A 72,089-nucleotide genomic window follows, 5' to 3' on the forward strand; every position below is an offset into this window, starting at 1 on the left:
CCTAAATAATATTTAACCAAGTATCTGGGCACTCCATAGGATAGTCAAGTTGACATAAAATTAACCATTACACCCATTTTTTCACCACTGAAAATTACAATGAATATCTTAATACAGGAATATTTGTTCTTAGTCTTATTACTTCTTAGGATCAATTCCAGAAGATAAACTGTTCTATATTAGGATCTAAAAACCTAATTTTTTTCTACACATTGTCATTTTGTCTCTAGCAATGGGAGTGCCAGTTCCATCACATAATATTTTCCTTTTACTTTTTAATTTTCATTCCCCTTGTCCAATGATTTACAGGTATTAAAACTTGGGATGAATAGCTTGAGTTATTTAAGGGAAAAATATGATTTCTGGAAAAAGCATAAGCCAGTATTTTACAAGTGAGAAGTATAAACCTCCGTTTTTTGTTATAACAAGAAACATAAACACTACCAATTTCTAGAAGCTCAGTTATCATCCTTGTGGTCTGTTCCTCTTTACTGCCCTAGTTTTGCAGTTGCTCTGACAAAGTTCCTTGCTCCACAGTTTTTACCAGTGTTAGTGGCTATTTTGTATCAGTGGTGCTACTAATACATCTGTAATGGATTTAAAAGTTAAGTTTAAGTGAAACTTTTAACATCTTAATTTAATAAAGCTCCTCTCCTGTCATGAATGCTTTGTGAAGACCTTTCTGTCTTATTTTGTTTTTGTTTTGTTTTTACAAATAGCATCTCTTCTCTAATGGAGGGCTTTTCGGAGAATCTTTGCCCTGAATTGGAATCGATGTTATCTCATATGTGTCAGTGACAGTCATGGGTGCATTGTCTGCTCCCTCTTTTGGGGAAAGTAATGTCTCATCTCATTTCCAAGAAAGTTGGCCCTCTATTGGGAAGTGTCTTGGCACTTCCGGTATCACATCATTAAACATCTTCCTGGCAGCCAAAGTTTAGGGATAATTACATCTATAGTTCAAACTAAATTTTATCCAGACGTCACATATCCTAAATGGCATGATTAAACTTGATATATACAAATCAACAAATATAATAGCCAAATTCATGTAAGTACTTCAGGTTTTATCTCAATTTTCAAATGCTAATATCTAACTTCATTCTCTTTGACTTCAAATTTGCTCTATGGTCTGTGATTTTTAAAAAGCAGTTTAGCTGAATTAACACTGACCATGAAACAATGATTTTGGTCTTTTGTTTCACTAAGGTATTATTTAATCATAGCTACATCTTGCATAGTACAAAAAAAGGCAATTAAATACTCTCTTTGCAAATTCAAATGCCAAAAGATTAAATCATAAAACAGGAAGGAAGATATGACTTACTGTTCTCAACTCCACCCACAAGTTGAGCTTGTTTTAATGATTGCCTAACATAATTGCCACCAGGTTCTTTTTTTTTTTTTTTTTTTTTTGCCCTTCTAAAGTTTAATGAGGCTACTACTATAATTGAGTTCTGCATAACTGCATGTGAAAGATTCTTGTTCCCAAGATATCGCTTTTTTCCCCTATTTTTAGTCAGCAGTTTTTCTACCCAAAATCCTTTAAATTCTGTCAATCTAAAATCAGCAATAAACAAACAGACTTACTAAATTATATACATACCAAAGAGGATGGAGACCTAAAAGAGGTATTTTCACGTACGTATTCCAAAGTCTTATCAGCAAAGTCTCCACTTATTCCCAGATTCAATTAATGAAAGGCATACAAGCAAAATTTAAATTTAAATTCCAGGTTCCATAAACAGAACCTCTCTAGTTCTCTGGCTCCTTCTAAAATCAGTACATTGTATGAAAGCAGTTACCTCTTATTGTATTTTTATTTATGTGAAAAATTAAACTCCTGACACAAATAAAAAGGAACATATAATATGACATGTATTTTAAATGAATTTGACTAATTTTCATATGTAAGTAAGTAATTTCAATTCTAGGAATTAACAAATATTACTCCTAAAAATGCCTGTTTGTATTTCACTAAGAAATAGATCTTTACACTCAATTTGTCCTCTTTGATTTATTAACCATATCAAGTTAACGCTAATTGCTTTTTCTGAAAAGTAACTTTGTAATCAAATATCTTATCCATCCACCACCAAAGCAACATGAATCTGTCTGTCCCAGGAAATGTGACTTTGTTCCAGTTGTTTTTCTGGAATTAAAATATGCTGTATTGAAAAACTTACTTTAAGAAAAACAAAAAAATTGCCTAGAGAAAAATTAATTAGTGGCTTAGCTGTGAAAAGAAAAACATTAATACACAAGTAATTAGTATGATTATTTAAAACTAATAAAGTGGTATTTCTGTCTTTCTGTTGCTGAAAATAAGTAGCAAATAAATAAATGAAATAAATAAAAATTAAAATACTATTAAAATGACTTAAAACAATACTAATTTTTAAATTTGTCAACAAAATGTAGGAATTTTATTACTCTTTTGTACTATGGACTTAAATCTATTTATTTGCTTATTATGCATGCTGATATCTATAAATAAGAGTACAAGGTGATTTGTCAAAAATCATAAGTTCTAAAAAGACAGTATAGCACCCATATACTAGGACATATGCATTAAAGTGATTAAAAGAGAGTTAGCATTACAGAATGAAAATTACAAAAGCTTTATAGAGAAGAGACTGATTTCAAACCCCTAAACAGCTCTATGATTATTATCATTCATGTAATCTTGCTGAAAGTCAGTTTTTTAATTAGTAAAATGTGTATAAGATTTGTAGTCTTGAATGGTTGATAGAAGGATAAAAATACAGAATGCATACAAAGTGATTAGCACCATGTTTGGTTCATGTTTGGGAATCAACTAAGGATAATAATATTTATTATTATCATTAATAGTAATGATGAAAAATAATACATGTAATATAGGTTGAGATAGTTAACAGAGCCTGGGGTCTGCTCCTATTCAAACAGATATAAAGGCATACAAAAAGAAAAAGAGTATAAAAAAAAAAAGAAAAGAAATAAAGGATAAGGGATAATTATACTACCAGAATCAATGAGGAACTTTATGCAATAAGTAAAATGAACAATGTGATCAAAAAAATGAATCTGGAAAATCAAGATCAGTCTTACTTCTGTTTTCAAAGCCTGGACTAGGCTGTATAAGATACATCAACTGATGTGGACAGGTACCCTTTCACGATAGACAACATGTTTTTCAAAGTAACCAGAGTTGTATTCCTCTTCACTCTTCTATTCCCATGACGATCTTGCTATATCTATATAAAGAATAAATAGATTGGATATTTAATTCCATCTATGAAAGAGGAGTAAAACTGTTCAACAGCCAAGTTCAGGGGCAAAAGCTCTTAATATGCTTAATATTGTTGCTCTTATAATTCTTTTAAGGAGAGAGGTAGGAAATAATCTCACAGATGGACTGGGCAGTGATAGTTTCTGTGAATAACTTTGAATCATGTGGTTTATCGTTGCCTATTAAGTAACATGGAGGAAGTATTCTAATTTGGTATAGGCCTCCTGATAGGATTTTGTGGATAATATTAACTCCTACTAAACCTCTTAGCAAAAATTCTTTATAGTGAATGTGTTCTTTTGCAAGAAGTAACTGAAAGTACTGAGCAGATGAAAATAAGATTTCAGTACAAGGATTAAATAATGTCAATAGTATTGATGACCTTAGGGTTATTAGATGTGAAGAAATGAAGACACAATGGGCTGTATAGAAATAGACTCAAGTTGACTAAGAGGTAAAGAGACCAGTTAGCAGCTAGGAGAAAAGGGGGATGAGAGATTTTTCTAATGAAAAAAGGCTCAAGCTAGTTTAAAAGTTAAAGGGAAGGATCTATTTGAGAGTAAGTGGTGAAAGGGTAAGACCCAAAGGAGGTCCTCAGTGAGGAAAGAGAGAGTTCCTCTATTTTAGCAGGAAGGAAGAGCAGGATGGGTGCCGACGTGGGTAAGTTTGCGTGTTGGTAGATCTGATGGCTACTGTTGTTATTGAGAAGTATGAGGCAAGATGAAAGGAAGTGTGGGGTAGGGGTGTTCAGATGTTTGAGAGAATTAGAGATGGTTGAAATGGTTATGATTGATAGTAAATACATGAACTCTCCAGAGAATCATAGTACGATTGCGAGAGGTGAGCTGATGCTGATCACTGAAACTTTATAGGCTTACAGTGTATGCTTTATTTGGTGTGACTTTACTCAGTAGAGTTTGACTTCCCTTAATACAAGCAAAAATAAATATTGAAGCAAAAAGAATTGGATTCATCCAGGGTTAGACTTGTTGAGGCAACAAAAGGAGAGGGTCAATGAGGTCTGTGTGTTGTAACAATGTTGCAGTAATAAAGGTACGATATCAGGATGCAGAAGAAAGGAAGTAAGAAAAAAAGCTAATTAATTGAGAGTATTTATAAAAAAGCAGTGTACTGGAGATCCTAATATAGTATGATGAAAATTGTATTTGGAATATCTGAAAAGCCAATTGGAAGGAGATGATCAGTATCAAAAAATGCATTGGAAAATTTAGAGTAGGAATTCCATGTTATGACATCTCTAAGCAGAAAGGAAACATGCAAAATAAAAGTGTGCTCTAATCCTCATTTTATATTACCATAATCTATAGATTCTCTTTCTTTCATGAAGTCAAAAATTAAAGGGAAAGGAAGAATCTGTGATTGTAGAGAGCATAAAGATTGTCAGCAGCTAGGGGTGCAGGGGGAATTTGCATAACTTTTTTATCAATGGTAGAATAAAGGGTGGAGAGATTCTAGTCCAATTTGGCATAAGACCAGAGATGAAATAATCAAATAAGTAAGCATAAAATCAAATTGAAAATAAAGTGTGAGGCACTGATTATTTCAATAAAGACTATTTTAGTTATGATAATAAAGAGACAAATTGGATAAAATAGACTAGAAGAAATTGTAAAAGGAAAAATTGAAGTGCTTACAAAGCATGTTCAAAAATAGTTTAATTTCTGTATGTACTCAGATTAAATCAATGAGATGCTATTTTATGACCCATAAATTGGTAGAAGAATGGAATATAATATCTAGCATTGGCAAATGAGGGTTTTAAATGAGTCATTTCATATATTTGAAGTGGGAATAAGTTGATACATTTCAAGAGAAAAATTTGCAATATGTGTAAGAACTTAGATATGATTAAACACTGACCAAAATACTGAATATCTAAAAATGTGTGGTAAAGGTATGTGCAAGACTCTATTAATAAGAATAGCAATCAAATTTTACTTATAATACCCAAATGTTGCCACATGTTGTAGAAGATTATTTTATTATTGATAATATATTGTCACCAATTGAATAGAAATAAATAGTTATTATCGCTGTCTTACAGAATTGTAAGTACTTCATTTTTTCTTCTGTATTTCAGTATTCTTTAATTTTTTATATTTTGATATAGTATTTTCATAAAGAGAAAGAATTGAAAGTGTCCTAGAATCATAAGAGAGGGTAGTTAATATTTAATTTTAATATATAGAGTAAAAGGACATTTGTTATAACATGTAGATTAAGATATGGGGGAAAAGCATGTTTAAAATGCCACAGAGCAAAAGAACCTGCAATATGCTGTGTAAAAGATACACACTCACACAACAGCAGAAGAATACACATTTATCACAAGTCCAGACAGATCATAATCCAGTATAAATCACATTTTAGGGCACAAAAACAAGTCTCAATATATTTAAGATCAAAATCATACTAAGGATCTTTTCTGACCACAATGGACTGAAACTAGAAATCAATAGTAGCGAAGAAGAATGGGGAGGAGAAGGAGAAGGAGAACAAGAAAATTTACAAATATTTGGAAACTAGTTAACACATTCTTGAGCTACCACTGGATAAAAGGGAAATCAAAAGAACCTTTTAAAAATATCTCAAGAAATGCAAATGAAAGAACAACTTACTAAACTTATGGAATGAAGTAACAACAGCACCAAGAGAAAAGTTTATGGCAATAAATGCTTACATTAAAAACGAAGAGAGATCTCTAATAAACAATCTAACTTTACCCCTCAAGGAAGTAGAGAAAGAAGAAAAAACTAAAACCAAAGTCAACAAAGGGAAGGAAATAATAAAGACTACAGCAGAAATAAATGCAGAATAGAAAAACAATAGAAAAAAAATAACTCAGCTAAGTTAGTATTTTGAAGAAATAAACAAAATTAGAAAACCCATAACTAGACTAAGAAAAAAAAAAAGAGGAAACTCAAATAAAATAAAAAATGGAAAAGGAGATATTACAACACATGTCTCAGAAATGAAAAGGATCATAAGTAGCAGTTATAAACAATAATATACAAACAAATTGGCTAATCTAGAAAAATGGGTAAATTCCTAGAAATATACAACCTACCAAGACTGAATCAAGAAGAAAATCTGATTGACTAAATCTGATTGACTAAATCAATAGAGATTCTGAATTGACAAATCATAAATAAGGTGATTAAAGTAGTAATTAAAACCTTTCAAGGAAGAAAAGCCAAGGGCCAGATGGGTGTGTGAAAAGCCAACTTCACACTTGTAAGTCTTCACTCAGATAGAAGATTCTCAGATGCTTACCTTGACCATTAGACTTAAATTGCAATTCATCTTCCAGTCTCTATACTACCAATTCTCATTACTAATTTGTTTTTCCCCCACGTAACATTTATTATCTCTAGTCTGTCTTAGCTAAAATGTAAACTCTCAAAAGATTGAGATCTGTTTTTACATTGTTCATCAGTATATCTCAAGAGCTTACAAAAGTACTTGACATAAAACAGGTACCTAATATTTAAGTTTTAAAATAATAAATGAATTAAAGAGTTATTCATGTATCTAGGTTCTATCCTTTTACCTATTAAATGTGTTGTAAAAATTAATAAATGTGTTGTAAACTCTTGTATGCACTCCTTGGCAAGTTTTGTAACTTTGTTTATGGTACATTTTGTTGTATGGAAGTTTTTTTATTTCAATGGAGTTAAGCAAATCAAACTTATTTCTAATGGTTTGTATTTTTATATTCTGTTTCAGAAATCTGTCACTGCTTAATGTTTAAAATCTAATTTTTACATCTTCCTTTAATATTTTAGATTTTTCAACTTTTATTATTTTGTGCTTGTGTAATACATTTTAATGAATGGCAATGGATCTGTTTTCTAATATAATAGCCAAATTTTGCTTGGACAGTTGTTGAAGAATCTATCTTCTCTCCACCGAACTCTTTTCACCTCTCTTATATGAAGGTTTGTTTCTGAACTCTATTTTGTCCAATTTGTCTGTTTTTTCTATACTTTTATACTCATGCATTCTGCAAATATTGGCATATATATTTTTCTCTTCCAATATTTATGTACTGGCTTCTTTCAAATCTTTCATATTTTTGTATGTTATTTTGTAGAATATATGCATATACATGTATAATACTTAACTACTACTTGTAATACTAATATTATAGATTATCAACCTGATATTTTTAACAAGCAATTTACTTAATATCTAGATGTAATGCTTTAATAATTTGAGAGATCTTTAAAGATATTTTACATGTATTTGTTCTTTTAGATATAAAATAAGAGAAGATATAGCATGGCAAAATGAATGATAGTTTTGTTTACAGCACATAGCTAGTAGATATTCTTGCATTTTTCTGTTGGAAAATCTCCTTGAAAGATTTGAGCAATTTAAATTATACAATAATCAGAAGCATATTTATTCCTACTATCAAGGAATGCTAAAATGAAGGAATATGAAATCTCCTAGGAGAGGAGATACTGCATTTGTGACAGTAATTCTTCTGAAACCATTATTTAAGGAATGTTTTCATACCAGTTACTAAATGGATTATTTATTATAAGATGCCTTAAATGATTTTCAGAGTTGATCAATTGGTGATCCACATAATATTCAGACAAGGACCACTGTTTTCAGGTTGCTTTTCCAATTTAGAGAGGATTGGGATCAAAATTTCTGCTCAATATTTATTTTTAAACATAAAATATATCAACTTTCACCCTATTAATAGCATAGCCATTTATTAAACAAACTAAAGCACCTATTTGTTGCTGGAAGTGTGTTAGATCCTGGGTGCACAGTGGTAAACAAGAGAGCAAGTGCTCAGCCCTGACAGTTTAGAGAGAAATATAGAAAATGAAATATCAGTGAAATGGAGTGTAAGATCGTGAATAAGAACCAAACCTCTAATGCCAGACATCCTGTACTTTAATCCTGGCTCTACCACTAATGAGTTGCGTGACCTCAGGCAATTTATTAAACCTCTCTGTGTCTCTATTTTCAGTCAGTAATCAAGAGAATGTAATAGTACTAACCAATTGAGTTGTGAAGTACAAAGGACTTAACTCATGCAAATTATAGAATAGTATGTAGGGTAGAGTATGCAATATGAGATAACCTTTAATATTATTTTTCTCATCATTATTATTTTTTATTGCACATACACACACGTATGTTACACACACATAATATGTCATATAAATACATGAGATAAGGATAAATTCATGCAAGTGAAGATTAATGGGAAATGAAAGAGACCCACAGGCTGTGTTGATCCAGAAGAAAAGTTTATTCTTCTTCAAGCAAGTCTTATATGTCAAGGGAAGTGGCAACTCAACATATGTATGAATAATCTTCGTATAAAAATTTCTAGTTAGAGTTTGTATTTATATGCTATGCATATAAAATTTTACCCAGAATTATTACAAGAAAAAAGCCTGCTTCTTATACTTACTATGTTTTCAAAAACACCCAGTTCATAAATTTATTTTATAAACTTCTTAAAGGATTGAAGAAAAATTTAACATAGCTTTATAAAAGTCACTCTCTATGTATAGTGAGAATTATAAGGCTGAAGAAATGAATAACTTATTGCATCACCTCTTCCTTTTAACTATTCAATTCGTACTTCTTATCGCAATTCTCTTACTTAGAATTGGGTGGCCTAATAGCTTAATTACTGACATTGATTATATACTTTTTGCCTTCATGTTTAGTTAGTATCTTGATACTGGTAGCTATATCAGCTTCTTATAATAGGCCATATCCTTTAAATAATAATATGATATTTTTTATTCTTTGACATTTGATTTATCTTTCAAATGTTGAACCTGGATGTCTTTGTGTCACTTGTGGCAAAGTTCAGAAGTATGGTCTGTGATTATGAAGTATAGGAAAGCCAATGGGTTGGTGTAAGATTAGAATATATATCCTTGACATTATTTGACTACCACATAGACATGTTTCCAATTAATATCTACTGTACAGAAGTAGTAAGGAGTATTTCACAGGTTATGAATTGAGAACAGTTTTCTGTATTTTTATCAGTGACCTAGAAGAATAAATATGTGGATTGGCTAGCCCTTTAGAGGAGAAGATTATAATTCAAATTGACCTTGACAAGTTGGAAGAGTAGTCAGAAATAATGAAAATCCTTAGGTCAGGTATAAAGCAGGAACTATTGTAAGGAAAAACATGATACATACAAGACAGGGAATGACTAATTAGGTATGATTGTGGCAGAAAAGAACTTAGAGATCACAGGGGACATGAATTGAACATAATTCAGTAGCATTATTTTAGAGGTTTGAACACATAATACTAAAATGTACTATAAAAAGCAGTTATTCTGATGAAAAATTATAAGATAAAACTTCATCTACATTTCACATTGATTAGTTTAAATCTCAAGCAGTGTGTTAAATTTTGGACAACTGAAATCTGGAGAATTTGTAGATGGCCCAAAAGATAGAAGTGAGATTATGTGTTTAGAAAATTGGAATTTCAAAGAAGCAATAACATTATTTGAAATGTGTGATTATAAAGGAAGTGTGAGGAGTGATTTAATAACTGCCATGAAGTATATAAGTAGAGATTTTAAGAATTGTTGGCCAGCTGCTCTTGAGCTTCTTTGCAGTCAAAATTCTTATTAAAATTTCAGCAGGGATGATACAAATTGATGGGGGGAAAGGGGAATCACAGTCTAAAAGAGAGAATATAACCTGCCATGGACTAGAAAGACTTATTTTTTAATATTTAACTTTCTGAGACTCAAAGTATGGATTCGAGCCTATCGACAATCACGTCTGAATACAACTGCTCCAACTCCATTTCCTTCCTCACCTCAACCCTAGTAATACAGTTTAGATTGCATCTATAAAGGTACATTTTTTATCTGAGTTTTTACAGTAATAGTTGATATAAGCAAACAGCATATTAAGAATATTACTATTAATTTACAAAAAATAACTAGTTGCATGAAAAGGTGGTTGAAATTTATGTCCCAAATCCAATCTTTATTTTGATGTGTGAATTATCTAGTTAATACTTTCCATGTTCACTCTTCCACTAATCAATTTTGACCCCATGGGAAGGCCTAGTTTATGTGGAAACAGATAAATTATTTCACTGAAATTATTTAGGTGACACAAAAAAATGTGCCTGAAAAATATCTACTGTATAGCATTCTGCTAGTTTGCCCTAATGTTAAAATTCTTCATGATTAATATCACACCTTCAGGCATTTAATGAAAAGATTTTGTATTGTAAGTGGCCCCCAAAATTATACTACCCACAAGGTCTAATGTATTTAGCTAGCTTTGACTTTGACATACATTGTTCTCTTCCTGATTAAATATGTACTTTCCATTGTTCCCACCAGCCCCAGTAGTCACAGGGTTTGAAGAGAAGAGAAAACATCTGGTGGATAGGGGAGGAAAGAGTGAGGTCTATCATGATAATGTTGGATCCTGCCCATGTTAAGGGCGCAGAGCCCTGGAAGCACAGGCATATGGGCCACAGCAAGGCAGTAGGTGTGGGACTTCCCCAAGCAGAGCTATAAAGCATCTGAAAAGATGAATTGGAGGAATCTTAAGCTATCACCAGTTTTGCTAAGGGCCAGCCATGTCTATAGATGTGTAATAGACATGCCACGGGTTACCAGTGCAATATTTTGTTTTCCTTAAAAAATGCTGGCAGAACATTACTTTTGTCTAATATTAACATTTGGAATGTTTTGGAGAGCTTGTGTTTGTGATTCCTTTTATGAATTCTAAGGGAAGAAGTGAGTAGAAAGCAAGGTGGAAATATGTTCTTGAATATGCTACTTTGTACTAAAGCTATATTAGTAGAAGCATGTAAGTTATTGATACTTTCAAGATATAGTTATATCAGTCCTGAAAACTGAAAGCATCCTAATCTTCTATTTCATTCTAAAACAATTATATTCCCTTGCCTTAAAACTTTTTAAAGGTAATCAAATAAAAATTAAATTCAAGAAAAATTTGCCTGAAGTATAAAAAGCATATTATAATAATTTCAGGGTCTTTACATGATCCTCAGGCATATCAACTTCATGATAACTGAACAATTCAAAAACATCACATATTCAGTTTCTTCTCACAGATTATTAATCTTTCTAGCATTAGATTTATTGATAACCTATTTAGTCATTCTTCAGATATTTCATAAACCAAAAAACATGAGTGAGGAAGAAATTAAGTATTCAGACCAATGGAATTCTATGTTACATGTGAATATTCAGTTCTAATCTTTAGCCCATACTTTGCTGCCTTCAAGGAGCTTAATGTATATAGGGATAGCAGATCCATGAAGCAAAAATTATACTGGAAAATAGAAAACAATGTGTTTGTGGTATACAAAAGGAGTGGTATGAAATCCAGCCAAGTAATCATGGAAAATTTCACAGAGGAAATGCTTTGCACACCAGCAATAGATAAGGTATACACACAATGCCATTCATTCTGGTCATGACTTCCCTTCTACTGTCCTCTTTGCCTTTCCATTTTCACTCAAATAACTATTGTTTTTTTTTTTTTTTCATTAAAATTGAGTTCAGGTGGGATTATAAGACATTTAGGCTAATATACTTACAAGCAGTTGGATATGTGAGTCAGTACCTCAGTGGAGACAATTGTGCTAGATGTATGTGAGAGTCATTCATATCCTTATTACCCTCCTCCTCATAAGGAATTGTGAAGTGACATAATGTGTCCCCATACCTTACTACCTAAAGTCTCATTTCCCTGGGATTACTTCTGTAGGTTTCTATTTTTGTCTTCTGGTAGCTACCTCCATAATTCTAAATATTTTGGGATTTTTTTCTCTTTTCTTGATTCATCTACTCCAAATAGATTCTCTAATATGAAAGATGAAATTTTTGACTCAGACTAACCCCTGTGGTATAAGTCACCTGTTTATAAATTAAAAACAGTATCTAAAGTCATTGTATAGTATTTTTTAAAAGGAAACTCAAATTCAGAAACATTTACTTACTCCTCATTGCTTACTAACCTGTGTTGAGACACATGATTTTGAAATTCCAGGTCCTTTAATACCCAGGTCAATTTATTGAGCTAGAATTCACCACCACTGCACACTCAACATTTCTCCTGCCAGGGGTTGTTCTGTTGTTGAACAAGTGTTTCCACTGCTGTGTCTTTGCTCATGACATCCCCCTTCCATTGGCCTCTCCCTGTTGGGTTTTGACACATTCTTCTAAGTCTAGCTCTCATGTTGTTTCCTTTGGCAAACCTAATATCTCCCAACCAGAAGTTAACTCTCTTACATTTTAGTCCATAGGCTCTTTTTGAACCTTATTTATTTATATTACTTGCTTTAGTTACTAATTATTTTGGAATTTAATTTTTTTCTTAAGTAAGTTCTAAGCTTCTTGCAACCAGGAACCAGGTTGTCTATATAATTTTGTCACCCAGAGTGACTCGGTGCAATAAACCTCATATACTGGTTGATTAATGAATATTATTTTATTATTGAATGAATGCGTGTATGAATATTAAGGTCTTCTTGACATTAAAAGATGTTCTCAATTCTTATTTGACTACGTTATCTCATGATTAGGTTACCTTAAAAAAAGTATATTGTCACAAAATATATTAGTGGACAGAATACTGTTAGTATCTAGTAGACAACTACTAGTTCCTAATCACTTTATATTGATACAGTTTCAAAAAACCTGGGATATTTATTAAATTGTGAATGTTTGAGACTATGATCATCAAAACAAATGCACCTTCCTCAGTGCCTTAAGGAAAAAATAAAAATTTTCTGAACAGTTTCACTCATGTCTCACATGTTTAAACTTCAAGGAGAGGCAAATGTAGGTCATTATTGGTGGAAAGATAAAATCTCTTATTCATGTCAGGAACCAATTTTTTTTCACTGGAAAAAAATAAAATTGAATTTATACATATATGTTTGTTCTTTCTGATTAAAAAAATATAGAAAGACATCACACCTACTATCTCTTTCTCTTACTTTTAGCAAACTATTATATAATGAGCATGTTATGAAACACGAAATTTGGAAACTTTTGGAATTGGGTAGAAATTCAAAGGAAACAGAATAAACACAAGGAAAGAGATAAACATGAGAGAAAAACTGAAAGGGAGAAATAAAAGCAACAGGAAGGTCATGGATTGCTCTAGTCTATGTCCCAGGTCTGGTCTGGTGATTTCCTCCCTCAAGTGTTACAATATTTTCAGACCACCTGGATATTAAGCATCAGAAGATGCCTACCAGAGGCTTTCAAAGCCATAGAGAGTGCTGCAGGAAGGCAGGGAGGAGGATGGTAATATTTTGCAAAAAGTCATGATATTATACCTTTCATTTTTCATCTGGAAAATATTTCATCAAGCTTTATGGAGGGGAAAGTTACATGAAACAGCACTGTACAGATGTGCTTAAGCCTCAGAGAGGCCTCTATTCTTCTCATGAAACTCAGACTTGACAAACTCCTTCAACCCAGACAGGGAGTAGTCTATCACATTGTGCTTACTTATCACTAGGTCTCCCCTTTGAAAGGCAAAACATAGGGAAGTCTATTAGCTTAGGAAGCTGGGCAGTGAGGGCTCTGCCTACTCACCTCACCACACGTTGTTGTGCACTGAGTGAACTGGTCTCAATCTGATATCCCTCATCATCCTATATAGAAAACCAAAGAGATTGTAGTATTATGGGAGGTGATGCCGAAATTCCAAGTTAGCCTTTCTAAGTTAGAAACATATGTCAGTGCGACTAACAGCAGATTCAGATGATGAGGCTTTGAGGAAAAAACCACTGTGACATACTATTTTTAATTGGTATAAGTTAAAACATGATTTTTAAAATTTTACTCATAGGTTTTTATTTAAAAGCCAGCTAGATCCAGTTTCTAAATAATGTGTAATAGTATATTTTTATAAATTTTAAAGATTAACAAATTGCCATAAAATATGATTTTGGTACACATGATTTGTGCCAATCAGTAACCACTGGCCACAGGTTTGGCCAGAATATGTAAAGGGAAGGATAATATCACATCACAAACAAATGATAACTATTTGGCTCAATTTGATTGAGAAAATAAGTCAGTGAACACTCCTTGTTTGATGTAGCATTTTTCATCATTTCCTTCCAGAGGATATTCAATTACCCAACCCTGAAACATGGCAGTCTTTCTGGAGTCCTCCCTCTCCTTTGGCTTCCATACTGAACACTGAACAGGCCTTTCCAGTTCTATTTGTGTGTCCAAGTTAATATCTCTGGAATTTGTGTTTTTCCATTTCTCTTGCTAGTGCTCACTCCAATCTCTCATTTTTTTAAAACAAATTATTATAATAGTACATTTCCTGATCTTGCTATTTCTAATATTTCCCACCCATTCTGGGCCAGCAGTCAAATTATAGTGTCTGTACATGTGTGTATAGAAAAAAAGAAATAAAATTCTAAAAAGCACTGGAGTGATATACACGAAATGTTGTATTATTTTCTTTTTCTTTTTTTTATACATTGCAAGTTTTCAAAAATAATTACAAAATTCTTAACAGAGAAAAATATTATTACAAATGAATTATTTCCTTCATCCCTTAAATCTCATCAGACACACACTTGCTTGTGGTTATCCAGTGGCCCACAATTATTTACACATGCAGTAAAAATTTTCTAGTATGTAGTATAAAGTAATTTGAGATCTGATTCCAGCCTATATTTTGACTACTTTTTGAGTAGTTTAAACATATAATTTATTGTCCAAACCAAGACAGTTTTAATAGTGAAAATGAGTCCTGGCCAAATAGATAAAAGGTACTCCTAATTGTTTTTGGTTTTTTTCCTCCTCTTTTTTGTGTATGTAGAAGGGAAGGGATGGATTATTTTTGCTTTTAGATTTTCTTCATCATACTTCACCATGTATGCATCATTTGTAACCTGAGATAATCTTTTTCTTCTTCACTGGAATGACTTTCTTAAATGTTTTCTTCAAATTCTTAATGAGATACGATTCAGATATGACCTTATTTATAATTATAAGGTGTAATTCTAAACTATTTTGGTAGAATGTAAGCTCCATGAAGGCAGGGGTTTTTGCCTGTTTTCCTGTTTTATTAATGGTTTTATCTGTAGTGCTTTGAACATACCTGGCATATGGTAAGCACTCAATGAGTAGTTGTTGAATAAGATAATTTGATTAAAGTAAGTGGGTTGACAAAAAACTTCAGTGAGGTCATTTCCTTCTTCTTCTCCTCTTTCTTCCTCTTCCTCCTCTTCTTCTTTTTCTTCCTCTACCTCTTCCTCCTCCTCCTCCCCCTCCATCTCCCCTTCCTCCTCCTCCTCCTCCTCCTTCTTTTTTCCTTTCTTTAATTAAGGGCCTGTGGGGATGGAGGCCATTTCTAATACACCCATTTAAAAAAAAAAAAAAAAGCGAGTGAAGTTTTATCTATTGTGCTTGTCATGTAAGTAGTATATAATTAAATGCCTATTATGTAAACTTGCTGTAACTAATATAATCAGATAATTCAGAGTGAGGAAACAGATTGAAGTTTATAGTATTCAACATTACAGTTGTTCAGATGGTGAACTGGAGGCTAGAAAGTGAATAAGGACACAAAACTTAGTAACAGAATGCTAATCAAATCTCAAATCTGTAATACTAGTGCCTTATTCACTCTCCATAAGTCCTCTGATTTTTCTTCACTAAAACTAGCATTTGCTTCTGTATAATGTATGTATTTTACTTAATAATATTATACCAATATTGGTTAGTTAATTGTAATACATGTACCATACTAATGCAAGATGTAAAATATAGGAGAAAATGGGTATTCAGTGTGTAAGAACTCTCTTTATTATCTTTGCAAATTTTTTAAAAGTTAAAACTGTTTTAGAAAATAAAGATTTTTTAAAAATATAATTTATATTCAGTATAAAAATAGATGAAATTGATCACTAATATGGTCTACAAATACTGTTTTGTTAAAGAGATGAAACTGAAGATTAACAGATGTAATTCAAATATATTATTTCCAGTCAAGGAACTGAGATTCCTAAACAACTCTTGTGACTTCCACTTGTAACATATTTTACATGTCCTTGCATATTCATGTATTACAACTTTGGCATTGGCTTACCTTGTTCTAATTAATTAACTAATTGATATCTTCACTTACAGAAGAGACTGGTTTCAATATTATGAACCAAATAGCCACATAAAAAACACCAACTAATGACAGCTGCCTCTTCAACTCTCATTCACACAAAATTCTACTTACTTTAAGGGTACATTTTGAAAAGCAAGAGGAGTACTCTTGACCACATATTTAGTGACATAGTACTATTCTTGATAGTAAAGATCACCCAAAACAACAACAAAAAAGTAGCACTGTCTTTCCCCTGTTTTTATCTTCAGGCCACCAACATAGGCAAAGTAAATATTTTTAAATACATGTATTTTCATTTTAAGTTATTGACTAGATTTTCCAATGGTATTTGTGGAAACAACATCTTAAAAGTTATAATAAAGAAATAGAATAAAGGGAACTTCTCATTCAGGTAATTAGCTTTCCCCTTCTAACTATTTTCATAGGATTTTACTGGGTAAAGTTTTGGAAAGTGTCTCCATATTTTGTAGCCTGGCTCAACCAAATGTTTTTATAACTCCATGTACATGCCAAAGGTCCTCTGCGGGAATTCTGTGGGAAATATGCAGACTGACCTGCACATAAGGAACAAGGAAAACATCACAGCATGGGATGGTATGGAAGTTAAAATGAAATATTTGCAGCTCAGTGCATGGCTCTTTTAAAATCTTCCATAGGAGGTCTGCGTTGTGCTGACAGAGGAGTCACATTTTTATGGTTAGGATGCTATTTAGAATTAGACACTGTCTGAATATGATTCTCTGAACAGATTTAGAATATTAAATATTGCATGAAAAGAACAGTGATATTTGAGACTTTGTCACTTAAATCAATTTTCTTTTGCTGTAACACACCAAAATAGAAGTGAGAGGGGTAGACTATCCTTTCCCATCTTTGTTAGCTGATGTCTTCGTAATAAATGGAAGCTAAAACGTACTATCAGAGGTCGATGTCAAATCCTCACTGTTATGGGATTAGCTGCCAACATTATCACTGATTGTTGCCTCTAACAACAAAAAGAATGTTGATGTGAAGTTAGGGGAGTCCTATTTGCTTAAGTTCTCTGAGATCTATTAAGCGTTTCTAATCCTAAAAAAAAAAAAAAAAAAAAAAAAAAATCCCAGTACAGTTTTTGAAAATGTGTTTAATTTTTATTTAATTTATTTTTAATTGAAGTATAGGTGATTTACAGTGTTGTGATAGTTTCAGACCAACACTAGTACTTAAATTTTTTAATGATTTAAATTTTTTAATGATTATATGTTCTGATGATTAGTAAGAAAAAGTCATGATGTCAATGAGAGTATTTTTTCAAGTCTTCATGAGAGATCAGTACTGTGGTATGTTGTTTGTTGTTTGTCTCACATAATGACTTCTAATAATGTTGTTTCTGAGTTATCAACTTCACTACTGTCTTGCAAATGTATCTCAAAGGAGAACAGAAGACAAAAATGAAGCAGAATGATGGGGGTGGGGAGGAGCCCTCACTGCCATCTCAAGATTAAAGAGAAAAGTTAAAAACAAAAAACTACTTTAAAAGGAATAGAATTAATACGAATTGGGTTTTTTTTTTTCTGTTAGCAATACATGTGTAAGAATTTATTGTTAAAATTAGGCTGCAAACCAGATTCCAGATCACAATTTTAAAATGCGTGTTGGAGTTTCAATAATGATGTGCATTATGTATAAACATGGCTCATTTCTCCACACAATATAGAATCTTGCAAACCCATCTTTTAAGATTTATCACAGCCTACTAAATAGACACAGAGAAGTGATACTATCCATTTCTAGATTTTTCAATTTATTGAATGACTTAATATGTACATCCTTTAAGTTTTGAATTATTTTTCTCCAAAATAGTTAAGATTATTATTTCTCTCATTCCAACCACCTTAACAAAATGATTAATGTATGTAAAATCTGTTAATTAAAAGGTGCTTTTAAATTAGGTCAACTGTTGGGATTTGGTTAATTGGTTGATCGTTTAGTTTGATAAACAGTTCCTGGCTGTTAGGAATATATTTCCTCAAAGTATTTGACATAGGACAGTAAAGTTTACTCATAAATTGATAATTTCATTAATTTTCTGAATATGGATGAATTGTCAAAACCAGGAGAGGTGGATTGAAAAAGCAAAACAAAACAAAACAAAACAAAATCCTTCAATGACACTAAAGGGATCAAAAATTTTTAAAAACACCTCAACAAATATAGCTCTGTACCTACACAAAGCCTGCAAAGTTATAAAAGCCATAGTTCCTCCTGCAGTTCTCTTTTGCTTGGGGCAGAGGGTGAACAATTTCTTTCATTCTGCAGTATACTTTCATCTGTGATACTGAAAGTGGAAATGTAATTAAGGCTTTGATACACCCTTCTCCCATCCCCTTAAAATACAGATAGAAAATTCTGCAGAAATTTTCCAGTGACTCAGAAGCAACACAAAACCATTCTGAGAATTCCTTCAGATTTCATGATCCAGGAGCTAATAAGCCCAATTTTAAAAGATAGTCCATAAATTCATAAAGTTTATATCTTTCAGAGGAAGTGCCATTGCCATTTTGCCATCTATCTAGAAAAAGCTTAGCTCATCCCCCTGAACTAATGTAGCTTTTGTTTGCTTTTTTACTGGGTGCAGTGGTTTTTAAATTTTGTGAGCAGGGGTATTCTGTGCTTAAGTCAAATGTTAAATAGAAATCATATCCATAAAATATAAAATAGATATTTTTATTTTTACATATTTACTTTAAATTAAAATTTATGCCATTTATTTATTATTAGATTAATCCATGAGAATGTTTGAATGAGCTCAAAATTCTATAAAGTTTTTGGAGACTCAAAATATCAAATAGTAATATTCTATTTTTAATCACCTACTTGTAATCTAAAGATACGTTTTAATTCATCTTCTAGTTTTCTTTTTGTATGTCTTTTGATCAGTTTGTTTTTTGCGTAATACAAAGAAAATTTTCACTTACATAAATAATTATTGATAGTAACAGTTTCTATTTTTAAACAACCAACTGTATAATTTGAGGATACTATTTAGTTTCACTGATTCAGATTTTGAATAAACAATAATATGATTTTTAAAAACTGCATATTGAATGCTATATTAAAGTCACTGATTTTTTAGTATAAAAGACAAAGAAAGTATTCACAGCTTATAATAAGACCTACAATAATCAACAGTGAAATGTTTTCATGAGACATCATGATCCATATTCAATTATTATTGTTCAACTATTATTCACAAAACTTTTTACACCAGGCATGTAATTTAATTCTTCTGACTATGTATGTATTGCATACACACACCTTTAAATTTATTCAGATTCAATTTATATAACAAAATTTAAAGAGACTAATCATTATAAGAATACATACCTATAAAGTTAAGATTAAGAACTTCATATTCACTAAAAGCTATGTCTAAGAAAGTGAAAATACAAACCACATAGTGAGAGGAGATATTTGGCATATATATAAAACCGAAAAAAGGCTCACATCCAAAATATATAAATAACTTAACATTAAAAAGAGAGAAAGAATCCAATAGGGTATGGACAAAAAACTTGAACAAGCATTTCACTAACTAGGACGATTTTACATGGCCAATAAAAATATGAAAAGATGCTCAGTATTATTATCAGGGAAATGGCAATTAAAACTAAAACAAGATATCTTTATACCCACGAAAATGGCTAAAATAAAAAGGTCACTAAATTACAAGAATTGAAGATATAGCGTAATGGATAACCTCAGACATTGTTGTTTGAAATGTAAATTGCACTAATCTTTTGGAAATCTTTTTGGCATTGTCTGATAAAGCCAAACATACTTTTACCCTATGATCTAGCGAGTCCACACTTAAGAATATATCCAAAACAATTGTGTAACCACATGCACAAAAGTAATAAGAATGGAATGATTAGAGCGGTGATTTTAATATTAGTCAATACCAGCAAACAACTTACATGTGCAACAAACTTAGAATGAGCACTTAAAACATGAAATATCTGCACAAAGTGTGAGGAATCAACAAACTCCACACAAGAACAAGTGCCACACAAAATATTTAGTGAAATAGGCTCAATTTCTAAAAATTACATATTGTATATTTCCTTTAAAATGAAGTTTAAAAAACTGGGAAACAATTCTAATATTTAAGCATGAATAATTATATAACAATAACATAAAGAATATCATACAAGTGATTATTATGAAAGCCAAGATGTCGGTTATCTTTGGAAGAATGGATGAATAGGTTTGGGAGAGGACAGAAAGACAACTTTAAAAGTGCTGGTTGTGTTCTGTATCTTCATCTGAGTCAATAAATATGTTCATTTTATGACAATTTATAAGCTCACATTTTTGTTTTATTTTGCTATGTATGCATGTTATACTTCAACAATAAATTGGGTTTTAAAATACATCAGGATTTAGATCTCTCCTTGAGCGGGTCTACTCTATGTCCAATGGATCATTTACCAAGAGAGCAGTAGCCCAGAGGTCTGGCAGTGGTTGCCCAGAAGGTCAAACTTTTAATCATATTTTAGCTTATGTTTATTTATAAGACTAAATGAATAAATGAAAGTTATACCCTAGGGTGTGTATCAAAGATCAAAGCTAAGGAAGACAAACTCAGTCACTGAGACAAACACAACACTAGAGAAGCTGTTGATGGAAAGAAGCAGAAAGTGAGAGTAAATGCTAGGGGTAAATCTACGTGCATTTTTAATATTCACTGATCAACCACACCGTTTGAGAATTGGCCAGCCTAGCTTAGAGACATAGAGTAAAATATAACAAACAATAAACCAATGCTGTGGCATATGGACTTTATTAAATATTTGAACAGGGATTTTCGTAAGTTATGTAAAAACACAGTCTTAGGGATCTTCATTAGTCATGTAAAAAGATAGTCTTTTCCTATTACTGTCAAGCCCTTTTAAAGTTCCCCAAAGAAGTACATATGCAGAGCACAAGACCAAATCTACACATTTTTCTATCATACTTTGCCACCAAAGTCCAATGTGATCCCTTTTAAAGCTAGATTTATGAGGCACTCTTTTGTCTAGGTTAAAAGCAAACTTAAAGGCCCTATTTCCACTTCTTCCCAGACAACATAGATTCTAAAATTTAGGTGGTACGAGAAAGTCAATCCAAAGAAAAGTATATCCTCATGTGAAAGAATAGAAGGGCTTTCCCTAAAGATTAGTGAAATGTTGGTCTAATTATCTTCCAAGTGAGTCATTACCCAAGATTCACAAGTGGAAGAGATAAAAGCATTCCAAGAAATGGATCAGATATAAAGAACATACATCTAAGATTGTGGCCCTGGCTCTTGAATGATCTATATCAGCATTTCTCCTTGGGAACAAAGTAGAAGATGGGCAGAAAGGTCAAAATACAATATTGTAAACTCCTGGAATCAGACGGTTAGGCAGCTATGCTTTGTCCTTGGTTATGTCTAAAAATAATGGTTGTTGTTTATTGACTTTCTATGCAACATGCCAGACATTATTCTAAATGCTATTCATATGCTATCTCATTTATGTATCCCAGAAATCCAATGAAGTTTATTATGTTTTATAAGTAGCAAAAGTAAGGGTCCAAGAGGCAAAATGAATTACATGAGGTCATGCCTGGTAATGAGGGGAGTCAGGATTTTGATCAAGAACTTAAGGACTCCTGAACAAATATTTTTTTTCACTAACCCACACTGACTAAGGTTCTTCCCGTATTGCAACCTTCAAATAGGAACACTTGAATATAATTTTGGCTCACCATTTATTAAAGCACAAAACAAAATAAAAACAAAGCAAAGAAAGGAAAGGAATTTATAAGAACAAGAAAATTAATCAAGAGAATAGATTATAGTCCACTATTAGACAAGTTCATGAAAGATTTTTATTTTGGAAATATGAAGATAGAATGAAAGATGGGTTAAGATTATAGAATTAGAAAGAATATTGATTTACAGAGACATATATAAAAAGGCCCAGAATGCTCTAACAATTTTTTTTCTTATAAATCATCAAAGAGGCCATTTTAAAGTAAGTCAATGGAAAGATTCTTTACTAAGTAGGTAGGAAAGCTTATAGATTTCTACACCACCAAATATTACACAGAATAAAGGGTTAAGTTAAATTTCTAGTTGATAGACAAAAAAAATATCATTATGAATATATTTGTGGTGCCACCCTAACTTTGCTGTTATATAAAGTATTCTGGCCAAAATTACCAAAAAATAGAATCATGAAAGGGGTGGACCACTGGCCTGATTAGTATGGCAAGACTTCTACACTTAAGATATCTATTACTATGACTAGTTGTCAGTGTCTAATTTACTTGGATTTTCTCTTTTCAATCTTTTACCTCACTCATTATATGAAAAAATGTATAATTTCTACTACAGAGGTAGAGACTAACCATTTAAAGCTGCATTCCAAATTACTATGATGAATAAAGTGTTTAATAATTGTAATAACTTTGTAACCCCTTGACAATCTTACAGATAATTATTATTTTAGGCTATAAATACTACCTCCAAAAAGGCAAACTGTCATCTACTTTGAATCAAGTAATTGTCAGTCTTCTGTTCAAAATTCTAAACCATAGCAACAGAAATTTACTTACCATTTTAAGGAATGCAGGTAAGAAAGTAGGGAATAATTAGCAAAAAAAATCCAATAGACAGAAGTTTAGGAATGTTTAAACATTTAATATGAATTCATTATTTAGTTTGCTTGTGTTCATTCATATATATATATATATATCTCCATACATATACACTGTATTATGTATGTGTATGTATTTCATATATAAAATGTGTATTCCATATATACATAAACATGGGTGTTCCATATTTACATGCATTCCATATATATGTTTTGATTCTGTGCACACACACACATATGCATGTGTACATGCATATATATATATATATGAAGATGGAGTGGAAATTCATAGCCATTGCCTTTAAAATTGTTAGGGATAAAATGTGAAATGGTTCCTCTAAAAATCTCGTTATAGAGAGCCAAATCACATTATGTGAAAGACAAATCAATATGCCTGTTTCCAGGGGAAAAAAATGAAGATTTGATTTATTTTTGATCTATGTTCAGAAGTTCAGCAGTACCTCAGTATCACTTTGATCCATAAGACTTTTCACAGTAATCTTTATTCAGTGACAACAGCCCACAGAAACATCCTTTATGTGTTATTAGAATTTTTGTTATTATTTTTAAGGACTCTAAATACAAATCCAGGAGAAATATAAAAATTATTCTCAAAGAAAAATAATTTGAACTATTTTAAATTTGAACTTACTTTATGATATTGTGATATTTAGGATATCTATTTTCTCAAGGCATCTAGTAATTTTTTTTATCTCTTAGGAGCAGCATTTTTGTGAAAGTTGAAGTTCACCTGTTTGATCTAGACCTTGTCATAAATTAGCATGTGTACTTGGTAGTGTACTTCAGGGTCCAATTATGAAAATGTCAGGGGAAAAACATATTGGTTATTTAGATACTATATAGACACAGGCCCATTAATGTAATCTGCTATGTTAAAATAGAAACAATACAACTCATCAAATTAGTTATTACTTTGACATGCAGAAGACTGGTCATTTGATTGAATTTAAGGATTGTGATTTTGTTGACAAACATTCAGAATATGTAACTTTGTATTAAAAGGGAGGTTTTGCTGAGATCGTAAGGTGATAGATAAGAGCTGTGAGGAACGGTAAAGACTTACTACATTCCCAAAGTGAGTTCTGAGAACCACTTGTCTAATTCTTAAATCTCTCACCTGAATGCTAACAGCAAAATCTAAAATATGAGCAATTAATGGAGTGAATACTCTGATGATGACCCACAGGAGAAGTTGTTGCTGCTTTGCATTTGGCCAAGGCTCTAGAGTTTCTCAGAGCAAAGCACGTCTGTATGCTTCCCATTGGGATCTGTAGGAAAAAGAATTAGCACTTAGATTCTGTTCAAGAAAGTAGCTTGGTAGTGGTAAGAAGGATGGGAAGTAGACAGCTGGATTCCTAGGAATATATGGAAGGCATAAAGTCAGATGTGAGAAACTTAATCTAGTAAAAAATTTGAATCATCAAAAAAACACTAGCAATTATGAATACAGCTGAGTGGCTATCACTTGAATTTAGCACTTTGAAGTAAAAATGAATGTAAGGGAAAAAAATGGAAAGCACATTTTGTAAAAGCTTGGATCACAAGCTGCACTACTTTGAGACCCTCTCGTTAGGGGAAAAAAATTCTTCTTTTCCTTGTTACACCCACTTTGATATAGTTGTCATACTTTTTCCACACCATGAGTGCTTGGTGGCGGGGACAAGTAAGAGACAGAAGCAGGGGCATGGGACACAGATGAATGTACCAGAAAGAGTAGTGAAAGCACCCCTGCACCTGGTGAAGAAGTTACAGCTGTTTGATGAAGAAGTTGAACTTTTGGCAGCACATCAGAGATTTCCAAGTGAATGTGAACACCCTGGAGAGCAGAAAGTAGCAGCCTAAATCAAGGCAAATTTGAGGACCTATAAAAGAACAGTAGAAACTGCAACATCCAATGGAATAAGAGTGCTCTCAGGAGGGAAAAAACTGCTAAATCTAACACAATGGTAAAATCATGATGATCCCAAAAGAGATGGCTAGGGTTGGTGATCTATTGCAGTACACTATGAAACGACATACACAAATATCACCTCTTAGAAATAGAAAACGGCTCCAACAGAGAAGATGCCCCAGCAGAAGTAGGCTTAGTCATAAGCACATGTAGAAATCAGAAGACTCCTCAAAATTCTTGAAATCTTGGCAGGCCATAAATTATGTGCTGGGATGGGCAGAGGAAACTGAATTCCTGCATTTGCAGGTAGCAGCAAAATCTTAAGAGATTTTTAAGTATGTTAATGCAAATAATTTACATCCATAAATAAGCAGGAACTAGGGAGAATTAACATATCAGCATTTAAATAACTAAAAATATAATTTCTTAAAGTTCTCTATTAATTTCATTGAGTAAAAAGGGCAACTGTTCTTCCTAGGAACATTCTAAATTAAAGTGGACCATGCTTATTTTGCATTGAACTAGACTTCCTCAAATTATAAAGGGAAATTGCATGAAAATTTAGTTGATCTCATTAGTCTTCAAACATATCATTTTAAGAGCTGGATAGTATTGAATAAACATTACACAGTTTATACTCACTCCTAATTGTTGGATATTAAAGTCATTTCCAAATTTGAATACTGTGAATACTACCTCACTAAACATATATTTGCCTAATGCTTCCCACCCTTACATCCCTCATGCCACCCCCAGATAATTTCCTTATGCCGGAATAGAGGAGGTGGAATTGCTTATGTCACTTAACAAATACTGGAAAATTATTTTTTAAATTGGTTGTACAAATTCCACTTCCACCGGCTAAATTAGAAAATACACATTGGTCTCTTTTATTAGCATAGTGTTCTTTAATGTTCCCTAAATTGAAAGGGAAAATTCATGTTTCACTGATAACTAAATTGGCATTTCTTTACTTCCTAAGAATTATTATGATTTTTCAAATTACTTATTTGTTAATTATGATGACTTTATTGATACTTTTACCATTTACATTTTGAGATTATAGTATTGCTTATAAATTTGAATGATTTATTTTTTAATTATCCACTTTATATTTGTAGGAAATAATTTTCAAATAGATTAATTTTATTTCATATTAAATCTATGGATATTATCTATTACAATGTGCTTAAATTTATGTCTCTTCTTTGTGTTTTTCCCAATATATCTGAACTTTGCTTCCCACCAACTTCACCAAGATTAAAATTGTTTTTACTTTCTTCTGTTTTTAGAAATATGTAAATATTCAACATAATTGAAATTTGTTTTGATGTAAGTTGTGAAATAATGGGTGTATTGATTTTTTTTTTTACAATTTGCAATGCAGTCATTTGGATATTATTAAATAATATATTCCTTTTCCTCTGAATTGTTAATAGGTCTCTACACATTTATTTTTAACAGTTATTACCGATCACTCAGATAAGGTTATAGCCCAATATTTTTGTTGATTATCTACTAGATGTAGGATATTATGATAGGGAGGATATACATTACTAATTCAATTACTGAGCAGAAACATAGGCTTTATTTGTCCCATAGTTTTCTTTTATTTATCTCTTCATCTTTATCTGAAGCACATAAATGCAGAATAGGATGAGAGTTAATGTTTAATTCCATATTTTCTGAAATATCAATTGTTACATAATGTGTGATTTTCATAATCTTTTTAATCCTAACAAAGCTTGTTATAATATACAAAATAATGTGTTCTTGATTTACCTTATAGGGTAAAGAACGTCATTTATTATTTTGTGTCACAGTGTATGAATAGTGAGATGACTTGACATGATTAAGTAAAATTAAATTAGAATTTGGAACAGAGATTTAGATTCAAAATCTGGCCTCAGAATTTATTAGGCTTTAGGAAATGATTTAACCTCTCCAATTCTAAATTTTGTTTTTTACCTGTGAATAATGGTATTGCATTTTTAAATGAAAAATTACTGCTTAACACTGATCATGTCATATAGTCATCCCAGAGTTACATGTTTAAGTGTGGTGTGGACTTCATTTTTAATATCTTCATACAATACTTTAATCACCTAGCAGCTACCTGTAACAGAAAATTAAAGACTCAGACTAGCATTTTCTTCAGAGGAGAATTTAGATAACTTATCAACTATGCTACACTATTTTGATCCTGGCTAGGGCAAGCCAAGGAATAGAAATAATATTCTATCTTATAATAATAGCACAGAGAGGAGTGAGGAGAATACAATCTCACTGGAAATTAAGAATACATAGATTAGTCAAGAAAAGAATACTTTGTTTGAACACAAACTTTAAGGAAAGATTGGAGTAGAAAGTTCAGGTAAGTTTGAGGCAGCTTTCCATTTATTTAAAATAAACAATAAATCCTTAAATTCCCAAGTTCTAATGGAAGAATTCTGCAATTTCTACTAAATTCTCTAGTAAATCTTCATTAAGATAAGCATAGGGATGCACACCCATGCACGCAATACTGAAAAATCACAAAGTTATAGCAGAGTGGTGGGGGGAGCAATTGCCACTAAAATTGAAGATTTACCATTTGTGAAGAAAATTACAGTGTAACTGAAAAAAGGTCTAAGTAATAATTTTGTATAATTTGAAAACCCTTTAAATGTAGAACTTATCCTCTTGAAATGTGCCAGTGAGTCAGACTTTAGTATAAACAGGAAGACAATAACAGGTGGCATCACAGACCAGAGCAGAAATGGAAGCACATTATAATAAATGGTTTTAGGACAGTTGTTTACCCTGATAACAAATACCGAATAATTGAACATAGATTTATTAATTTTACATTAAATTTAAAACAAAAAAAGATGGAAATAAAAATAAATATCTACAAAATATCTGGATGAGTGAGGACATCCAAGCTTAAAACCTATGGAATATATCAAATTGAAAATGTTTTATAGATAGGACTATGTAGTAATAAGTTAAAAATAAAATGGGAGAGGCTTTCGTAACAATTATGTCCAGAAATATTACTAGAGTCAATGTCTTCTCTCATTTATTCAAACTTATAACAACCATTTAATAACGTGTCAGATGTTGGACTAATATGCTGTGTATATAGCATTGAAGAAAATGCACACTGCCCTGTACTGGTGGAGCTTAGAATGTTTCAGGGGCAAGGCCAATAACTATTACACAAAGAGTTAAGTTAAATATTGATAAGTGCTACTAAGCAGAAGTAGGAAATATTTTTAAAACATATAACAGGAAATATTTTAGTGAACAAGTGACATGTTTCAGGTGAGCCCTTGAGAATATTAACACAGGGAAAAGGGCAAAGGGAGACATTCCAGGCAGAAGGAGCAGACTCTAAGATGTCCCCAGAGTGAAAGGGAGTTTCAAATACTTTGTTTCCATCTGAAAGAAGACCAGAGTGGGAAACATGAGATTGAATAGATGTAAGGACCAGATCACAAGGGCCTATGTTAAGGAATTTATTAAGAGCAAGCTAAAATCATTGAAATGTTTTAAGCAGAGGAGTAGAAAGGTCATATTTGAATTTTGAAAACCTCATTTGGACTCTTGTGTGAAAATGGTATTGTCAGGGGCAAGAGTAGCTATGCCAAGGCAAGAGTACAGTAGATAAGTGGTGCTAAGGATGGTTCCCAAGCATCTGCCATAAGCAACAGAGTAAATATATACTGTCACTTACTTAGATGAGGACTATCAGGAGGGGACTAGGTTTAAAAGAAAGAAGATGCATACCGACAGAAAATGTCAAATTTCAGATACCTGAAAAATCATAAGTGCATGATAAGTGAAAAAATATAAATGATAATTACATACTATAATTGCAACTTAGTAGAAAAATGCACAGATAAAAAGTTACAAGAAACCATTGCAAAGTAGAAATATCATTAATTCTAATTACGAGATTTGGGATACTTGCTGTCATTAAAAACTTATTATTTTGAAACTTAAAACAGTTTTTACAGACAGTATGATTTATTTTTAAATCCTTTATATTTAAAGTTTTAATTTTTTTCATATATATCATGTATTTTATCAAATTTAAAGACATGTCAGAGCTTGCTTTCTGCATAGGTTCATAAGACAAATATGTAATGCTGATTCTGTTGTGTACATTAGGTAGGAGATCTTGGAAAACACTATGATGACCAAATTTTAGAAAGTTAGTTACCCCTTTATGAATCATTATTCAACATCTTTTTAGCCACTGCATTAATCATGTCAGAAGCAACTGAGCATGTATTTCAGGATATTTGAAATAATAAACTGCACTATGTTAAACAAATTTCTAGTCTATTTTAAGAGTGAAGCCTCATGAAATCAGTCACTGCCTTTCCCATTGGGCTTGGTAAAAATTTGTGAATGCTTTGTAACCAATTCTATTTGAACTTCTATTATACTTTCCTAACATGCCATTTTTATTTTAAAGCTAGGCTTTATGTTTTTTTTTCATTTTTAAAAAGAACAGTTCACCAACAAAAATCTCATTATAAACCAAGCTTTTTTTTCCCAAGAGAAATTCTTTAATAACTCAACTGGGTTGGCAGTTTTTGAGTTATGGGCCCTTCACACTGATGATAAAAACCATAACATTCAGACTTATCCGGTGAGGTATATTAATGGCATATTCAACTTGACATTATGACCGATATGGCCCTCAGGAGTTGGCCTATAAATGTCAGGAGCTGTCAAAGAGTTAAAGGCTTTGTTTCTTACAGGCTGTAGTAGCCACATCTTATTTTTTATCCTCTCACTGGTTGATATTTCAAATGTACTCCCTGAATACATGTTTATTGCATACATATAGTTTAAAGACAAAGTGCTGGATATTTTCCTAGTTCCTGCCTTCAGGGATCTTATATTTTAATTGTAAAACTAAGACATTCAGAAAAATGACTACAATATATGATCCTATGTGTTATACAAGCCAAAAAAGTTTGAGAAGGCGTCTGTTTCTAAATTAGCATATGACTTCATACAGTAAAATAAAGCACTAGTTTGTTACTATACTAAAATAAAAATTTTAAACATGAAACATGAGAATCTAAAATCTTGAAAGAATTAATCAGGGGATTGCCTGAACAAAATCCTTGAAGGAAGTTTCTATACTAGAATTAAGCTCAGAAGTCTATTTCTGCCCAGAGAGAGTGTTTTTAATGTCTTTGGTCCTTGTTTTCCCATAGTGGCTCCCCTGGGTGAATGCAAAGACAGTGAGAGATTCTCAGAACTAACTGCCACAATTCCTGTTCAAAAGTTCAAAAGTTAGCTCACACAAGTGACTGGAAGAAACATCAGCATTTATTCATTTTTGGTTCCCTGGTATTTTCTTCTTGACATTTCATTCTTGATATCTTGCTTGTCAAGAAGCAAAGCACATGAAACTACTTGAACATGTAATTGCATTAACTTGACCAGATTCAGTAGGACAAACTCAAGTTCTATATGTAATCCCCAAAAGCACTTTCAATTTGCAAACTAAATTCAACCCTCTTATGCACAAACTCAGATTCTCTGCTTTTTAACTTTATGCTTTCTCACTCCTTCCCTCAAGAGTAGAGCTAGCTGGACCAGCTATGACTTAGCATCTAGTATCTGGTTACTTTATTTGTATGTTATGTCTCTCATTATAAAGTGAGGATCACAATCTCAGAGGGTTTGCCATGTTATTAAGTTCTGCTTGGCTAAACTCCTATTGTGTTCTTGTCTTCTCTTAAGTTGTTTGGTAAATATTTAGAGTTTACTCCCTTACTACTGTTTTTATTTGATAAAAGTACATCTCTGTTTATCAGAATCACTAGTCCCAAATCTCATAAAGACCTAGCTACAATCTGACATCTCTGATAATTGCATTTGAAACTAGGTTGCATCTTGCCCAGATCCACTCTCAGCCTATGTGTCTAAATAACATGGAATTGTACCTTGCAACCTGATATGTGAGTCATGTTATTTCTGTTCTAGACAGGATTTCCCAAAATTAGTTACTTAGTTAACTGACAAGTAATTTGCAAAAGTAATTCACCATATGGAACTACCAGAAGCATGGTAGTGCAGTTACAGAAAACATGACAAAAGCCAAACACAGTACTTAACATCTTCACTTTGTACTCCTAACTTCAAAGCCACTAAGTGCTGAAAGCTTTATAAATTGAAGATGTGTTCTTTGTTTGCATTACCATTATAATAAAAAATTAGCATTATACATTTACCAAGTGCTCTCTAATAGGAAGAAAATGAGATTTCACTAAATCCACACTGTTGATACTGAGGGATCATAATTACCATGGGAGAAAGGACTGTTCGGTTTCTTAACTACTTGTAAGATAGCAAGACTGAATACAGAATTACAGTTCGTTCCACAGGTAGGCTTCCTACCAGCGAACGTCAGGTTTATCTAATAATCAATTGTATGATTAACAGTAAAACTGAAAAAGAAGTTGAGTACAGCTCAACCCTAATTATACAAAGTACCATCTACAGTTCTGCAAAATATAATCCTGGTGAGATGGTAAAAGAGCAAAAAAGATGACTTTTAAAACTTTTAACCAAAGAAATACTCACCAAGCGATGATATATAGTCTCAGCAGCAGACATTCCAAGCAGCTTCGGGAATGAGTTCCTCAGTCCTAGAAGGGGACCCTGTGCATCACCCACAGGAATACATTTGATTAACTGTATTACTTAAAAATATCATCAAAAACTTACACGAACTTTTCCTTATGGAAAACCAGTAATATCCTATCTTACAAGCAGCATTGTTATTTTCCTTAACTTTATCACTTTTGGAGACTGCTACTTATTTGTTTTTATGCATCATAATCTTTATGTATATTCAAGAAGGAATAAGGAAAACAAACTATTAGTAGTGCTCTTCAAACATATATCTCAGTTAACTGTCCTTTTTAAGAAGAGTCATATAATGAAGAGTATTAAATGTATAATATGTGTACCTTTCATCATTTAGATATGTGAAAGTAGGGTTAAGATAAAGAAGATAATGAATAAAAGTCTTGCTTTTTATATTCTAAGACTGCTGAGATTGAAATTCTTATGAAAATCTTGAGTTAGCAAGGTGATTTAATAATCATTGCTTTTGCATTTCTGGTCTATGTCCAATAATGAAAGCAACTTTAGTATGCCATGCATAGAACTTGATAGATTTCATGACATACAATCATAAAATTTATTCAGTTATAAATAAACAATTTATATATTGCTTTTATATATTATCTTGGGCTACCATAACAGAATACCATAGACTGGGGGTCTTAAGCAACAGCAGTCTGACAGGGGAGGTTGCAGCTTATGTTGTAGAGTGCACACTTAGCGTGCATGAGGTCCTGGGTTCAGTCCCCAGTACCTCCTCTAAAAATGAATAAATAAACCTAATTACCTCCCCACCCCAAAGAAATAAATTACCAAAAAAAATTTATGTTTTCAAAATTCTGGAGGCTGGAAGCCTGAGATTAGGGTTCCAGCAGGGTCAGGTTCTGGTAAGGACTCTTTTCCTGGCTTGCAGATGGCCATCTTCTTGCTGTGTGCTTTCATGGCCTTTCCTCAATGTCTGCACATGGAGAGAGAGAGAGAGAGAGCAAGCTCTCTTTATTTCTCTTCTTATATGGCCATCAACCCTATTGGATTAAGACTCATTTAACCTTAATTACCTTCATTAACTTCATTTAACCTTAATTTCCTCCTAAAAGCCCTCTCTGCAAAATACAGCCATATTGGGGGTTAGGCATTCAACATATGAATTTGGGGGGCACAGGATTCAGTCCCTGGAACTTCTTTTTGAGGTTACTTCTCCTCTTTCTTTGATATTTACTTTCAAGCATTTAATTACCTCCACTGCTCGAAACCTAGTACATTTACTATAGCCCTCCCCTTAAAAATCTGTAAGGTATAATTCTCAAGTAACAACAAACTATTAGAAAGAATGTAGGGATTTTAAGTGCTATATATGGTAAATTAAAATAGAGTTTACCTTACATCTTTAGCAAGTCATATGAAACTTTGGGCCAAAAGTTGAAAATAATGATATATTTATGGTTTATGATTTCTGACATAACATGTTGAGTATTTTTATTATTTTAGATACAGTTTTATAAGGTGTATTTTTTTATTTACTTTAGTTAAGTTTGTCTCTATCTGGTATTTGGTTTTGTTGCTATAATTATTTTCTTTTTAGCTATAATGATGTTTTATGATTTAACTACCTTGACCACTGTTTCCTGCTAACATTCCAAATAAACAATTTTGTACTTAAAAGCACATCAAGCATAGTTTGTCTCATGGCTACTTCATAATTCAGACATTAGAGATACTGAAATTGCCAACTAACTAAGCAAAAGTCATGACATGAATCACAGCATTAACTTTCTATCATTTAAGAATGTTAAATCTATCACTACTATTTCTAGTACTAACAAATATATTAGGTACATGCACTTGAAAAGTATAAAGATTAATAAAATTTCATCTTTTTATTCCAAGTATTCTAAAATTTGGTCATAAAGGTAGTTGTGAATTATGACTCTGAAATGGAAGAAATCACTGGAGTATGTTAAGGTAATTACCACCTGTAACTCAGAATAGTGTTTCCTGAATGCACTGTGCATGTCTTTTACTGCTCCTGCAGATAACTAAGTCATTTTTAACTTAAAATTTAATAAATCACATCATTGAGAATATACTAAAACTCTGTAACATGGAAACAATTACACATGATTAATGGGTGAAGTAAATCTTCCAAGTAGAAAGAAGGTTGTATTTCTTGAAAAGGCATCTGGGTAAGAGGGAAAGTCTAAAGGTTGTGGGAGGGTTCTGGAAATGGTATATAGCTCCTCTGATAAGATTTGTAAGAGAGCTGTGGAGTTTCCAGGTCATTCGCTAAGAAACCAATTAAATGCAATAATCCTGTGAAGAATTTGGTAAAGTAGAGATAGGATAGGATTGTAAAGTTATAATTAGTGGATTCCATTGTCGGTCAGATTTCCCCATGACAGGGTAGTCATGGTTACGACTGACCATGGTTTCACACCACACAGATCGGGACACTGCCCTCTTTCACTGAGAATTTTGAATCTCTCCAAACAAGAAAGGAAACTGTACATAGTAGGGTGCTGGTAACTAAACACAAGCATCCTTTCTACACAATCTTTGTCAGATTAACATAGTTGCAATTTAGCTGTCAGTAAAATTTCTTATCCTTCCTGTGGTTATGGGCCAGCCTCTGTCTAATGCTAATTACTTAGCTATAGTCACTGCATGTCAAATGTACACAAACATTTTCCTCACACCTCTCTTTCTTTTGTTGGATGACAGACTGCCGCAATGACCTACTGTCTTCTTACATAGTTTAGCAGGGAAGGGAGTCATGATGCTGTCTGGAGTTAGTGGCTACACAAAGGATAGACCCATTAGACTAACAAACACATTGCAACTCAGAGCTCCACTAGGAGCTAAATGAGGCCTTTATATTTTCAAGACAAAAAGAAGCTCAGGCCCCACAGCTGCTCCATAAAGTATAGTTTAAAAAAATCACTGGAATTTGAATAAAAACTGTATGAAACAAACAGGGTCATTTATAGTCCAATTCAGGGATGTGCTATGTGGCTTGAGTTAAGAGTAACTTGAGAGCAATTCATCTACCCCCAAATTATCAAAGTGTCTTTTTATATAAAATGTATATAAAGTTTTTGCTATACTGAATGTACCTCGTGTTGTGATAATTATATTGTCTATGGGACCATAGTCAGCATTGATTATATAGCTTTATTAAGGGCTGCATATAAATACCTTGCATGCATAAGAGGTTTGAAGAAATATCCCTGGTAACTGGGTGCACCTATCAGCATCTATTTTTAATAAAGGCAATACTTATAAATGTAGAAGAAAAATGTCAATAGAAGTCTTTAACTTAGATTTCTAATTGGAATTTATCTTCTTATACATATAGTAAATGTACAATAATGTAATTTTTGCCACCTCAAATATAAAAATATTAAAATCTCTGGAATTGTCCTGAATTTCAGAATCATTTCCATCACCCCCATAAAGCTTTTTGTAGTGTTTGATTGAGGCAATTGTAGCTGTACAAACTTGGCAAAACTTTAGCACGAAAATATTCTAAACACATATTTTCTTCAGTTTAAGCAGCACAGGAAATAAGCTTAAATAAAGAGGGAATTATAAACAATTAAAATTGTTCTGCTAAAATGTTAGAAAACCAAATGCCTCCCATTTTGTAGGTTGTCTTTTCATTTTGCTATTGTTTCCTTTGCTGTGCAAAAGCTTTTTTCAGTTTAATTAGGTCCCATTTTTTAAAATTTTTGCTTTTGTTTCCATTACTCTAGGAGATGGGTCCAAAAAAATATAGCTGTGATTTATGTCAAAGAATGTTCTGCCTATGTTTTCCTCTGGGAGTTTTGTAGTATCTTATCTTACATTTAGGTCTTTAAGCCATTTTGAGTTTATTTTTGTATTTGATGTTAGAGAATGTTCTAATTTTATTATTTTACATGTAGCTCTCCAGTTTTCCCAACACCACTTATTGAAGAGGTATCTTTTCTCCATTTCATATTCTTACTGCCTTTATCATAGATTAACCATAAGTGTGTGGGTTCATTTCTGGACTTTCTCTCCTGTTCCATTGATCTATATGTCTGTTTTTGTGCCAGTACCATTTTGTTTTGATTACTGTAGCTTTGTAGTATAGTCTGAAGTCAGGATGCATGATTCCTCCAGCTCCGTTCTTCTTTCTTATGATTGTTTTGGCTATTCAGCATCATTTGTATTTCCACACAAATTTTTAATTTTATTGTTCCAGTTCTGTGAAAAATGTCATTGATAATTTGATAGGGATTGCATTGACTCTGTAGATTGCCTTGAGTAATATGGCCCTTTTAATAATATTGATTCTTTCAGTTCAAGAACACAGTATATCTTTCCATCTGTTTGTATCATCTTTAATTTCTTTCATCAGCATCTTATAGTTTTCAGACTACAAATCTTTTGCCTCCTTATGTGGGTTTATTTCTAGGTATTTTATTCTTTTTGATGCAATGGTATACAGGGTTGTTTCCTTAATTTCTCTTTCTAATATTCCATTGTTAATGTATAGAAATGTGACAGATTTCTGTGTATTAATTTTGTATCCTACAACTTTACTGAATTTGTTGATGAGCACTAGTAGTTTTCTAATGGCATCTTTAGGATTTTCTATGTATAGTATCATGTCATCTGCAAACAGTGACAGTTTTACTTCTTCTGTATATCCCTTAATCCTCCAACAAGAGATTAATTTCCAAAATATACAAACAGCTCATACAGCTCAATATAAAAAAAAAAAATCCCAATCAAAAACTGAGCAGAAGACCTAAATAAACATTACTTCAAAGAAGACAGACAGATGGCCAACAGGCCAACACAAAAAGATGCTCAGCATCACTAACTTGAAAGGATGTTCAGCATCACAAAATCAAAACTGCCAAGAGCTATCACCTCACACTGGTCAGAATGGTCATCATCAAAATGTCTACAAATAATAAATACTGGAGAGGATGTGGAGAAAAGGGAATCCTCATACACTGTTGGTGGGAATATAAATTGGTGCAGCCACTATAGAAAACAGTATGGAGTTTCCTTAAAAACTAAAAATAGAGTTAGTATATGATCCAGCAATCCCACTCCTGGGCACATATTCAGAAAAGATGAAAACTAAAAAGATACAAGCACCCCAATGTTCATAGCAGTACTATTTACAATAGCCAAGACATGGAAACAACCTAAATGTCCATTGACAGATGATTGGATAAAGATGTTTGTAATACTTCAAACAGCAATGTAGTATTACTCAGCCATTAAAAATGAATGAATGGATGGGCCTAGAGATTATTATACTAAGTGAAGTAAGTCAACAGAATAAAACAAGTATCATATGATATCACTCATATGTGAAATCTAAAAAGATGAGACAAATTAACTTATTGACAAAACAGAAATAAACTCACCTACATAGAAAACAAACATGGTTACCAAAGGGGAAGGGGGAGGATAAATTAGGAGTTTGGGATTAATAGATGCACACTACTATATAGAAAATAGATAACAAGGATCTCTTGTGTAGCTCAGGGAACAATATTCAATATCCTGTAATAACTTATAATGGGAAAGAATCAGTTATATATATATATATAACTGAATCACTTTTCTGTACACCTGAAACATTGTAAATCAACTTTATACTTAAATAAATTTAAAAAAAAAAACTTTGAAAAACCCCAAATGCCTCAAAAATATCATGTTATTATTTCTGATCTATAGGAGCTAGACAGACAGAGAGAGATCCTAGGTCACAGTATTCTTATATTCATTAAATAAAATAGCCTAAATAACTAAATGGACATCCCCAAAAAATCACAAATATTGTCTCCTTAGTTTCTATCAAACATTTTGCAATTCTGCATTAAAGAAGACACAGAGTTGTTCTTTGTTAGTGAGAGGTCTTACATATAGCACATTCCTGCATTGCTTACACCACTGAGCAAAAACAAATATAACATGATAATACAATCATAAGGCAATATTAAATAAAAAGAAACTTATATATTCAATTCAGGTCTATCTTTATAATGTACCCCATATATCTGTGTTACACAAATTACTGTATGTTTCCACTAGTTAAAATGTTTTAAAGCCTTTTTAATGAATATATCTATATTACCATTAGATATGCCAGAGAAGAAAATCATTTTCATTTTCCTAAAATTCAATAAAAATGGTACTATGGAGTCTGATGATTCTCTTTATTTATACAAAGATGGCTCTAAAAATGTTAGTAGTTTCTAAAATTTGGTCTATCATCAAAATACAAAGGATCATCACTATTTTAGACATGCAAAGTTTCAGCCTAGAGTGAGATCTACAAACACAGAGTCCTCTCGCTCTTTTTCCCTCAACCCCTCCCATCATACCATTCATCAAATCTTGTGGATACTAATTCCTAAATATTTCAGAATCTGTCTTCTCCTTTTCAACAGTTGTGGCCTTGATTCCAGTCTCACATTACTAAACTGTCTTCTTCAGGTAACCCTCCTCCAGAAGATACTCTGCTTCTTGAAATGGCTTAGAAAAAATTATAGATTTTTTTTTTCATCATACTAATGCCAAACTGTCTAAACTTCTCCAGTCATACGGAATTATCTTTGTATTTCCCTTCCTCATAAACAGTTATTTAGCATTTTAAACCTAATGAAAACTTTATCCATTCTTAAGAAGTTTGACAGTTTCCATCATTTTAACTTTTTATCTATATTTATTACTGTTTATATTCTATGATCACTTATTGGTTTCTTACATAAGGTCAGACCTCATTCTGATTGCTGGGCAATCTCTGTTCTGTGTACATTTCAGGCCCATGAAAATAAAAAATGCATGTAAATTCTCAATTATGATTCAATGTCAAAAATTCTATACTAAAATGCAGTAAGATGTGGGGCTTATTTGTATAGTCTCTCTCTCCCACTGGACTATAAACATTCCGAGGGCAGGAATTATGTCTTACTCATCTTTCCTCTGTAGAACCAAGATTAATATCTGCATATGGTACATGCCGATTCATCAGTGTTAGCTGCATAGTTTTGTTCTACAGGCCTTGAAAGCAGTTTCAAAGAAAGACTTGCAAATAGGTTTTGAGCAATGATGGCATCACTGAAACTAACAAAAAGACCACCAAGGCTACTACAGATGTCCCTTGTTTTTTTAACACTTTAAATTTTTTAAATATACAAAAAGTAATTATTAAGAGCTAAAATTTGTTGGGAGCACATGATATTTCAGGCATTTCTATAAATATTTTACACATATTTTAACTTATTGACTATTTTTAATGCTCACAAGTACTCTACAAGTTCAGGACTATTAATACCATCATCCTAATTTTCCTGATGTAGAAACTGAGGCACAGAGGGTTCAATAATTTACCCAAATTCCCAAAGCTAGTTAGTAGCAGAGCCAGGTGTAGCCATATTCTAATGTTTTTCTCTCCTCTTTTGGTGGTTTCTGCCTCAGGGCCACTGACATTGGTGCCAGATTGCTATCAATAGGCACTTTTCTCAGTGCCCAGGCCAAAACTGACATTCAACACATTTCAGATTATATGAGCTTTCCCTCAGAATATTTTGTCACAACTGTACCTTTATGTTTATATTAGCAAACTTCAGTGTTTAACAAATTTTTCAATGTTTTCTTTAATTTTCCTCTTGAAAAAGCATTATTAAACAAGTTTTACTACATTAATTGAATTAACATCAGTTTAGACAGGTGCCTAATACATTAAATTCTATAAATCTTTAAAACTTCACTTTTAATAAATTGAGTTTGGTTTATAAAAGTGAGTATATTTGATGTGTTACCTTAGAGAGGTTTTCTATATTTTAGTCCAGTATTGTATTTTTAAGTGTTAAATGTTGATTCTCTTTTCAGTGTCATGACTTTTTTAAATATCGAAATAATTTTTAGGTCCTGTGAGTGTAGGGAGCTAAGCTTGGAAGTTGTGCAGAGCTTAGCCTGGTAAGCAGTTGGTTTTAAAGCTTGTCTTTTTTTAGTTCTTTTATCTCAATATGAAATCCACAGTGGGATTATTGAATGATTGAAAATTGGTGGCAATAAAAAATTAAGCATGAAAATACAGTTGCAGTAAAATAAAACCTTGTTTTAGATATGCAATAATATTTAAATGAACATTTTTTAGATTAATCATAACACACAACAAATAACTGAGCCAAATTTAGAAGAAAAAAAATCAGAAAGAGCACTTTGTCTATTGAAGAACCATGGTTTTAATAAACTCAGATTCTGATGGTACAATATAATTCATTAGGCGATGGAAGCAAAATTAAAATGATATGGTTCATATGCTCAGATTTCCTGCCAAAAGTTCTTTAAGTGCTGTAGAAATTAAGAGTAAAATTTGGACAGTAGCTTCTTTTTTATTCTCTATTATATTTTTCTATTATTTTTCTTTCCACATTATTTAATTTAAACCTCCCTCTTAATTCTTAAAGGAGATATATATGTAATTTCTTAAGGAAAATATAATAATTGTAATAATCCAGCAAAACAAACAAAAAACGCTCCAACCAATTCCAGGTTACTGTCAGCAAAATTGAGAAGCTGGCAGTGTTGGTGGTAATAAGTCCTATTTGCTCTGTGTTGTTCCCCTGGGGACCTAGCACCTTTACACTGGTTCCTGATGCCTAAGGGAGCCCTACTCCATAGTCATTACATATACACACACATTTATAAAGACCCAACCCATCAGGAATTCTATTTTTAAATAATATGAAATGCTCAAATATTTCCCAGCACCTTCTCTTCCAAACACTGTGTGTGTCCCTTGTCACAGTCTTTCTCTATTAAGGGCTGTTTAGAAAATCTAATCCTGTTCTGTGTTACTCAGTGCCATATTTTCATTCCTACTCTACAACAATGTAATATGAATTTGAGTGCTTTAAGCAATAAAATATTAATAAAAGAATAGACTTTAAAGGTGAGCTCATCTTTTGTAGATCCGACAAGGTACATCTTTCTACTGTTTTCTTTCTCTGCATGGGACTTTCCTTAACCCTGTCATTATTAACAAATATTTGATTTAGCTTATTCTATGGAAGTCATTGTATTAAAAATTATGAAGGATGTAAGATGCTGACCATATGGAGAGCTCATAATGTGTAAAAACTGTAGATGGGTATATACTTGTGATTTTGAAGGAGGATGGTATACATTAAAATATAGAAGCAGGAATTGAGTGTGGCAGGAAGAGCTGTGAGATGATTTCAAGATTTCACAATGTTGTTACAGAGTCTTCTCCGTGTACGTAACAATAACATATCAAATAGGAAACAAAACAAAATAACAGTGGTCTCAAAACCAGAAAATCTTACAGAGCACAAAGAGAATCTAAGTAAAGAACTGAAGCCATACTGATGCAGGGTTCTGACTGCTGGTAACCAGGAGTTTGACTGCTGTGGGTAAAGGGACTAAATACATCCAGGGCAAAACAACAGGCTCAAATCCCAGCTTGCTGCTAGAATTCAGGTTTTATGAGTGTATTCTCTCTGTTCATGAGAGGAATTAAAAAAAAGAGAGAGAAATTGTGTTCTGGTCACATGACTGGTGCTGCGGCTGCTGGTCCACTGTGGTTCTATCTTGTCAGGAAGACATATGAGTAACCTTGATACCAGGACAAAATCAAGTGTCTCCTTTGCCTGAAGACTGGATATGCACTTTGACTGCAGAAAATGAGCTACAGACTGTATGTGAGACTGTCTGGGAGAGCGTACATAAAGGTGACTGTGATGGAGGCGACTGTTAAACAAGAAGAGAAGAATATGGACAGAGGGAGAGAAAGAATCATCCTCTCAAGATAAATAGTAAACCAAAATTCTAAAGCACTTAAAGGAGTCTAATGCTGAAAGGACCATCAAGATTTGAAGATTAGAATATGTATTTTATTTTGTGGGAAATGATTTTACAGAATATTCCAACAAAGATAGTCCTTAAAGTGTGTATGTTAAGTTACTCAGGAAACAGACTATGACAAGAAGATTTTTATGCAAGAATTTTACTGGGGAGTGCTTTTGGGAATAACACTTGTGGGGAAGTTAAAAACAGTAGGGCTAAGCAGAGGGGCAAGATGAACTGTGATGCAGTTGCAAAGAAAGGACTTGGTCAAACCCAAAGGAAGATATGATGCTGAGATGGCAGGGTTTAGGATTGTTCGAGTTAAGATAAGAGAAGGAATGTCTCAGTCCTCAAGGAGGAATCAGCATACAATACAGTCCTCCATTTATGTGGAAAGCCTTTTCAGGACCATGGCTATTCTCATTTCCTGGAGGAAACTAAGAGGAAGGTTAGAGGAATGACCTCTAGACCTTGCTGCCACAGCTAATCTTAGAGAGATACACTGACAATTATTATCTCCCTCCTCCATCACGTCTTCTAGATTCTCACCTTCAGCTACCATCACTGTTGATCTAAGTCTCTTGCTTGATAGAATACTCAGACCAAGAACCTGAGGGATCTGAGCTCTCATCATCATATTCTTTTTAAGCTATGACTACTACTACATCTGTCCATGTATCAAAATTAACCAAAGGAACACAAAGAAACACCCAAGTGAGTCACTGAGGTGGCATTTATATTCTTTCCACTCCATTCTGAATCAGCAACATTATCTCTTACAGATGATCAGGACCAATTACCTCTGTCAGAATTGTAAGTTTCTTTTTTTTTTTTTTAACTGGTTTCTGGCATCCAGAAGAGACTGACTAGTACTCATTGCTTAAAGTGTAGTTAGGTACTTTCTGTGTTCCCTGGAGGAAGAATATAGCTCTTGAAACAGACATGTATACCTGCAAAGCCCAGGGTTTTTGGGGAGGAAAAGCACAAATTCTCTAAGTAGCTTACTGGGAGAAACTATCCGTAGGATCATTACTGCTTATAGTCTTTGGTTCCTGAACACATGTGTTGAACTTACTGAGAATACAGTATTTATTTATGGTATACCCAGCATCCTATAGGATGATGTTCTTTCCTAACAGAGTATCATTGCCAAGCTGGTGCCTCAGCTGTGCCTCTGTCACTCTATCAGTCTCACAACTTTTGGGAGGTGAGATATGTGATGGGACCAATAGATAACCATGGTCCTATGCTCACTAGTTCATTTATTTTGTAGTAAAGTGGGTTCTTTGGTTCTATGTAAGTACTCAAAATACCCTTCTGTCTCAGATTCTGCAGACAAAATCCAAACCTCTACTTGAAATATGTGTTGATTTTGATTCCAATCAAGATAAAGCATTGTTCCTTCCAAGGCAGAAGGGGTCCAAACTAATAAATTACCACCAAAAAGCAGTTTGGTCTCCTTGAAGAATAATGCTATATTGGGTCCTTATGGTAGTTAACTTTACCTATCATCTTGACCGGGCCATGGGGTACCAGACATTTGGTCAAATATATTCTGAGTGTGTCTGTTAGGGTGTTTCTAGACAAGCCTAATGGTTAAATTGGTAGACTGAATAAAGCAGATTGCCTTCCCAAATGTAGGTGGACCCTATCCCATCGATTGTATATTTGAATAGAACTGAATAAGAAAGAACTCCTGATGCCTTACTGTTGAGCTGAGGTATTAGTCTTTTCAGGCCTTCAAACTGAAACATCAGCACTTTTTGGGTTTCAAGTCTGCCAGCTTTCAGACTAAACCTACACATTGATTCTGGATCTTCAGCTAACTGACTGCAGATTGTGGGGCTTGTCAGCCTCCATAATTGTATAAGCCAATTCTTTATAATAAATCTCCCTGACATAAATCTTAGCAATGTTTTCTAGGGCAGTCTACCCAGGCAACAGAAATAAAAGCAAAAATGAACAAATGGGACCTAATTAAACTTATAAGCTTTTGCACAGCAAAGGAAAAAGGAAACCATAAGCAAAATAAAATGACACCCTAGGGAATGGGAGAAAATATTTGCAAGTGATGCAACTGACAGAGGTTTAATTTCCAGAATATATAAACAGCTCATACAACTTAATAACAAAAATATCAACAACCCAATCCAAAAATGGGCAGAAGACCTAAACAAGCAATTCTCTAATGAAGACATACAAATGGCCAACAGGCACATGAAAAAATACTCAATATCACCAACTATCAGAGAAATGCAAATCAAAACTACAATGAGATATCACCTCACACCAGTCAGAATGACCATCATTGAAAAGTCCACAAATGATAAATGCTGGAGAGGGTATAGAGAAAAGGGAACCTTCCTATATTGTTGGTGGGAATGTGATCCAGCAATCCCACTACTTGGCATATATCCAGAGGGAACTCTAATTGAAAAAGATACATGCACCCCCGTGTTTGCAGCAGCAGTTTATACAGTGGCCAAGACATGGCAACAACCTAAATGTCCATCAACAGATGACTGGATAAAGAAGCCATGGTATATTTATACAATGGAATACTACTTATCCATAAAAAAGAATAAAATAATGCCATTTGCAGCAACACGGATGGATCTGGAGAACATCATTCTGAGTGAAGTAAGCCAGAAAGAGAAAGAAAAATACCATATGATATCACTCATATGTGGAATCTAAGAAAAGAAAAAAGAAGACACTAATGAACTCATCTACAAGTAACAGAAAGAGACTCACAGACATAGTAAGCATTCTTATGGTTACTGGGGGAAGACGGTGGGAAGGGATAAACTGGGAGTTGGCGATTTGCAATTATTAACTACTATATATAAAATAGATACAAAAACAGATTTCTTCTGTATAGCAGAGGGAACTATATTCAATATCTTGTAGTAACCTATAATATAAAAGAATATGAAAATGAATATATGTATGTATATATATGACTGAAACATTATGCTGTATACCAGAAAGTGACACATTGTAACTGACTAAAAAAAAAATTCTGTCATTTTGGCCAGAAAAAGCTTGTGACTCCTTGCAGACATTCAAACCTGGAGCTGAGTGAGAATTCTGGCCTGGAAATATACAACTAAGCATCATAAGTGCCTTGTTATTTGAAATTTAAAAAAAAGGGATCTTGGGGAAGGGGAGGCAATCAACAAGATTAAAAAGAAATAATCAAAGAATTAGGAGAAAAAGTGGCTAAAGCTTGAGAATAAATTATTTCAAGCAGGGTATCATTAATTGTTGTTAAATGTGCAGAAGGTTTGATCACTGCTTTTAGAAAGATGTGTATCTTTAGAAAGATGTAAGTAACCTCAGGAACAGATGTTAAAATGTTACAATTGAGTAGGTACAAATGAATGAATTTTGGTAAGTAGTTTAGAGCAGAAGGAAAGACAAATTCAAGAGAATCTTGTATATTTTATTGAGTATTAAACTTTGTTTTATAGAAAGTATAGTACCTATGTTTGTATTAATTAGAGTAATGGCATCATGAAAAGAGTATTTTTGCCATCTGAGCTACATCAGCATGAAGGGCACTGCATGAGTATTACCTTGCCAATCCTAGACAACACAAACAGCTGTGAGAGATAATCATAAATATTGTCTTAACCCACTACATTTTGGATTGATTTGTTCTATAGCAAAATGGTAACTTAAGCAATGTTTAACAGCCATAAAAGAAAACAAAAACAAACCAACCAAAAACCCACATCCCTACTCAGTCTTGTTGCATGTAATAAAATATTCCCCCATTCATTCTCAAGCATTAGGAGACTTTCCTGCTTTCAAATTGTCCTTTCATGGTGTTCTTTCAAGCTCATAATTTCCACATTACAATTTTCTTGAAGATTGTTCTTCTTTCCACTACCAAAAACTGTTACTTACCAATTTTTCACAAGCTACACAAGATAATATGGTATAAATAAGATAAAATTAAATAATTACAAGGAAAAAAAGGTGTACACCAGGCTGTTATAGTAGCATGGTAAAAGAAAAATGTATGCCACAATTAAATATGATATGTATATTTATTTACATAATTTTGTATATTAAGCTCTGATTAGGAACATGTGCTATTATATCAGTATTTCTATAGAAAAATACATTTAAACATAATGAACTTAAGACAACTTAAATCATTAAAATGAAAGCATTGTACAGCTCTAAACAACTGCATGAAAATAAGATTTTTTAAATTTCATTAATGTTCTTTGCCTACAGCATGATCTCATAGTTTTAGGACTTTTTAAACAATAGTTCTCATCTTTGACTACCTTGTTAATATTTTTTTCAAATGCTTTTAAAATATTTTAAATATTGACTATCACTAAAGATTAAAATAAGTACTATAAGGGAGATACAACTTTGGCTGAGAAAATATCTTAATCTTTCATAACTTTAGAAAGTCCTTTTTTTCTCAGTATCACTGAAGTATGCTTACATGTATATAATGATAATGTTTTGATGGATTTTTTTTTTTTAATATCCCTTTAATTTTGTTAGTTTTCTTTGGAGGGTGCCACCTCCTGGTGTAGCTGCTGCTTTGTGAGTTCCGTAACAGGCTCTCTGTTTGAATTTTACGGCGTTATTTCAAACACTGTTGCCTTCTTCTTGAAGTGTGTGGCTCACATTTCACACAGATCCTGTATGATGATTTCCTTGCATAGTGGGAAGTTTTTGACGCGTGGGTTTATTGGAGTCCCTTGGCTTTAAACTTGGCTCGGAGCAGATGGTACTGCTAGAGAGAGCAACAACACAGCTTTGAGCTTGAAAATGTTAGTGCACACATGATGCTTTTCCCCCCTCAGGTCTGGTTTGATTGATGGGATTTTGGAACTAAAAACTGAGAAAAATAGATCCTTCACAATTGGCTATTTGCTAGCCAAAAAAAAAAAGAAAAAAGAAAGAAAGGAAAGAAAAGGAAAGGTCTCAAAGAAGAATGGGACACAATTCATTGTTTCAGTGCCAAGTAACAGTCCCCTGCCATCCAGAATGACTTGCCTCTAAAAATAAAGCTTTAAAACTGCTGAGTTTAAGGGAGCCTATAATAATAAATGTAAGGAAAATGAAATAGTTGCTCTAGCTCTAAAATGCCTTTTAGCATTTCTATTATAGAGAATGGAAGCTAAATGACACTTAAACCCCTGCTCCAAAAATAAAAAGGAAAGAAAAAAGGAAACATAAAGCTTAAGTACTGTGTTTTGATATAAAATAACATCTAAGGGAGGTGCTATCATAAGCAATTGATGTTAAATAATTAGGAGCAACACCATTACTGAGAAGATGACATGTATAGGAGAGCTGGAGGTGTGGGGAAGAAAAAGTGAGAGAGATTCACATAAATTCTTCATTATAGTTTATAATGTTTTCCTGTAAACTATAGAAACCAATGTATTTAAAGAATAATAAAGGCTGCATAGGTAATTGTGTGAAACCAGAAAAAGAGGATAACTAAACTGTCATAAATCACTTTCTATTCAATATTGTATCTACTAAGACACAAAAAAATGTATGTATGCATATGTGTGTGTGTGTGTATATATATTACTTTCCCTTTGACTAGAAAAATGGCTAAATATTTATTATAGATTGGGTCAGAAAATTCAAGTCTATTAGCTTAACTCTATTGGAAAGTTAGCTAGAGATCTGTAATTATGTAAATATAGGATGAAGTAACACTGTAGAGCAGACTGCCCCCATTTTTAAAAATACAGATTCATTGGGATCCAAAGGCATCAAGGATTAAGGTTAAGATTACAGACCAAGGAGACTCCATTGAAAGTCCAGAGGCAGGGACGTAGTAGTGACCAGGGGACATGAGTACAATTGTGGCAGATACTGGAAGCTCGTTTGGATCCAGTGGTTCTTTGAACATGGATTTTTACATTTATTCCACATTCCTTAGTCTTAGGAATCCTCACAGCAAACATGTGCCATTTGTGTTATTACCCGTTTGTGTTATTATTCTCATTTTATAGATGAGAAAACTGGACTTAGTGAAGTATTTTGTCCAAGTAAGAAAGTTATAAGTAAAATTACAACTCAGGAAGTCAGAGTAAAAAGCCTTAATTTCTGACATATACAAAAATTTCATGCAATACCAATCAGTGAAGTAGGGATTTTTGTCTTATTCACTATTATACCCCCAGTGCCTAGAACAGTGCTAGAAACACAACATAATTATTTGCTGAATAGAGAGTGGAATGAAGGTTTAAAAAAGTTCATTTTCAATAATAGAATAAGGATTTAGAAATTATTATATTAATTTAATATAGTGTGTATTAAAGTGTGATGTGATGTAAAACATTATTAAATGCACACTTTGTAGCATGAAAAGCTGCCAGTGATTTCATAATACTTAAAATATAAGGATACAAAGGAATTTTGCACATTAAAGAAACTAAAATTTCTTCCCATGGTAAATTTTTAGTCACTTAAATTATCAAACTTAGCCTCATATATTCCTCCCCAGGAAAGATTTCAGAGTCCTCTCCATGAAAATAGAGTTCTTTTCTAGATAACTGGAAATACCCCAAAAAGAAAAGATCCACATTTGTTAAGCAATAATTACTTATTATTCAGCATTGAAAATATTTCACATTTTGGTAAATTTTTTTAATAATAACAATTTACCAAGAACTAGTTATAAACAAATATTTGCTGTATCAAGATTAGTCCAGACCACTGTGAAAAGATAGACAGGGAATGTGTGACTTATAACTTGGAGTAATTAAAGGTTAGGTTTCTGTGAAATTACTTGCAGTCATGAAGCAATGAAAGAACAATTAACTATGTAAAGAGGTGGGGTTTTAATTCAAAAATAATTTAGAAGAGAGAAAGCTCAGGAAATTCCAGTGAAGACTTGGCCTTAACATAAATGTAAGACATAGAAAGACAACACTGGCAACACCAGATACAGTTAGGAAAATCAGCTATGGACACAGAGTTCTTTAAAAAGAATTGGAAGTAAAAATATTTTATGAGAGCGATACTAAAAAATGGACCAGGATAGAGACAGACATCAAAATTTTAGAATTGATAATAAATCAAAGCAGCTACCTAAATTTGAATAGTCCATCACGATCCAGGTAATAAAGATCATCTGGTTCTGCAGTGTTTAGTTTTTCTTTATTTCTTTTTCTTTTTTATTGAGTTATAGTCAGTTTACAATGTTGTGCCAATTTCCAGTGTAGAGCACAATTTTTCAGTTAAACATGAACATACAAGTTTTTCTTTATTTCTGATTAACTTTTTATTTCTTTTAAATAAAAAGTTGGTGTATTCTGTCCTTCTCTTAGCCAATTAGTCCATTATGGCTTCACTTTTTTTTTTTTTTGAAATAAGTGAATTTTAGGAATGAGATTTCTGTGGCATTGTTATTAACTTTGAGATTCAGTTTTTAAATTACAAAGAAAGGTCAGAGCTACTGAATTTTGGGAAAGGGTATTATGATTATGACAGTGGATTTACCTGTTAAGTAGCGGAATTGGTATGTTCTGTTCTCTAAAGATATTCTGATTGATATGAGGATGCCGTGGAATAGTGACAAAAAGAGAAACCAGCATCTGCCAAATGTTCAAGCTATTTAAATATTGGATGTGTTCCATCATTTTGCCCACGATGTCTTCTAATAAAAATATTTTGTTTTAGAATAAATGTTTAATATCTAAAGTGTTCTTTGGTCTCAGAATGTTAACAATATAATCAAATGTTACTGATTATGTTTTTGCTTGGCAAAGCAGAGAACTACTGATATAAGCATTTCCATATATTAAGAATTATCTTTTTTTCTGGAAACTTTTCAAATGTCTTTATTTTTCTTGATTAAGCTCTTAAACTGTGACTTATTTATTCTATTTTGTGCATACTGATTTTCTAGATGGCTATTTCACACTTTGGTCAACTCGCTGCATCTCTGTGGTATATAAGGACTGTTCTTTTTCTTGTCATTTTATTTTGTGGATCCTATAAACATGTCTAAACTGCAACACAATGCACTTATGAGTTTTGATAAGTTGGTACATTTGTATAACCAATACTGCAATCAAAATGTTACTGAGTCCAAGGTCATACTGCTCCTCTCAGAATAGGCCAATAAATTGAGAGTGTTGGGGCAAGGAACAGTGACTTTATTTAGAAAGTCAGAAGACCAAGAAGATGGCAGATAGTGTCCCAAAGAACCATCTTATCTGAGTTAGATTTCAGGCTTCCTTTATACTAAAAGAGAGGGAATGTGGCTGGTTGTTGCAGACTTTTTGGTGCAGGCCAGATCCTGGGGAATGTGATAATCCTATGTTCTTGCAGCTGTCTGTGTAGGGATGGTCAAGATGTTCCTGTAAACCTCCAACAAGACAAACGTTATTCTCTGTTCTGCAACTTTTTATCTTTATATGAAAGGAAAAGTGTCACGCCTTTAAATGTCAAGCCTGAGAGGCAGAGCCTTAGGAATGGTCTATCATCTACATTTCAGGCTATAGGCAACGTTTTCTTTTTACAAAGGTACAGAGCCAGCATGACTAAGCATAGGCAACAGAGCACAAAGGTTAAAACTAAAGGAATATGGGAATATGAAGTCAGACTTTTTCTTCTCTTTTACGAAAATACAGATTGCCATCATCTTAAAGTGTTTCCTTTTTACCCTTCCTAGTCCAATCCATCCCCACCTATAGGAAGTAAAGAATCTCCATTTGTCACAGTGATTTCATCTGTCCTTGCTAGATTTTCAAATAAATGGAATCATACAGTTATTTTGTCTGGCTTCTTTTTCTCCAGATAATTTTGCTAAGATTCATCCATATTGTTGTAAGTCATCAATAGTTGATTCTTTTTATTGTCTGATCACCATTCAGTTTATGAACATACCGTTATTTGCTTATCCATATAACAGTTATTTTCATATTGTTTCCAGTTTGGATTTCTCATGATTAAACTGCTGTGAACATTCATATTCAAATGTTTCTGTGGACAAATGTTTTCATTTCAAGAGGAGTGGAGTGGCTGGGTTTCATAGTAAGTATATTTTTAACTTTAAGAAAAATTGCCAAACTGTTTTCTAAAATGTTTATATAATTTTACAATCCCACAAGCCATGTAAAAGAATTCCACTTGCTCCAAAATCTCACTGGAATATGGCTTTTGGCAGTCATTTTATTTTAGACACTCTAAAGTTCTTATAGCAGCTTTTCATTCTTCTGTTAATTGCATCTTCCCTAATGACTGACTTTGAATATCTTTCATATGCTTTTTGACTTTTCTTATATCTCATTTTGTGAAGTGTTTGTTAAAATATTTTGTTCATTTTTACTGGATTGTTTCCTGATAACTGAGTTTTAAATGATACTTACGTATTCTATATATAGTCATTAATCAGGTATATTTATTGCAAACATTTCCTTCCAGCCAGTGGCTTGCCATCTTATTTTCCAAACAGTGTTTCTTGAAAAGCAGAATTACCATTTAATTTTCATGAAGGCTAATTTATCACTTTATTATTTTCTAATCTATGAAATTTTTGCCTGTCTCAAAGAAATAAAGGTTTCCTCTTATATTCCCCTATTTTTCTATAATGTTTTATATCATATTTTTTGTGCTTAAGGCTATGATCTGTTTGGAGTTAAGATTTGCATATGGTATAATATGAGTCAATTGAGGGGGGTGGGTAAATAGGCTTATTTATTTATTTTAATGGAAGTACTGGAGATTGAGCCCAGGACCTTACATATCTTAAGTAGGCACTCTACCACTGAACTATATCCTCCCCCCAAGCCAGTGTTTTTATGTTTACTTATTTATTCTTTTTTTTTGCTATGGACATCCATTTCTCTGTTGTATGTTCTCCATACAACATTATTTGTTGTGAACTATCCTTTCTTTGTTAAATTTCCTTGGAAACATTAGTGAAAATCAATCTTCTGTGTATGCACAGGTCTGTTATCAATTCCAAGCTTGTACTGCTCCTTGCAGGACAGGCCAAAAGTTGAGAGACAAGTTGTTGGGGCAAGGAATAGTGACTTTATTTGGAAAGCCAGTGGACCAATAAGATGGTGAACTAGTGTCCCAAAGAATAATCTTACCCAAGTTAGAATTCAAGCTTCTTTTATACTAAAAAGGGAGGGGGTATGGCCAATTTTTGCAAATTTCTTGGTACAAGAATCCTTTGTTCTTTCAGCTGTCCATATAGGTCTGGTCATAATGTTCCTATAAACCTCCAACAACACAATTGTTATTTTCTGTTCTGCAATTTTTTATCTCTATATGAATGGAAAAATGTTGTACATTTAAAGGTCAGAGCCTTGAAAATGGTCTATCATATATATTTCAGGTCATAGGCAATATTCTTTTACAAAGGTGCTGAGCCAGCATGACTACAAGGGAACAGAGCACAAGGGTCAGAGCTAAAGGAGTAGATGTAATATGCAGTTGGATTTGTTCTTCTCTGTTACTTCTGGACTCGGTCTCTTCTGTTGAACTGATCTAGTTGTATGTCTTTAAGCCACACTATACTGTCTTGCTAACTTTACCTTTATAATAAGACTTAAAATCAGATACTATAAGTTATCTATCTAAATTTGTTCTTATATTTTAAAATTGTTTTGGCCATTTTAGGTTCTCTGCACTTTCATATAAACTTTAGAGTCAGCTTGTCAATTTCTATAAAAATCTGTCTGGAATTTTGTGGTGTGTAAATATATAAAGCAAAATTTGGACAATTTATACCTTAACAATCCATAATGTCCAAATTCTATAGTCGATATCTTTATATCATCTGTAGATAGGTCTATTTTTGTTGATTATTTTTGTCTTAATTATGGGTCAAATGTCCCTCTTTTTATTAAATATTGAACATTTTGAATTTTATGCTATTGAATGCTATATTTTAATGTATTCACTTAAATTTTATCTAGCATTGTTCTGAGATACAGTTAGGTGAATCTGAATTATTTTGATCCTCCATGGTTGGCTTTAAGCTTAGTAGAATGCACCTAGGGCAGCCTTTAATCTAAGCTGTAGTCTAATTAGTTGTCCCCATAACTAAGTTAATCCCATTTTGAGAATTCTACATGATGCCAGTATTAAAGGAACATTTAACTTTGTCTTGGAGGAACAAAAACTATTTCCAGCACTCCGTGAGCTTCCGAGATTGTTCTGTCTACTCTTCTTAAGTGATTCTTCCATCATCACCCTCCTTGGGTGCTTGCCTTACATGTTCAGATAAGGATTCTATCAAAGACAGAGTAGCCCCTTCTCAGATCACAGGAATACTCTATCTTTCTGCAGCTTCCTCCATTCTAGTATTTTGCTCTGCAAATTCAAGCTTCCTTGGCCTCCCTGAGCTCCAAACTGTATATTCTCCACTCAGTGAGACTGCTGGGCTGTGTTTGGTTCTCCTTCCTATACTACAGCTTGGAAAATCTCTCTAGGAAATAAGGTAAGACTCTCATAGGGTTCAAAATCTTTATTTCTCAGGGATCACTGCTTATTAACTAGGAATTTTAAAAATTACTTCATATAATTTTCTAAGTTTTCAGTTAATACATAGGGTAAATCTTGTCCTTGTTGTTCCTTCATAGCCAGAAATAAAAGTTAACAATTAAGTTAACTTTTATAATAATAGCTGTAGGTTTTTCATAGATGTGTTTTATTAGATTAAGAAGTTTTCTCCTTGTTCTAATTTATTGAAAGTGTTTTTCAGGAAAGGATGTTGAATTTTGTTCAGTATTTTTTCTTCATATATTGAGAATATCATGCTTTTTTCCCGCTACTATCTGAAAATAATGAATCATATTGATTACTTTTAATATGCTATGGTATGTAGATGAGGTATATTGTTTTGTTTTGTTTTGTTTTTTGTAATGTTGTACTCTTTTCTTTGTTTGGTTTTGGTATCAGGGTAATACTGGATTCAAATTAATGAGTATTCACTATATTTCTGTTTCTGAAAGGGTCTGCATGAAGTTACAATTTTTTCTTCATTAAGTGTTTGATAAAACTCACCATGACGTTATCTGAGCTTGGAGTTTTCTTTTTGTGAAGGTGTTTACTGAAAATTCTACTCCCCAGATCAGTACTAAGGACTCCACACTTACTGGATAACAGACCAAATACCTCACCACTCTTTATGTGCTTGAGAATTATTCCCTTTCCAAATCTATGCTTGGTCTTTGCCCTTCTTTATGGCCTTTCATTGGATATGTGTATGGTCTAGAACTCAGCAAAGATTAAAGGAGATGCCCATGGAACTGGAGGACTTTTCAATGTATTATCTCCTTTCTGGAATTCTTCCTGCAATTTCCAGCTGCCTCAGATTTCCCAGGTTCTGATCTTACTTTTCATCCTTTGAGGCTACTGGACTCTGGGTTATCGGGCTTATGCCAACTATCAAGAAATTGCCTCAAGGCAAGAATAGGTGTAGTCACCAGGCTCCCCTCATTTGTTTCCTTCTCTAAGGGATCATGTCCTGTGCTACCAATTGTCCAATGTTTTACAACAGTAATTTCATATATTTTTGTCTTGTCTAGTTTTCTGGTTATTTACAGTGAAGCCTCTTGCTATTTCATTGTAGGTAAAAAGAAAAATCTCAAATTGTTATTTAAATACAAATTAACTATAGAAGGAACCACTTGTAGCTAGCCAAAAGTAGTCTCATTATTTTCCTATGTAAAAAGAATGTCTCTATACAAACTATTTTAAAATACATTTTCATTTTCTCTCAGGATATCTTGGAAATTGAAAATTCAGTACTAAGAAAATATATTATATAGCTTTTACTTTCAATGAGTTTATAATATAGAAATCATTTTGTTCATTTTTCAGCCTTGATGATGGATTTCATTTATCATATATATATGATAAAATGAATAATGGTTACCTATAATGTAAATACAATTTAATAATGTGCATTGGGTTATTGGTTACATTTCCCTTTTCTCATTGGCTGCTAGAAAACTTATAAGCCAAACTGTGGCTTTGGTTTGGCATATACATGGATAACTGTGTTTCACTTTTAGCTCACTAATGGAACAATTTTTATGTCTAAAATATTTTTCTTGATTCTCTCACAAATGCATTTCATTTATAGTTATGTCTTTGTATTTTACAGTCTTTGAAGCGGCCTTAAATTTCCTTCTCTATGAGACAGGGTACAAATACATTCATAAATATATATATATAAGCTTGCATAAAAATGTAAACAGATACTTTAGAAAGAAAATATTTTCAAAGAAATGTTAAATAAATAGAGATAAGTGAAAAAAGTTAACCAAATATTTACATTAAAATTTTATCATGACTAAGACATTTTTAATTAGAATAGAGATAAAAACTTTCATTTATTGTAATTGATAGTATTGGAAATAGCAATTTAAAATGTGAAGTTTTAAAATAGACAAGTGGTTTAATAGAAAATAACAGTTGCAAAAGGATATATAAAACATAAACTTATCAAGTCAACTAGTGAGCCATTTGGGGGGATAAGATATGATTATCTCAGTCTACATTACACAAAAGAATTTAGATTGATTAAATTATTAGAAGTAAATAATTTAATATTTATATTATACTTATGAAGACATGCAGAATCTTTTTATATATGTAACTTTAGTATGGGAAGGTCTTTCTAAGGTATCAAAAACACAGAAATAAAAAAAAAATCTGACAGATTTGATTAAAAAGATTGCAAAATACCTTCATGGTAAGTCATCCATGAATGAATTTCAAAACAATCAGGGAACTGAAAAAAACTAGTTAAGATAAATGTAACAAAAATAGCTTAATTGCTGATAATACAAAAGGGCTCTATATATCTACAAGGAGAAAAAACTGTCCAACAGATACATAAAGTATGTAACCAGGCAATTTGAAGAAGAAATGAACACACTGTCAATGTCACATGGAGATTAAGATGCATAACTGAAAAATGCTACTTAAAACAACAATGAGACACATTTTTTCATCCAAACTACTTTGCAAAATTAAACCAAATCCAGTGAAACCACTTAATTTAAATTATTTATTCCTTGAGGGAACCATTTAGTGATGAGGAAACCATTTAAACTGATTCGAAATTTATTTGGCTATGTTAGTAAAAAATGTAACTTGTGAAAATTCTTTGATACAGCAATTCTGCCTGTAATAATATATACTACAGTATAAGAACTAATATAAAACATTAGTATATATTATATTAAAATACTTATTGCTATGATATGATAAAAACTAAATAATTTAAAGGTTTATTAAAAGGAGATATGTAATTTTTAAAATGCACAATCTTACTAAGAAATATTTGGAGTGATCTTTCTATTAAAATCTAATCATGTTACTTCCTCATTACCTCTCAGTTTTTGCCCATAATACTTTGTTGTAATGTGCAAAATCATTTTTGTGACCTTATCCTTCCATTTTTACACTTCAACTACTATAATAATCTTCCCTATGTTTCTCTTAGGCACTGAGCTCTTCCTTGCCTCAGGACCTTTGCACGTGCTACATAAAATGAAAACTTTATAGACTTAGTCCAGGAAAGTCACTAAGCAAACAAAAATAACAATAACAAAAATTAAAACTAGGGAAGGAGGAATCTGATTTCCATAGTAGCCACATTATATTATCTAAAATGTCCAGTTTTCAGTGATCAATAAATAAATTAAATGACCTCAAAGAAACAGAAAACTGTACACCATACACAAGAGGAATAAAAGTAAGCAATAGTAAATGTCACTATGGAGGCCAGATTTTGTAGCTGCAAGACAAAGATACTAAATTAGTCATTATAATTATATTTTTTAAAAACTAATGTAATCTATATTTTTTAAGTCAAAGGAAAATATGGCAATAATATATTACCAAATTGAGAATATCAGAGCCAAAAATTTTAATAAAGAACCAAACAGAAATTTTGAGGTTGAAAAATAAAATCGCTGAAGTGAAATATTCACTAGAGAGAATCAACACTAGATTTGAATTTGTAGAAGAAAAAATTATTAAACTTGGTCCATATGGGTCAGAAGATAGGCCAATAAAGATTATCCAGTCTGAAAAATAGAAAGAAAAATAAATAAAGAGAAATGTACAGACTCTCCCATACATGTGCGATACCATAAGGGTATCAACGTATGCATAATGGGAGTCCCAGAAGGAGAGGAAAAAGAGAAAGGGACACAAAGTATATTTGAAGAAATAATGGCTAGAAACTTCCCATACTTAATGAAACACATTAATCTAATTGAGGAAGCTCAATGAATTCCTAGTAAAATAATTTCAAAGAAATCCATACCAAGATACATCATAGTCAAACTTCAAGAGCCAAAAAGAAAGAGAAATTCTTGAAAGCAGTAAGAATAAAATGATACATCACATACAAGGTATCCTCAACAATATTAATAGCACTTCCCATCAGAGGGTTTTCTGACCTTAGCTTCCTATGCAGGCTAAATTTAATCTACTCATCATATACTCTTTGCATTTTTCCTTCAATGAATTTATTGATTTTACATGTGAACTATGATTATTTATTTAATTCCTCTCCACTTCATTGTCAAATTGGCAGGAATGACACACAGTAAATCCTAAGTCAATGTATAAATTAGTGAATTAATTAATATATACATATCATTCATCTGTATGTCTGATTTCCTCAGTTTTATTTCCAGGGTTTCTTTGACTACACTATGGAACTTCCAACTTCTTAACTCAGAGAGTTCCAACTTCTCTGACAATTTAAGGAAAAAGACATATCAGGTATTTGAAACATATTAATAGCTATTAATTCATAAATCTTAGAGTGTTTATCTTTGAGAGAAGGGGTGAAAATCATGGTGTTTTCCTTATGTTGTTCTACACATTCCAAATTTTCTATAATGACCTGCTATGGATTGAGTTGTGTCTCCCCAAAATTCATATATTGAAGCCCTAGCACCCCAAACCCCCACTCCAGTATGACTGTATTTGGAGACAGGGCTCCTGGAGGTAATTAAGGTTAAATGAAGTCATGAGTATGGTCCTAATTCAATCAGATTGGAAGTCTTATAAGAAGAGGAAGACACAGAGCTCTCTCTCCTTGGGTAGGCACTGAGGAAAGTCCATAAAAGCCACAGTCAAAAGGTAGCCATTGGCAAGTCAGGAACAGAGTTCTCACCAGAACCTTAATGGCACCTTAATTTCAGACTTCCAGTCTCCACAACTGTGAGAAAATAGTTTGTAAGCTACATGGTCTGTGGTATCTTGTTTTTGCAGCCTAAGCTGACTAACGTGACCTTGAGTTTATTTCACAAAAGGACAAAATCAGTTTTATATCAGACTTAATGGTGCTATATTACTAAAAATGTACACTCTTCTGCAGTATGGTTTTTTTTTTCCCCTCAATTATTGGATTCAGTAAGGGGCAAATGTCTTAAATTAAGAATTGAGGATAGTGCAATGATTGTTATAACAAGTAGTCAAAACAGAAGTAATCAATATCTCTTCTTCCTCCTCATCTTCTCTACCCTCACCTCAAATATACACAAATGTACTTTTTCTCAGATACAGGTTTGGTTACTATATTCACCTCGTTTTCCCTCACTTAAGCTATTGTGATATACATCTATATCCTGACTCTCTCAATGGAATGTGAGCTAGAGGCTGGGGACAGGAATAAACTGAGCCATCCTATTACCCAGAGTATCATCTCATGCCTCCAACGTATCATGACATCTGTGGATTTATTATAGGAGTTTCTTCTATTATAGGGATATCTTTGTGTCTCTAACTTAAGAATTTTTTTTGTCTGCTTGTGTAGTTAAATATTAAGACCAGGAAATATTATTTGTTCATTAGAATTCGTATTCATTTTTTTCAGTGATATTAATATTGTTAAGGCTAATTTGTTATTTCTCAAACAGTAAGACAGTAGGCTGAATAAGGCTACCCCAGACTAGCTTTCTTTCTGGATCTTAATTTCCTCATTTGTGGAGTAAGACCGTGTACATCTGAGTTCTTATTCAGTGTTAAAGCTTTGCCTGGGTCCAGTCATGACTCCCTGTTCCTAAGAACCCTTCAATAGTTTCTCCATTCCTCTCAAAATAATAAGCAAACGACTTAGTACTGCCCAATGGTTTGGCTCTAACCGACTAACCTACTTTTAAAGCCGCACTTCCCACTGAAGCCTTCATACAAATCTTGTTCCCTGACCACAGAGGACCATTGTCATTATCTGCACACATAATATGCTTCCAGGCATCTGCACCTAGTTCCTCAGCCTGAAACATCCTCCCCTAATAATCCACCTCTCAAGGATTCTCAGCTAGACCTTCTCCTTTAATGCCCTCTCACCTTCAGATTCAATCATTTGTGCCTTTGTACTCTCAAAGCATAATGCTTGTTTTTCTGCTTTCCCCTTATTCAGAGGCAATGTTTATATATGTGTCCACCACTGTGAAAGGAAATGTGTTTTGCATCTTTTCATTATTAGTATCCCTAATAACTATGTACACACTCATTTAACTCATTGTTAAACAATAAGTTAAAACTGCAAGTAACTTATCTTAGTTATTAAGTAACCTCTTCTTTGAAAAATAAACATTACTCATTCTGATTACAGGAAGACTCCCAAAAATCAAGTATAACATTCTACCCAAGCTTTAATGTTTAACTAAGCACATTACCTGGAATCTCATGAGAGACTGAGTCTCAGATATATTTTATGTTCGTTTTTCACCCCTAAGCCCCTTGTTAGCAAGAGGTCTTACAGAGTTGCTAGAGGAGAAAGTCATTTTTAAAATTACACGGAGCTATTGTGTGGTTCTTTTAAAAAATACATTGAAAAGAGGTGATGGAAAGGAAATCTAGGGGACATTTGCTCTTGATTTCAGTGGGGTGTACAGTCTCAGAATACTGCTGATTGCAGGAGGAGGCAGTCAGGAAGACACTGATTCTTACCCTGGCTCTGTCTGTAAGATATGATGTACTCATGGCAAGGTACTTGGACAATTTCTCAGGTAGTAATACTCTTTTGTATCCCAGATACATGGTGAGGATTTAGAGAGACAGAATTGCAAAATGATCAGATGGCTCTAAAGCACTCTCCTTTAAAGAGCAAGATGGGAGTATACCTGTTTTGAGATTCTAATCATGACTTAGAATGTGCTATGCAGCCTGGATTTTCAATTGGTTTCAGGGTGAAGAGAGTTTGAAGTTCACTAAAGATATCACAAATGATATCTAATGGCTGGAAGTTGGTCATGAATGATTTAGGCTGGAGTTAAATATTGCAGGATGAGGCTGAAATCCATGGCATATCATAGTCATTCAGTCTGAGGCACTGTTCACTGTAATATGCATGATACTTTACGTACAAGCAAGTAAGCAAGCTCACTGGGATAATAACTAAAAGACACTTTTGCTTTTGTTATTCATTTGGATTTTAGAAATATTAAAATGTGAAAAATATGCTTCTTAGGAGTCATGAAATAAAATTAATGTGTGTATATATACATATATGTTTCTACTAATCATTCCATATTCACCAAAAAATTCAGTGTGTCCAAAACCAAAGTAAATAAATCTACTCCCAAATTTGTTCTTTTCTTTCCCTTCTTTTTTACGCTGAATGGCACTACTATTCTCCCAGTTGTTTAAATCCCTTCTCTCTGTCACTCCCATATCTTATTAGTCTCAAGTTCTTTGAGTTCCTCTATGCTCTCTGCCCCATGTATTATTATTCCTTTTTTCGTTATTTGGCTAAATTTGCTCCACTTGCCAGAAATCACCTTTGATATTGAAAAATAAATTCTGAATGTGCCAAGTCCAACTTAGTTAATTCTTCTCATTCCCAGCAACTATAGAATTCATAGATTTCCTTATCCTGGGTTGTATTCAACCACTTCCTTGTCTGTATCTGCCAGTAAAACGCAAGTCCCTCACGGACAAGAAATGTCAGTGTGTTTCACAGTTGTACTCCTAGAACCTAGTACAGCATCTCACATGCATGAATTGTTTTATAAAACTCAATGATTGAATAAATGAAAATATTAATTTAGATATTAAAAAAATAAAAGTGACTTTTGGCTTTCATTTATTATGAAAAATAATAAATACAAATAAAAATGTTCTCAAATTGAAAGAGATCCAAAAGAGGCAACACAGTGTTGTACAAAAGAAAAATCATTTGAAGTACAAGTTAAAGTGTAATAGATTTCTAACACATGAAAAGTGTCGAGTTTTTCTCCATTTGCTTTCATGCCAGACACATACTGTGTATCACAGTGAAGAAGGTTTTATTCTAGCAGTTAATTGTGTTTCCTAACTCTGAACTACCCTTTTAATCTTTTGGGAGAATGACCAGTAACCTACATTGATTGCATTTCTGCTTCTATAAAACAAGAGGCTTTTAATGGAGCCTGCAATCACTGTGCGTCAGAGAATTAAGAATACAAGACCATTTCTTTCCAAGATATTGTTTTAGGAAATGTAAAAGGTTAACTATCTTTCTTGAAGGGCTTGTCTAAAAATGAAGTTGAAGTCATTATCAACTGACTACATATTTTAACTCTGCAGACATTCTTGTGTATGTGACAAATAGAAAGTTCACATAGTAGAACTAGCATGGTCTCTAAGGTTATAATTTCTTTAATTCTAACATACTTACTCAAGTAATACTGAATAAATCAGTTAATCTATGAGGATTAATTTCCTAATCTATAAAAAGGAGGTGATAATTGATGAGTTTTTATAAATATTAGAACTAAAATTAAATGAGATTTATTCAACCAAATTTTTTTTTAATTTGTCTGGTGAAATTCCTAACATGTAAAAATGTAAAACAAAATAAACAAAACAAAGTAAAACAAAGTCTAATGTTATAACAGAAGAGCAGTAAAATTTTTCATTTCAGTTAGAAAAACATTCAAATCACTACTTAAAATTTATAATAATATGGCTGGCTCACTTTTCAAAATAAAGTGGATTTTTTACCAGCAGTTTATACTGATTATTTTTTCCAAAACCTATTAAAACCCAATGAGTAACAAATACCTCTCATGAACATCCCTTATTTGATTCAAGATGCTGAAAAATCATAGAACAAAATAGTGATAGGCTACAGCAGATATGTCAGAATAGGATAATCCTTACATTAAAAAATAAATATTTTTACATAGATAATGATTTAATTTCTTTACACTGCAAGGTTTACCCTCAATGTTCTGTTAGGATTATAGGGTTAGAGTGGCATGAAATAGTTAAAGTTCTCCTTTTTAGAAAAGTTCTTTTCTTCCTGATTCAACATGTCACTTTTTTCTTTCTCATTTGTAACATGATAGATATTTCTGTCCTTTTGGTAAAGTATTTGATTGAACATTTAAGTTACTTTTTTAGCTCTTCAGTTTTCACTGATTCATCTCAATAATGCCTTGGCTTTTTCGCCTCTCACCACCCCTAGCTTTAACAGATCCCAACATCATAGGTAATAAAATCACAAAAATCACAAAAAATGATTTTTGTGTACTCTATTAATGAGAACTGTAAATGATCTTAAGAGATTTATATTGGGGAAAATCACATTTACTCAATATTAAATCATGAGCTTTTGCCATAGTTTAATTGATACTTCAGTGCCTTGCACATGTTAAATGTTTAATGAGTGTTGCTGGTTGACACATTAATGTGACATCAATTTTTAAACTGTTTTAAGGTTAAGATCACAAATATATTTGACTATATAGACTTAGAAACAAGAGGGGTAAAATTAAAGGGAATACAAATATTAAGCCATGATGTTGAAAATTATATAGAAATATAAAATTAAAAATCAGGAGATATTATGATTTATAGATATTATCCATGGAATAGTATGCTTTAATCAACAAATTACATTCTACATTTAGAAGATATATTAGAGCCTATGTTCCTTTTATGGTGAATTTTGAAAATATCAAATTGATAATAAGGAATAAATGATAACTTTTGAAAGGAAAGAACATGTAATATTTACATCATTTGAACACTAGATAGTTAAATCTTTAGTTCATGTGTGTCCCTGAAAGCAGGCTTTTTTTTCATATTGCCAACACTAAAATCTGATTATATATCTGCATATTATTAAGTAAAATTTCCACAAAAGACTGATGGTAATTATGTTTTAACAGGGTAAAATTATTCAGAGAAAAAGAAATATACAAAATGCAAAGAGTGAGTAAATCAATATTAATGTAAATAAGAACACCATGAGCAGTAATAAAACACCAACAATAAAAAATAAGGAGACATAAAATATATGATTTAGGAAATGAAATCACAAAATTGTTGCTTGGCTGCATTTAAAATAAAATCCCTACACAATGAGCTAATTATACCTGGAGGACAATTAAATACAGTTCGTCGTGAAAGAGGAATACAGAAGAGAGCTGGTGAAAAAGTAATTTATTTTCTGCAACCAGTATACTGCAACCAGTATGAAAGCCAGAATGCCTTTTATGGAAAGAATATAATGATAGCTCAACGGAGCCCAAATGAGAAGTAAAAGGAAGTAAAGAACTCATTTGGAAATCAAAAGGACATGACAAGTATGTTTTGGATGTGAGCAAAGTAATAATGAGCACTTAACATTAAACAAAAAGAAATATGTTAAGTTAATGGATGACACCTCTGTCACTTAATAGGTGTATGATCCTAAGCAAGTAACTTAACCTATTAGAGCCTCAGTTTTCTCATCTGTATAGTGCATACAGAAAGCCCACACAGGACTTTCATGGAGAATAAATGAGAGAATTTTTTAAGTGATCAGTGCAACGCTTGAAACACAGTCAGTATTAAATAAATATTTACAATGTTATGTTTATTTTTTGTTACAGAACAATATTTCTGTTGGGAAGCCTAATTTCTTATCCAAACACAGTGACACTGGCATTTATTGAGTGTTTCTCTGTAGGCAAGACCCTACATCACACGTATCCTTCTGTAATGTCTGTGAGTTATTTTTTGCTCTCTTCCATGCCCCACTGCTTCTTGCTCTTGAAAACAAGCACTCCCTCTGTGGAGTCTTTGCAATGGCCATACTCTCTGCTCTTGGAGATTCACATAGCCACTTTTCTTACTTTCTTCAATTCTGTCACCTTCCCAAGGATACCTACCTAACATTGCATCTTAAAAATTGCAGTGTGTTCCACATCCAGCACTCCTTAATCTTTTATCCTGCTCTATCTCTTTTTCCAAATTACTAACATAAGAGTAATGTATTTTCTTTCTCTCTCTCTTCTTTAAAATATAAATTCCATAAGTAGTGAGATAATTGTCTATTTCATTAGTAGAAAAGTACCTGACCCCTAGTAAGCACTCAATATGTTTTTAAGTTGAATTAAATATGCAAATGTGTAAAAAATAAACATAGGTTTTATTAACTTCAATACACATTTGAACTGAAACACAAGAATTACTTGTTCAAATGTTTATACATAGTAGGTGGGTGAGCTAAAATTTAAATCCGAATCTATGAGAGCCCATAGTCTTTTCTTTTACTACTACACAACACTTCTATCTAGTAAGGAAGAGTAAGAAGAATCCTTTATCTCCTGAAAGGAAATCATGAAAACAATCTAAATACAGTCTAATACTTTGGAATCAAATTTTCATATACTCTAATCTTTGCTTCTCTGCTTCAAATGTTTATACTGTGATAACATTTGTAGTGAATAAGTTAAAGAAGGCAGTGATGAAATGAGAAAAGGGATAGATCAATTTATTTAAAAAGGTAGGAGGATAAAACAGGATAAAAAATGTTTATAATACAAAAAAAAAAATGAAGAGAGGGCCAGAATATCTATGAAAGGAAGTATGTCTGCAAACTGCATATGTTCTAACCCTTCTAAGACTTAGGAATTGTTCCCACTCATGAAGTGCTGATGTATTATTTTTCTTATTACTTGTAAGCTATTATTTAGTCTTCCATTTTGTTATGTACCAGAAAATATAAGGATATAATTAAATAGAAGTTGACTGCTATTCTTCCCATAAAAACTGGAGGAAAATCTGTTGGCTTACGAATTAGAACTAACATAAATTAAACTTGTATGTTTTGTTTGTATGTTTTACTGGTATTAAAAATATTGTGCATAGGTGATTTTCATAATTAATAAATAAAATCCATTTAATCACAAAATGTTGTCATTCCATACCGCTTTATTATCTAGGCCAGCTCTGTACTAACCCATACTAGAAGACCATTTTCATAGAGATTTAGGGAATAAGTTTTTCAGAAAACAGACTAGAGTTTGAATACCAGCTCTGTCATACCTTAGATGTGTGACCTCAGAAAGGTTTTCTGTGTTCTGTAGAATTCCGTTTCCTCCATTGCAAAATGGGGTTAATTTGTGTATCTACCCCAAAGAGATAACTGTGAAAATAAAAGGAGGTAATATTTCAAAAGTAGTTAGAAAGTACTCAATAAATGTCAGTTTTTATTTTTCTTATATTGTTATAGTTGATGCATCTTCATATACTCTTATATTTTCTCTCCTGTAATTACCATAGCATAAACTTAGGTCTTTATAAATATAAGTTTAATATTATTGTTGATGATAGTGGTCCTGTCGATGTCATTAGGTATTTTTCCTAGATAGTTATGAAGCATCTGACAGAGTTAAAGGATTTTACAAAAAAAAAAAAAAAAAAACCCGAAAATAACTAATTGACAAATACTTACTAAAGAATTTTTTTAAAAGGAGAAAGATCATTTTTATTACTTTCATGAGTCATCCTAAATGGAGTACATCCAGGCCAACATTAATTTGTATGATTCCTCTGCTGAAAAGGGAAGATAGCAGATGGACTATTATTATTCACATCCTTTACAAACAATACCTGATAAATGCCATTAGCACTACAAGTTCTTTGGGGTACATGAGTTTATATAGTTGTAAACTCAAGTAAACCACTAGGGTTTCTAAGTATCCAAAGTATTACTGATAATTTGTCCATATTCCTCATTAATATGGTAAAAAAAAAATAAGATGAATGGTATTGAGTTATAAATTATTCTTATTTTAACTTTGGATAAAAAAATGCTTATTACTGAAAAATTTCACAGTTTTCTTACTACTTAATTTTTTTAAAATTTTATAACAAAATCACCACTTAAGTTCACTTTGATCTCTATTTATTTCTCTATTTAATTCCCCCAAATTAACACTTATGTTTCTTTCATATAGGTAGGTTCTTTATAAATAGCAATGAAATGTTTTCAAATTACTCTGACATACATAATTAAGTGCTTATTAACATAAACTGATTTTTGTTTAATTGAAATGGTCTCCATTTGTGAGTTCTCATTATCCCCTTGTAATTAACAGTATTTCAAGAAACCTTTGTGGTAAGAACTTAAATCTTCTTTACAGACACAGCTACAGGAGAGAACCCCACTCAGATTTCAGAGTAGCAAAGGAAAGCACCAACCAGTCAACTATGTCCACCAGTTAGCACTATTAGGAGGTACCAAAGAGTGGAGGGATATAAGCAAATCCAATGAAGAATAATGACCACATCCTTCAGTTATGAAGGATTAGTTATGAGAAATTAATTATAAAGGGTTATCTAGGAAGAATTAGTTATGAAAAAGTGAGATTTAGTAAGCTTAAGTGGAGGCAGAAAGTTTAGCTATCAATAGGTAGTTTTTTTAAAAAGAGCCACATTGAAAAAAAAAATTATCATTCTAGTTCTCCTTTAAGAACTTCAGATTTCACTACCAGGTTAGCCTATGGAAAAGTGAAGTGTGCTTCCTTTCCCCTGAGTACTTAAATAAGCTGATATTATGTGCAAAAGAATCAACAATACATCCCTTTTCTTCTCAAATCTTGTCTTCAGTAAAATCAACAGAAGGTGCTATGGACTCATTCTTGTCTATGGTGTCTTTAGCAATTAATTTTGTTTCATAACAAAAACTAATTAATTGTGAATAATGTTATATGTACAATCTTGTCATATATTTGACTATCTAAAAATTTATTATTAATTAAATTTTGAAGTAGAATTACTAATAACATAAATTGCACATTTATTAGCTATTGGAAATTATATGCCGTGTGTTTTAATTCAGGCATTATCATTTGAATATAACTTTGAGTGGTACTAAAATTGCATTAAAATTAAATAAATAATAAGATCCAGAAGGACTGTATTCATCTTGCTTTCCTGAACTAGCCATAGAGTTGGTTGCTGACAAATGTATTTTTTTAAGTAAACAAATGGCAGTTAAATTAATATTGAGTCCATCTTAGTATGGAGAAATGATTAAAGATAATTTTGGAGAGATTCTACAAATTACCTGTTATTAAGCCAAGAAAAGATTCTAGGCCTTTGAATTTATAGCTCTACAATCAGAGGCCCCCAATTAATTTTTCTCACATGTCACACTAGGTTTAAATTAAATTCTTGTGCTATTCAGGAGAGAGGAGGAGGAGAGAAAAAGAGAGAGGGAAACTAAGTTTTAATTCAGCTTTATTACTGAATCAGCTACTTTCTCAGCATTCTTCCATAGTTATGTCTACATTGTTTAAGTGATTTTTATCCCTCATGCGTAATTTCTGATTACTGAATCCATGGATGAAGCAGTAAGTTAATGAATGATATAAAATTGTACATTTTTGGTAAAAAGAAAAATCAGCAAATATTTAGTGAAAACTTTAAATACGTTAAGTTTAAAAATTTATAAAATTAGGCTTTGCTTTGGTAAGAATTAGTTTGGGATAATTTCCCTTTAGAAGAAAAGTGAGGACATCCCAACCTGTAGATGTAAGGCTTGTAGGCACTACTGCTCTGAAGAGGATCTATTTAGCTGGTAGGTTCACCAGGATTAGTCAATCTCATGCCATTGCTGTTTGACATGGTAGCTTGTGTTCCAACAGCACCACAGTAAAGGCTATTCTCAGAACGCAGCCTTAAAATAGATTTGTGGGTTGAGGAGTGGGAGGAAGGTTTGCACTGTTATTACAACGCAGTCAGAGTCTGTGCTCCAAGGACATGAAATTGTTCTAAACCTGTGGTGGAAAAACCTGTGTGTTTTCTACAACAGATGGGAAGTAGGAGGGGAAAACGGTTTCTTTCCCAATGTGCTCCCCGTAACTAATATTGCTTGGGTATGCGTAACAAACAAAAGTGTTTGGGAGTAAAGTGCCCACAAGAACAACTGAGGGTGAGAATCGGTCCCAGCTTGCTTTCTATGCTGCTATTTTAGTTGAATGAGAAAGTGTAGTCTTCAGCAGCCTCGGGGCAATAACCTTCAGGTGAGTTCTCTGCTTAAACTGAGGTAAAGCCTGATTTGAAAAGAGAGTATAAACAAGGATAAGGAGTTTCTCACCCCAGAGCTTGCAGCAACCCCCGCAAAATAAAGCAACAGCTTGTATCCATACAACCAGTAAGTAGGAAATGTATTTTAAGGAAGTTATTAGGTCTTTTCATAAGTCTTGATATTAGTAGTAAGATTTGGGATGCAAGCTCTGCTGCCTAGTTCACTGCACTCTATAATTACAGCTTCTCGTTATTAGAGCAATAACTCAGCATTCAAATAAACAACTCAGGATTTTGACATTTGCGGAAAATAGTCCTGAAAAATCATTACAAGAAAATGAATATTAAATACCTATAAGTGAAATATGATCAACTTAGTCACCTACTGAAGAAAATGAGTAATTGCATTTGTAAAAGCAAATTACACAGGGGAAAGTAACAGTTAGTTAAAATACAGATAAATCACTTTTTATCCTTTTGTTGTGGCACTCAGCTTCCGGACTTGATCATTTCAGGAATTAGAGTCTCCTAAGAAAAATTTCTTGCCAAGAGAGGGTTAGCATGTTAAAGCAGACAGTGTTTTGGATTACTCTACATATCTCTACTATAAATAGGATACTTTCGAAATGCTGTTTTGAGCTATTCAAGTGAGCTAGTGATCAGATGGGGCAGACTTCAGGATAATGATGGTCTGACATATGAAAAGAGGAAAAGCTCATCATTTCAGATGGACAAACCTTGATGGATTCAAACTGTAACCTGTAATCTTTAATTTAAACTAGCCACTTGGCTGGTAAAGGTAATGATTTGTCATGCGGCTTATTCATTTACTGCTAATCAACAAGATTCACATATTTGAAATCCCTAGCATTTGGAAACCTGTAAGAGGATTCCTGCACGTGTTCTGCTTTATGCTGCTGATTTGCAAAACAATGAGGCTGGTAATGATGCGGAAGATTTAACTGGCTCTCCTTGTGCCTCTTCTTTCTGAACTGATTGCTACTTGTAAAGAGGAATCTTAGGAAGCCTGTGGTTCCCACAGGATGCCGAGCAGCCAGGCACTGGGTTGAGGATGACATCCTGTGTCAGGGATCAGAAATCAGCCAGTTAATAGCTTTGCACTTAGAATTGTCTAATATTTTTTCTCGTTAAAGGCCAATTTTCTAACATATAAAGTCATTTTCACATCCTTGATACATTGTAGCCTGGAAGAGTCTTTGAAAATAGCAGTAGTTTAAATGATTTCTTTCTAAAGCACAATAACTTGCTAAATATTTTATGCATCAAATCATTTTATAATTTAGATTTATGTAATCCAGACCCAAGAAACACAAAACAATTCATGCAGCCTTTTTGTTAGAGATTCAAATTTTGCTGTTATTTTACAAATGGTATGTTGTAACAAGATTTTGCTTTAGTAAAATAAGGGTGAACCATTTTTTCTCCCATTGTTAAAAGGAAATATGTGCTCTTTCCACCGAACAAAGTTATTTTAATTATTCCGAGAAAGAATTGACTGACATAGTCATCATTTTCTCTTTTTTCCCTATTTACACATAAGAACATTTAAAGATCTCAATTAGTCAGACATGAAAAACTGTTATAAGTAGATATGCTCCTAACAGCTTCGAAAATTTGTTTTGTGTAGGTAAAGAATTACATAAATTTATGGCAAAATAAAAAACCCTTAGGGAAAGGATGTACTTAAACTTGGCAAAGACACAGTTTAGAAAATGTTGCCTTAATTGTACCCTTATATACACACACACACACATACACACAGAAACATTCTCTTCCTTTCAAAAAGATTTAGCCAAAAGTTGTTTAAGTGATTTTATATTTTGAAAAAGGAGGATGGAAAGAAGGAAAGAAATTGGGGTTGAGGGGTCAGGGGGAAGAAAGGAAAGAGGAAAAAAAGATAAAAAGAGAAGAAAGATGAAAATAATGACATCTTTCTTATTCCGGAATTCAAAGTAGCACCTCTTCATCTTCTAGCTAGAGATGGGCCTTTAAAAATTGTCTTTTTAAAAAGGACGGCTAAATCATTCCAATCATTAGTGGCTTATCAATACCCAGTACCAATAACAAAAAACAAAAAAGTACACCTGCCACTTTCTTCCTTCTTCTCTTCATTTCTTCTCCTTCCTCCTACACAGCTTCTGTGCTTCTGTTTCAGTTTCATAATCTGTCCATTGTGAATTAAGAACATTTTGTTGGCAGTTCTCCTTACCTACGGGGTATGTGATACATTGGCCTCTGCGACACTGAGTCAGACCCGCCTCGGACTCCTACAAACTGCCAGCAAGCAAGAGCGCACAACCAGAAGCAACAGCAGGTGCTGCATCTGTTGGAAGGGAACAGTTAAGAAGTGTCGATGATTCAGTGACAGTTCTATTGATCTGTTTTGGATTTTTTTTCCTTTTGTTGAGGATATGATGCAAAATAAATGCCCCAGCACTGGGGTCTCATGGCAATGAGATTTACACATTGCAATTATTTTTAGTCTGTTTTGTGAAATGTGATGCTACAATTACTAACAATGTTACAGAATTCATTTATAGTTTGTTAGCTGACAGCCCAATAGCTGCCACTTGATTAAATGTGGAAACCAGGCCTTACAATTATTTTCCAATTTAGTTTGTAGTTAGTTTCTTAAATGATTTGAGCAAAGTTTTTTTTTCCCAAATATACTCATATTCATTCCATCAAAGCATGTTTTGTTCTCAAAAGCTGTTACTCAGACACTTTAGCCAGGTAAATGCCTTTGATTATGCCGAGTAAATGCCTAAAAAGAGTAACAATCTTTCTTACCTTGGGTGATCAGAATATTAAATTGTATTGACTCTCAATTTTAAAGAAAACATAAATTTACAAGATCATTTTTGTCTGCTTTGGTCTGAAATATTTCTATCTGTTGTGTAATTAATAGGAAAGTCAGGAGACAAAGCTCTTTTCCCTTTATTCAGGGACTTTTTTGGTTTGTTTGTTTGCTTGCTTGCCTTAAAGAAATACCTGAACATAACCAAAAAATAAAATAAAATAAAATCCCTGTAGTGATTTCCACAACAATACCTCAGCTTGCCCAAGAACGCAATTTTTAACCAATTTAGCAAAGCTGACACACTGATTTCATCAATAAGAAAAACTCCCTTTTAAGGAATCTCACTTCTCAGAAAGCAAGCTATTTTCATAATTTGGATAAAATGTATAACCTCTTTCACTGACTTCTGTGATATTTTATGAGCCTTGCTCCTGCCTTTCCTGTGGTTTTCACCATTGGCCTAACCAATTGAGTAGGTGACCAACTACAAAATCACTAATGTACAGTTTGCCAAGATTAGTGCTTTGTGTTTCCCAGAGCATTAACAAACATTTTTCTGTTATTTTAGAGACATAAAGACATCTAGAAAGAGAAAAGAGTGTATATTTTTGGAAATACCCCATTTTATGTATGTCTCCTAAAAGGATATTTAAAAGTGGCTTCAAAATTCCACTATGGTCAATTTCTATTCACACTGTCAACATATATTTATTGAACAACTGCTAAATACATGGCGCTGCATCCCACTACCAGGGATAAACAGATTTGGACCCTGAACACTGTCCTGTGCAGTTAGGGAGCCATCACATAAACAGCCTGGTGAAAGAATTTATATATCTGGAGCCCTTTAACCATATTAGACAGTATTCTAAGTGCTCTATACAACAGCCCTGTGAATTAGCATTTAATGAACGCCATTTTAAAGATGAAAAGCCTGAGATTCAGGAAGCAGAACTTGGTTACTTCAAACCGAAGCAGACAAGGGTTGAGGTTGAGATTCAAACCTGCGTATTACTGAAGCAGACATCAGGATTCTTCTATGGTCAAAGTGCCTTGGAAGTTTTGAGAAGAAAGAAACTATGGCCTAAAAGATTAATGATGGCTTAACAGCACCTTGATTGATAAATCATAGTAGATAGGGAATCATAGTGGAGGCAAAAGAGCAGCACTGCTGAAATAAGAAAGAGTAATTTGTATTTAGGGACAAGTTCTTCTTAACTGGAGCCAACAGACAGATGATAGATAGGTGAAAGAAAATCTTAGAAATGCAGATTCAATTCAAAGCAAGGAAATAATTGAATACCATAAAAAAGTCATAGTGCACCATTATGAAAAAAAATCATAAAAAAGCAAACCCATAAATGTATATATTTTTAATATCTTGATTATGTAATAAATCATTTCTATAACCTATTTTTCTTCAACAAATATAGTCATAGCACTTTTTCCAAATTAATAAATTATT

Source organism: Camelus bactrianus, chromosome 8 (genome assembly GCF_048773025.1).
Source record: "Camelus bactrianus isolate YW-2024 breed Bactrian camel chromosome 8, ASM4877302v1, whole genome shotgun sequence".
NCBI classification, from domain to species: domain Eukaryota; kingdom Metazoa; phylum Chordata; class Mammalia; order Artiodactyla; family Camelidae; genus Camelus; species Camelus bactrianus.